General features: G+C 38.8%; 1 protein-coding gene and 1 pseudogene across 1 annotated transcript; both read left to right on the top strand.

The window, feature by feature from the left end:
* Window positions 1–44,747: 44,747 nt before the first annotated feature.
* Window positions 44,748–46,769, top strand: LOC139440529 (putative protein FAM47D). The gene has a single exon (XM_071220266.1). The coding sequence runs from the start codon at window positions 44,748–44,750 to the stop codon at window positions 46,767–46,769; it is 2,022 nt and encodes a 673-aa protein (XP_071076367.1).
* A 2,066-nt stretch (window positions 46,770–48,835) lies between these two features.
* LOC112302035 (small ribosomal subunit protein RACK1-like) lies at window positions 48,836–49,739 on the top strand (annotated as a pseudogene).
* Window positions 49,740–72,089: the final 22,350 nt, after the last annotated feature.

Below are 72,089 nucleotides of genomic sequence, written 5' to 3'. Positions count from 1 at the left end.
AGAGGAGAGAGGGGTTGAGGAGCTGGGTGAAAAATGTGGAGGGATTAACACCCGTGCCCCCCCCCAAAAAAAAACCAACTCATAGACACAGACAACAGTATGGTAATTACCAGAGGGAAAGGGGGTGGGGGGAGGGAAAAGAGGGTAAAGGGGGGATAAATGGTGATGGAAGGAGACTTGACTTAGGGCAATGAACACAGAATATAATGTACAGGTGATATATTATAGAACTATGTACCCAAAACCTATATATTTTTATTAACCAATGTCACCCCAATAAATCCAATAAAAAAGATAAAGTGTTAGAACAAACAAATAAAACTGTTCACCCAGAATTCATTACACAGGATATTCTATAAAACATCCTTCAAGAGTCACAGCCAAATAAAGACAGTGTCAGATTAATGAAATAAATCAGGAAATGAACAAATAAATAAGAGAATTTGTTGCCAGCATACATGTTAAGAAAACTAAAGAAAGTTGCACCGGCTGAAGTGAAGTAATATCCTATGGAAACTCAGATGCACAGTAAGGAACAAAAAACGCTGGAAATCATAAATTTCTAGGGATGTGCAAATGATTGTTTGCTTTATTATTTCTCAATTTAAATATTATACACATAACTAATTAAAACAAACATCATAACATCATTTTGGAGGGCTTCAATGTATAAAATGTAATACATGTAACAACCATAAAGGTCAAAAAATAAAGATTTGAGGTTATGAAGGTCGTAAGGGCTCTGTGGCAACTCCTCGCCTGGCCCTGGAGCACAAAAGCAGCCACAGAGAATACAGACAGGGATGATCATGGCTGTGTTGCAATAAAACTTTATTTACAATTATGTCATTTTTTGTGAACTCTGGCATAAAGGTTGAGGGATATATGTGCCTATAGGGTTTCAAAGATTCTGCAATTTATACAAAGTAGTAAACTCTTTACTGTAAATGGATAGTAAACTGTAATAGAGATTTATAATTCTCAGAATGACCCCTGAAAAATACAAGGACACATAGCGAAAAATCCAGTAGGAACATTAGAAAAAAATCTAGAAATGTTCAAAATAATCCTCCAAAATGGAGGGAGGGAAGTTGGAACAGAAAATCAACACAAAAGGAATAACAAAACTGTAGACACAAAACCTTATTAATAATTACATTTAATGTTAAGAAACTACAGTAAAAAGCAGAGATTTTAAGGAAGAATTAAATAGCGACCTAACTTACTGCCTTCAAGAGAAGCACTTTAAAGTCACAAATAAGTAAAAAGAAAACAGATGGAAAATGATATACCATCAAAATAGCACCAGAAGGGTTACATGGCCATATTAATAACAGATAAAATAGATATCAGGATATAAAATACTATTGCACTAATGATAATGAGGAATACTTCATAGCGATACAGTGTCAATTATATAGGAAAACACAGTCATAAATGTGTATGCCTCTAACGACAGACACATCATGCAAAAATAATATAATTGAAGAAACAAATGATTCCCAAATCGGATTTGAAGATCTTACCGGTTCACAGAACTGTGCCAAGTGAAAAAAACTAGACACAGAAATACAAATATCACATGATCTGACTTACAGGAGAAATTTTTAAAAAAGAAAAAAACGTTGAATTTATAGGGACAGAGAGTTGAATGGTAGTTACCAGAGGTTTGGAGATGGGACAAAGGGAAGGTAGGGATCAAAGGGTAAAACCTTCAGCGGTAACACGAATGAGCACCGGAGACCTAAGGGTGACTATAGCTATTGCCAGGGGATCGCACACTTGGCATTGGCTTAGAGGGGAGATCTCAAGGGTTCTCACGCCACATACATGAAAAAGGTAACTTTGGAAGATGAGCCTATGCTAATCAGTTTTACTGGGGTTATCATTTCACAACGAGTACTTGTATCAAAAAATCACATGGCATACCTTAAATATATAAAATTATTTTAAAAGTCAATTAACTTTCAAAATAATTTTTCACATTATACAGAGGTTATTTGTGTATTTATTTATTTATTGTATTTTCCACTACCATTCATCTCCCTTATAATTTTTAAAGAACTGTGCAAAAGACCAGGCATAGAAAACTTAAAAAATATATCAATTAGATGCTATTGGTATTCGCTTAAGCACTATAACATCAGAATACAAATTCTGTCCATGTGTACATAGTATGTTACCTTGATAGACAATACTGGACCATCAATCAAAACCCAATATATTATTGCCTTTTAGAGAATGAAGTCATCCAGAGTGTGTTCTCTGACCACGAATTAATTAAAGATCTGTACAAATAAGATAACTAGAAAAGCAACAAATACTGGGAATTATACATATGGAATATAATTGATATGTACATATATATCATTGAGAAATATGTATATGTTTCTTAATAATAGACTGGTCAGACAAGAAGTCAAAAAGGGAATTAGAAAAAAGGTTGAAGTGAATGATAATAAAATACATAACATTTGGGAGATGCTGCTTAGGCAGTGTTAGAGGAAAATTTATACCTTTAAATATTCATGCAAGGAAAGAAGAGAATCTACAAGCAATTATCTGACCCATGGACACGGACAGTGATATGGAAATTGACTGAGGCTGGGGAGGGGTATGGGGCTGTGTGGAGGAGGGAGAAAATCCAGAGACAACTTAATAGTATGACCAATAAAAGATTAAATGCAATTATCTGAGTTCTCACCTTAAGAAATCAGGAAAAGAAAGGCAAATTTAATGCATAGTGACCAGATGGAAGGCCTTAATAAAGCTATGAGCAGAAATCAATACCATCAAAAAGAACAGAAAATAAATAAAACCAAAGCTGGTTCTTTGAAAAAGTAAATAAAATGGATAAGCTTATACCTAGAAAGAAGACATCAAAGAGAAATACAACAGAAAATACCAATATCAGGGATTAAAGAATGCATCACTGTAGATCCTGTGAAAATTAAATGGGTAACAAGAGAATATGACGTTCATCAGGGATATCGGGCAGCGATTCATTTGTGTGCGTGTGTAGTTTCTTTGTCTGGTTTTGGTATCAGGGTGATGCTGACTTTGTAGAAGAAAAAACACAGGTAGAAAACTATTTGACATCAGTGTGAGGGGTATATTTTTTGGATATGTCCCCTGCAGGAAGGGAAACAAAAGCAAAAATGAACAAATGGGACACCTCAGTTGCTTCCATATCTTGGCTAGGGAAAGCAGAGAACAGAGGTAAAGCAAAGCACAGAGGAAAAATTTCAGTGTGATGAAATATTTTATATTTGAATTGTGATGGTGGTTGTATGCCTACATACAATTACCAAAATTCACCAAACTGAACACTTAAAATAGGTGAAGTGTATTGTATATAAATTACTGTATTTTTCAGACTACAAGATGCCCTGGACCATAAGACGTACCTAAGTTTTAGAGGAGAAAAACAGGGGAAAAAAAAACCCCGCTCCACTGCCACCCACCCCCCCTCTCCAGCGAGCCAAGTAAGCTACATTCAGACTATAAGATGCACCCCCATTTTCGTCCCCAAATTGGGGGGTACTGTGTCTTATAGTCCAAAAAATACGATATATTTTGGCAAAACTAGAAAACAGTTTGCAATCTCAAAGCGGTTTTGTTTGTGGTCCTAGATTCTCTGTATCCTAGTCTTAGTACTGTGCATACTTTTGTCATTTCAATGCCAAGACTCTCCCCTTTCCCCTCTGGGTAACCCCATCATTCTAGGGCATAAATTATTAAAGTTTGCCCAGGACTTGCACAATGACCTTAGCCTGCATATATCTCTGAGGCATGTTAAACTCAGCATTTAAAAAAAAAAAAGAAACCGGCCTAAACCTTTCCTATTTACTCCCCAAGTGATGCCAGTATGGCCTTTCCAAAGAACACCTCTCATCATTCAGTTCCCCATGTTTTAAGCATCAGTGCCGCCCTAAAACTTTCAGGATTGCAATCGTTATTCCTCCAATCAAAAAGAGTAAACCCTTCAATGAACTTGACCTTGGCTTAGCTCTTAATTGTCTACTTCAGCTATTACCTGTAGGATCCCTTTTATCATGGGGCAACAACTAAAATGCTTCAGGGTGTGTATAGAGGACACAGCATGAAAGAAAAACAACAGTACAAGTGCATCTTATCAAAGTGTCCAGTGTCAGTGGTCCAGAGGCAAGCTGGGGAAATAGAAAGCGAAGACCTTGCCTAAGGCTCTTATGAAACTGTCCCACAGCTCTGACCAACTACTGCCACATGGGCACAGGTTTAACAGTTCTGACTTCTCAAGATCTGATTTTTTTTCATTGTATTTATTATCCCCTCATCTACTGATGCTGCCCATCAGATGAGTAGATATTAAATACAATTGGCTCCTGTAAGTAACGCTATTATGAACACAGGGGTGCACATGTTCTTTCACATAGGTGTTTTGGGTTTCCTTCAATATATTCCCATAGTGGAGTCACTGGGTCAAGAGGCAGATCCATTTTTAATTTTTTGAGATATCTCCATACTGCTTCCCACAGTAGCTGCACCAATCTGCGTTCCCACCAACAGTGCAAGTGTTCCCCTTTCTCCACATCCTCACCAGCACTTGTTGTTTGTTGATTTATTGATAAATAGCCATTCTGACAGGTGTGATGTCATATCTCATTGTGGTTTTAGTGTGCATTTATCATGATAATCAGTGACATTGAGCAACTTTTCATATGTCTATTGGCCATCTGTATGTCCTCTTTGGAAAAGTGTCTATTCAAGTCTTTTGCCCATTTTTTAATTGTACTGTTTGTTTTTTGGTATTGTATTTCATAAATTCCTTATAAATTTTGGATATTAAGCCCTAATCAGATCTACCAATGAATATGTTCTCCCATTCCATGGGCTGTCTCTTCATTCTGTTGATGGTTCCCTTTGCTGTGGAAACAATTTTTAGTTTGATGTAGTTCCATTATTTCTTCTTCTGTTTCCCTTGCCTGAGGAGATGTGTCATAAAAAATATTGTAATGAGAAATGTCTGAGATATTATTGCCTACATTTTCTTCTAGGATATTTACAGTTTCAAGTTTAACATTTAAGTCTTTGATTTATTTTGAGTTTATTCTTATGTATTGTGTCAAAAAGTAGTCTAGCGTCATTTTTTTCACATATCTGTCTAATTTTTCCATCATTTATTGAAACAACTGTCTTTACTCATATGTTTTTGCTTCCTTTGTCAAATATTAATTGACCATAAAGGTGTGAGTTTATTCCTGGGCTCTCTGTTCTGTTTCATGATCTGTATGTCTGTTTCTATGCCAGTATCATGCTGTTTTGATTACTGTTATGGCTTTGTAGTACTTTGATATCAGGCAGTGTGATTCTTCTAACTTTGTTCTTTCTCAATATTGCTGTGGCTATCTTGGGGTTTTTGTGGGTCCATACAAATTTTTGGAATATTTGTTCCAGTGCTATGAAATACACCATTGATATCTTGATAGGAATTGCGTTGAATCTAAAGATTGCTTTGGATGGTAAGGACATTTTAATGATCCTAATTCTTCCTATCCATGAACACGGTATATGTTTCCACTCTTGTATCTCTTCCTCAATATCTTTCTTCGGTGTCTTACAAATTTCCGAGTGCAGGTCTTTTAGATCCTTGGTTAGATTTATTCCTAGGCATGTTATTCTTTTTGAAGCAACTGTGAATGGGATTGTTTTCTTAGTTTCCTTATCTGATAGTTCAGTATTGATGTATGAAACTGTGGTACATTTACACATGGAATAATACTCAATTGTAAAAAGGAAGTAAACCTTACCTTTTGCAACAGCGTAGATGGGCCTTGAGAGTATTATGCTAAGAAAAAGACAAGTACCATACGATTTTACTTATATGTGGAATCTAATGAACAAAATAAACCAACAAGCTAAATGGAAACAGACTCAGATACAGAGAACAGATTGACAGCTCTCAGACGGGAAGGGGCTTGGTAGTTGGGTGAAAATGATGAAGAGATTAAGCAAAGAAAAAAAACTCATAGACAACAGTGTGGTGACTACCAGAGGGACACATGGGGGGGAAGTAAGAGAGGACAAGGTGGGGGGGGGGAACAAATGGTGATGGAAAGAGACTTGACTTGGGGTGGTGAGCATACAATACAATACACAGACGATTATATGCCTGAAACCAAGATAATTTTATTAACTAGTATCACCCCAATAAATTCAATAAAAATTATTTATTTAATTATTTATTTAAAAATTTTATTGAATTTTGGGGGGCAACATTAGTTAATAAAATTATGTAGTCTCAAGTGTATAATTCTGTAATTCATTATCTGTATGTAATACCAGATCTACTTTTTCTGTGAAATGTCCTGACATTAAATATTTGAAGATCATATTTACAAACTGAAAACATTCAGCAAATAAAATGAAATGTTTTAGCAGTCTGGATCCTAGTTCACAAGCTCAGCAGAACATCCAGTCTTTTTTCACGCAGAAAGTCCAAAATATTCTTAAGCATTTAACTTAGTTACCATAATCGCTAAGGGAGCCTTCTCTAATTTCCTCTCTACAGAAAAGTGCTTTGGAGGTGTGCTTGTACTCCCAGGTAAAATACCTAAAAAATTATTGATTACTTTTACTCTTTGCCAAACATGGTTCCAAGTACTCTACATATATTCATTCATTTAGTCTTTCCATCAACATAATGAGGTAGGTGTTTTAATAATTCCTATTTTACAGAGGGTGCAAATGGCACACAAAGAGGTTCAGTAACATTCCCAACATACAGCTAGTAAATAATACAGTGAAGATGCAAATCCATATAACAATAGAGGCCACATGATTAACCACTATAATGCAATAATTTTCAAACTGTATGACATAGTACTAGAATCATTGCTGTGTCTGTATGTTTGCTCTCTGGACTGTTAACGGGGATTTTGTTTTATTTGTTCTTTTATTCATCAGAGTGATAAGTTATTAAGTATCCAACAGATATGGATTGAATGAGGAAATGCAAAAGTGAATGAATGAGGTAATGAAGTATAGAAAAAATCAATATTGCTCCTATCATTTTTCGTTTTAGAAGACTATATACTTTCAGTGTAAAATTTCAAATACTATATTGTAAAACATAAATTATAAGTTTCAACATCGTCTTATTCTCTCTTGTTCCCACTGTCCCTAACCATCAGTCCTAGGGATGAACACACTTAACAGTTTCAGGATTTTCTCTTCTTTTGGAAATTTTATAGAATCGCTATAATTTCAAAAAGGGACTATGTAACCAACAAAACTAAAAATTAGGCTCTATTTTAAGAAAAATATTCAAATAAAAGTGCAAATCTGAGAAGAGTCTAGAATAGAATTTCCATCATTGTTAAGATCAATTTCCTTTAAAACTAATAAGAAGTCATATTGTAGCTTATTAGAAATAATTGGGGTGGCCAAAAAGTGTCTTTAATTTTTTCCATATGATGGCTCTAGTAGTGCTCAGTTGTTTTTAACTTCATTCAAAATAATTTTGCTAGATTGTTCTGTGGCAGCTATCATACCAGTGTGCATTAAACAAAACTTATCAAAGTGGGTGAATTTTTGTGCAGCCATTTTAATATTGGAGATGGAAGCAGACACATAACCTTTTCAGCATAGTATGCTTCATTATTTCAAGAAAGGTAAAAACTCAACTGAAATACAAAAAAAGATTTGTGCCATGTATGGAGAAGGTGCTGTGACTGATTGAATGTGTCGAGTGTTTTGCAAAGGATCATGCTGGAGATTTCTCATTGGACGATGCTCCACAGTCGGTAGACCAAGCTGAAGTTGATAGCAATTAAACCAAGACATTAATTGAGAACAATCAATGTTCTACCACACCAGAGAGAGCTGACATAGTCAAAATTTCCAAATCAATGAAGTTTTTGAGAAAATGAAAACTGTGTCTTTTATTTTATGGAAAAAAAGCATATGGGCTTTTTGGCCAACCAGTATTATAGGTAGGTAAACTAAACTATGATATTTATTTTATTATCGATGCTGTGAAATTTAAACTAAATTGGAACTAATTACAGGGAAATGAGTCTAAGCATGGCTTTTTTTTAATTTTAATTTTTTGTTGTTATTCAATTACAGTTGTGTGCCTTTTCTCCCCATCCCTCCACCCCACCCCAGTTGAAACCCCCTCCCTCCCCCACCTCCACCTTCCCCCTTGATTTTGTCCAGGTGTCCTTTATAGTAGTTCCTGTAATCCCCTCTCCTCACTGTCCCCTCCCCACTCCCCCCTGCCCATTGTTAGATTGTTCTTAACTTCAATGTCTCTGGTTATATTTTGTTTGCTTTTTTCTTTTGTTGATTATGTTCCAGTTAAAGGTGAGACCATATGGTATTTGTCCCTCACCGCCTGGCTTATTTCACTTAGCATAATGCTCTCCAGTTCCATCCATGCTGTTGCAAAGGGTATAAGCTCCTTCTTTCTCTCTGCTGCGTAGAATTCCAACCCTTCAGAAAACCATACTTCATGGGGGCGCTACAATATGGAAGGAGAAACGAGAAGGACTTCCTTGGAACAGTTGCTATTTAGCAAATTCCATCTCCAAGTCAGACAATGGAAAGTACGCCAATGGACTTTAGTATACAGACACTTATAGGCAGGTGACCAGTAGAATACATGTATGACCAAGATGCCATCGTGTGAGGAAATGAGAGAATTGAGAAATATACAGGTACAAGGCTGATATATGACTTTATGCTATAGGCTGAATGTTTGTGTCCTCTCGAAATTCACAGGATGAAACCTAATCCTCAATAGAATGGTCTTCAGAAGTGGACCTTGGGGAGGTGATTGAGGGTGGGTCATGAGGGTGGAGCCCTCATGAATGGCCTTAGTGCTCTCGTAAAAGAAAACCCCAGAGTTCCCTCGTCCTTCCTCCACGTGAGTAGTCAATGAGAAGAGAAACGTCCATGAACCAGGAAGCGGGTTCCCACCCGACAGGGCATCTACTTATGCCTTGATCTGGGACTTCCCAGCCTCCAGAGCTATGAAAAATAAATCCCTGTTGTTTATAAGCCACCAGTCTACAGCATTTTGTTACATCAGCCCAAATGTACTATGACATCTTATAGGAGAGCCAGATAGAGAAAAACTTCTTACAATGGGATGCAGAACAGTATGGACACTGAGCAGAAGGCAGTGTCATCGCTAAATCAAACCTCCAAACAAATGCCAGCATATTCTACTCCTTTATAGTGTCAGTCTGAACGTACCTGGAGCACATTCAACAGTGCCTAGGGCCTGACTAACTGCCTATGTTTGGTTATCCATCAATAAAGTAATTACTTCCCCCAAAGAGCCCCTACAGTCCTCCTCTAAAGGGAAGTTGAGCAGTTATTCATCGGAACAAAAATATGTCGCATATCTAACATTTTCAAGCAGAATGCCAATTCTGTGACAAGCATGCTTAGGCCCTAAAGCACATTGCTCTCTTTCTAGTCAACACCACAGATAAACGGCGCTTTGGGCTGTCAAAAATTTCAGCCATAAACTGACAGAATCGAGGGCTTGCCAAAATCTCGTTGGCAGCATCTGTTAGTTGCGGGAGACATTTAACTATTTATTAAGTGACAATTAGGTACCCAGCCACATGTTGGGAGGAAGCATTAGGTATTATCACAAATATAAAAACTCTGGGAAGACTGAGACTCCAGATTCACTCTGTTCTGAGGATGAGCGCAAAGAATGAGGAGGGTTTGGACTCTGGAAAAATGGCCCAGTGTAATCCTATTAATCATTTTTAATTGTGAAGAAAATATTATTATTCAAGATAAACTTATATTACATAATTTGATTAGAAAACTTAAAACAGGGATATCCATATGCCTGTAACCATAGCATACCACTTGAAATTCGTATGTTTCTTGTAAATATACTTTATTCCTCTCTGCCCACACCACATATTGCATGCAGCACTTATAAAAATACAACAAATATATCCTTAATAAATAGTAGGCCTTCAATTGTAAAATCCTGAAAATACTCATTTATTCAATACACGTTTATTGATTAAATGTTATTTTCTGAGTATTCTGCTGTATATTAGGTGTGGAGATGAAATACAGCATAATCCCGTTTTCATGCAACATCCAGGTTAGTGATAATGCGCAGTGGACGTAAATGATTTGGCACAAAGGAATAACCAAATGCTATGATCAGCGATAATGGCATATAATTGAGATAATGTGTTCATTGGACGGGCCTTCTCAGGAGTTGCCATTTCAAAGGAGTTAGTCATGGGGGCCGAAGTAAAATAACAAGGAAATAAAAGGGCTTGCTCTTCTTTGGGAAATTTTATAGAATCTCTATAATTTGAAAAGGTTACATGAGGCATTTTTATAAACGTAAGACATTTTCTGAGAAAAATTTATAACAATTCTGAAAATTACTTTGAGCCTACCTGCTTTACATCTAAAAGACAGCAGCGTAAGTAAGCTTAAGAAGCATGAGAATGGAGAAAGACACCTGCCCCTCTACCCACTCTTCCTCACCGCTCAGTGTTTGGCATTTATAGAAATTTGTGTTGACAAGAGATGCTGGAATTTGCTGCCACCAGATACTTCTCTCTGGAGATATAGGTAGCGTGAAAAAGAAAAACCAGTGAAGGCAAGGATTTGAGAACTCAAGCCTTTAATCTGGCATCTGTTGCCATTTTCAACAGGATATGCTGAAATCAATTAGTGGGTCCTCCTTACTACTCTATCGGGGGTGTCAAACTCATTTTCACCAGGGGCCGCATCAGCCTCGCGGTTGCCTTCAAAGGGCCAAATGTAATTTTAGGACTGTATACATGTAACTACTCCTGAACTAGGGGCAAGGAGCTCAGTTCTTCCAGGTGGGATAAAACAAGGTGGAGGGCTGGATTCGGCCTGTGGGCCTTGTGTTTGCCACCTGTGTGCTATAAGGTTTCTTTATAACACTTAGCTTGATGTGGCTCACATATCCAATCTGTTGGGATTCTCCATACTCATCTCGGGTGGCAGCTCTTTCTGTATAAATATTCTCTCTTCCAAAATACTGGGATATTCATGAAAGTAAAGATTAGGAGCCAATTCTATGAAAAGGGGCAATGACTTATAGGTAATACTTATTCCTTGGATATTGCTTCCTCTGAAGAAACCTGGTTAAGGGCAGAGTAATTTCTACCGAAAACAAAACTTTTATTTAAAATCTTTCTGTTATAGAAAAGGAAGGCAGTAGCCTGGAAACAGTAAAATCTCTCTGTTTCCTCATAAATGCTAAACAATCAGTAGATGTTTTTTTGTTCCAGGGAAGAGAAATCGGGCTTTTACTCTTTTATTTGCTTTTCTGCCACCGTCTCAGCAAATATGAAATTTACAGCTGGTCTCTCTTATGCTGTCAGAGTGATTTAGCTTTTCTCTGTGGATTTGACAAGAGGGAATATTCCTGGCTTGATTGCCATTAATAGCAATGTTACACATGTACATCAACTATGAATGAATCCCAAATGTTTTAAATAGGTCCATGTAAAGAAAGGCTTGAAGCAAAGGATGAAAAGAGAGAGCTACCAAGGGAAGGGGAGCTGTGTTTTTATGCTATTAAGTTCTTAAACATCAATTGATATTCAAACTCTTCATGACTTAAAAAAGACACAGCGCTCATCCTCTGTGTGAACTATTTAGTGACAATCACCTTACTTTTTAAGACAAGGATATAAAAGACACTAAGAATGAAAACTTGCATGACTACCTTTGATTACGAAAGATCCAGTCTCTTACAGCGAGTTTAATATTCGTAACACACACCAACACTTATCTTTCTAACGTGGCATTCCCTACAATAATATCATACCAAATTGACCAAAGTATTAAAGTATTAATATATCCCACACATTCAAATACCACTCCTATTTTAACAAAAGAATGGTATTTCCTTGTTTTGTTTTTTTTTTAAACACAGCAGCACAGCAGAACATTTAGAAAAAACATGCTTGCATGTGACTAACATAACATCTACTCATCAGGGATGTAGAACTCTATCAGCGGTATATACAGTCACTATTCTGAGCAGGAAAAGCACCTCTTTTCCTGACATCAGATGGGCCAGATAACTTCATTCCTAGTCTTAGTGATTTTAGACAAGTTCAGCATGTTAGATTTTGGCCATTGCCTTACAGAATACCAAGTCCTTTATTAAAGAATGTGTACTGACATGATGGTACCTATACATCCCTATTACTTCAATTAGCCTTTCAAGTTCCCACTCTGGTTATGAAGTATTTTTGTATTTTTAGAGGTGGAAGCATCTAGAGGGGGTATGTCCGAGTGGTCAATGCCACATCAGATTAACACAATCTAAGTTCTTATCTTACTTCTGACTCTTGCTAGCTGGGTTAGCTTTATCAATCTCTCCATCGCTCTTTTATTCAGTTTCCTCATCTATAAATGTGGGAAAATAGCAGGAATTTCCCTCATGAGGTCGTTGTGAGGTCAACTAAGGCAACACAGATGAAGTGTTTCATGTAGGGAATAATACAAAATGTTGCCTTTAATTAGCTACCACCCTCACTGTTATTACTATTTTCAAAAGAGGAAAGTTGAATATCATATAAATGGAAGTTATTTTCAGAATGAGTGTTTTAAGAATGTAGAGGTACCTACCTGTGTAAAATTTCTATTCAACATATTGGGAAAATGACTGGAAAAAAAATTAAGATTTTAAATCAATTGCTCTTGTAGACTTTGCTGAATTTAATATTAGAACCACTTTTTATTTCAAAAGTTGATTTCTTGGTAGGAGAAGTATATTGTTTGCAATAACCCTCATTATGTACATTTTGCCAATGTTTAAGAAAAAATCTAGAATATTTTTCAAAAAGTAGAAAATATTACCAAATCTCATTTCCCCTAAGGCAATCAGGTTTCCTTTCAAACATCTGCCCAACATTCAGTTTTATTTTCATATCCTAAGTATTTGGGAATAAATTATGCTTACAAAGGTTAAATGGAAATATGAGAAGTAAAATTATAGTTTTCTCTTAAACACATATTTTAATTTCGTTTCCAAAAGGGAGAGTAAGAGGTAACACTATCTAAACTAGGCAATACCCTTCTAATTTTAGAAAATAAGGTAGTTCTTATTTGATGGGAGCAATGAATATTTGGGAAGATGTGGTATCTCTTACATGTTTGTAAATTTGTAAAATTCCTAACCATAAAAAATTATTAATATCATTGTCAGGAAGAGTTTATCATACGAAAGTTGTTAACAAAGATGCTAAACACACAGTTCCTACTTTACATGACTATTTTACCACCTCATTTTTTAATGTTTTTCAACTTTGTTATTATTAATACACTTTTGCAGTAGAAAATGATTTTCCAGTTCTCATTGATAATATGTCAACATAAAAATAAGATACAAGCAATGTAAATTCATAATGGTTGCCTAGCGATTCATAAATTATCACATTTAATGTTCACCCCACTAAACCAGAAAGTATCGAGAGTGCCGAATAAGAGGATGCTGATGACAGGGACAGTGGGAACAGGGACAGTGGGAACAGGAATGCTGGCAGGTATTGCAAAGTTGCTGTGTCTGGCACAGTACTAAAAACATATACAGACTCTTGTCCCCTTATTCCAATAACTTTTAGGGTATATATTTTTATTACTCCTATTTCATAGATAATGAAATTAAGGCTACAAAGGGTAATCGATTTGACTTTAGTCATGGAGTGTGTTAACAGAAGTGCTATGTGAACCAAGGACCGTGAATCTGTGAGAGTTCACTAGTTTAACAAGTAATGTCTTATAAGCCACGGTCCTTTGTCAACAGTGAGTAGAGGGATGCTCTACATACTGGGGTGTCTAACCTTTTGGCATCTCTGGGCCACATTGGAAGAAGAAGATCTGTCTTGGGCCACATATTAAATACACAAACACAAATGAAAATTGATGAGTAAAAAAAGGTTTTAAGTAAATTTACGATTTTGTGTTGGGCCACATTCAGAGCCACCCTGGGTGGTATGCGGCCCACGGGACACGGGTTGGACACCCCTGCAGCTCCTGCGATGAGGAAGATGGCCTCCAGGTGGCACAGCACATCCTTAGCCACGCTCACCCCTTCAAGGGTAAAACCGCCAATGCTGAGATGAGAGTCACAGGTGTAAGTTCACAAGGGAACGAGATCCTTGGAGGCACAAGCAGTGGCTGGTGGCAGCACCTTGGGAGATTTTCAAATTTAAGCAGTGGGAAGAGCAAGACAAGTCACAAAATAATTCACTAGGGGCAATGGGGAAAGCTAACCAGCAGACTTCTGAGTCTTAGAGAAGTCAAAGGAATACCATATTTTGCCGTGTATAATGCGCACCCGCATTTTTGTGCATGTTATACACAAGATTATTATACCCATGGCATGTAATCATAACATCCATGTATAATGTGCACCCTTATCTTTCCCTCAGAAATTTGGGCAAAAAAGGCACATCATACACTGCAAAATACGGGTATGTGTTGTTTATTTTTTCCCAGCAACTGAGGGGTCCTGGTACATTTCCTTTGTCTACTTTCTCTTCAGGCACCTTCCGAGGCACCAAGAAAAAGGTGATACCCAGCTGGAGGTAAATTCCGCCCCTTGGCTGCCTTGAAGGCTAAGGGGAGGAACATATAGCATCATGCCAATTGTCTATTCATTGTTCTCTGTGCTATGACAAACTGGTTGAGAAGGTTTGCTTCAACTTACAATAATTTAGGAAGTACCATTTACCTATCAGGTGGTGACATTCATAATGTTAGTAGCATAGATACATACTAAGAAAGTGCTGTCTTCTGAATTTCTACAGCTCTTTCTTCCCTACAACATCATCTATCATGATTATACATTGCCATACGATTTTTATATGTTTGTCTCTTTTTAAAGAAATACACCATAATTCCTTAAATATCAGGCCTTGGTACTCCACATTTCTTTCATATCTCCCATATCTCTGTTCTATGAGACACTGTCATCAAAACTTAAAGTTTTGCCTCATAAAACACATATTTGCTTGAATCCTTCTTGTCTTTTATATGGTAGTTTAATCGAACCATGTGGAAGCTGTCTGCTGGAAGTCAAATTTATGCCCCATCTTTTAGTTGAACCAAGTAACATGATGTGCCAGAATTAAAGATCCAAACAATGTTTTATTGGGTTTTGGTACCAAAATACTAATTTTAATTGATATCTTGTAAAGAATTCTTTTCTACACCTTATTGGGGTATAATCATTGTAGAAAACATTGCACACACTTAATGTATACATCTCGATGAGTTTGGACATGTGTGTACGCTTGTGATACTATCACCTCAGTCAATGTACTAAACATATTCGTCACCTTCAAACATTGCCCTGTGTGTACATGTGTGTATGTGTATGTTTCTTAACATGACACCTATACCCTTAATGTGTTTTAAAATCCACAATACTGTTAACCATGGGCACTATGTCATACAGTAGAACTTAGAACTTATTCATCTTGCATAAGTGAAACTTTACACCTATTGAGGAATGGTTGCCCATTTCTCCCTCCCCCTGCAGCCCCTGGCCACCACCAATACATTCTCTGCTTCTATGACTTTGATTATTTTTGACACCACATATAAATGGACTTATGCCCTACTGTCCTTCTCTGACTGGCTTATTTCACTTAGCATAATGTCCTTTAGGTTCATCCCTGCTGTTGCAAATGGCAGAGTTTCCACATTTTTTAAGGCTGAATAATATGTCATTTTATTTGCATACCACATTTTCATTATCCACTCATCTGCTTAGGGGCATTTGGGTTATTTCCATTTCTTGGCTATTATGAATGATGCTCTAATAAACTTGGGGGTTCAAATCTCTCTTTAAGACCTTGGTTTCAATTCTGTTGGATATGTACTCAGAAGTGGGATCGCTGACTCAGGTGGTAGCTCTCTATTTAACTTGTTAAGAATACTCCATACTGTTTTCCAGAGTACCAGTGTTCACTGTTAACAGGAATACGAATTGGTACAGTTGCTATTGAAAATTGTATGCAGGTTCCTCAAGCAATTACAAATAGGACTACCCTGTGATCAAGCAATCCCACTTCTGGGTATTTACCCAAAAGAAGTAAAATCAAAATGCCAGGATAGTATTTTGAAATCTGAGGATGCCACAGTTAAAAGCAAGATCCCTAAAAACTGTACAAATTGCAAAACCTACACAGATACAAGTTACCAACAACAAAATAAGAAATGACTTACAATCAAACTAATGAGCTCTTTTGCCAGTGACTCTCAAACAGGATTTTAGATACATATAACCTACCAACTCAATGTGAGAACAATGTTAGGACATTTTCAGAAATTCAAAAACTGAAGAAAGTTCTGTCTCGGGCATCTGCTCTGAAGAAGTTGCCTGTGGCTAAACTGAGCAAATGGAGGATGAAAACCAACAGAAAGAATATAGGATTTAAAAATGGTGAAATTCACTCAACAGTCCAGTGGCAAAAAAAAAAAAAAAAGTTCCAAGATGGCATCTCTACAGTAAACTCAGAAAGTTAACTGCTCCTCACTCACCAAAAATTAAAAGAAAAAAAAAAAAAGACTGCAATGCACCAACAGACACACAAAACCAAGAAAGTCACACACTTGTGTATGTGTTGAAAAAAGTCACATTATTCCATTGAGAGTCTAGCAGGGTAAATAATGTTAGGGAACATTTCCTTTATTCATAAAAGACTTTCAACTAATCTTACAACATAGAATCAGTGAGTAAACCTTTACAACAGGTGTGTCAAACTCATTTTCACCGCGGGCAACACCAGTCTTGCGGTTGCCTTCAAAAGGCCAGAAAGAAAGCATAGAATATCTTTTTCCATCCTTTCAATCTCTGCCTATGAATGTCTTTAAATGTCTTCAAAGTCTTAAATGTCTTGCAAGAGTAGATTGTGATGTTCTTTTAATCCATTCAGCCACTGTATATCTTTTTATCAAGGAATTTAATCTACTTACATTTAAAGTAATTAACCATAGGTGAGGAAAAGGCATTAACTTTTGCCATATTGTTCATTGTTTTCTGTATGTTTTGCATACATATCTTATAGCTATGATGATCTATTTTATGTTGATAACTTCAATCTCATAAAAAAACCCTCTAGTTTTACTCCTCCCACTTTGTTCTTGAAGTCGCAGTTTGCTTCTTTTTATACCGTGTATCCATTAAACATTTTTATTATTTAACTTTTATATTAAAGGTGATGTGTGCACCAACCCGGTCAGCTGGCACTGGTTTCAGTGCAAACTGCAGCGGTCACTGGGGGAAACTCTGTGGGCACCTGTGATGAAGGTGGGGGCTGCGGACGCCTCCTGCTCTCCTTTTCCCATGCCGGGGGAGCATGAGCTGTGGCAGCCGGGGCTGTAAGATCCACTGCTAAGATGTTTTCTTTCTTTTTATTTCTTTAAAGATTTATTTATGTTTAGACAGAGGGGGAGGGAGGGAGAAAGAGAGGGAGAGAAACATCAATGAGTGGTTGCCTCTAGCACGCCCCCTACTGGGGACCTGGCCCACAACTCAGGCATGCGCCCTGACTGGGAATTGAACTGGCAACACTTTGGTTTGCAGCCTGGCACTCAATCCACTGAGCCACACCAGCCAGGGCCCAAAATACTTTCTTTAATGTTTGCTGCCACTGTGTTTGTCCTGCTTGTCTTTCTCTGTCTCTACCTCTGTCTTTATAGCATGTCATCCCCAAATCCTCCCTACATGTCTAGGGCTTCTGACAGCATGTTTGTGTCATGACAGACAGCTCTTACATAACAGCTGGATTCCAGGAATAAAGGAACCAACCAATTTCATCTAAAATCAGGACGTAAGGAGGAAGGAAAGACAGAATCTACCTTCAAGTTCTGAGATGCTTCTGGTACCTCAAAGCCTGGGCCTAGAAACTACCTCAATATCACTTTCCCCATATTCTATTGCCAAATGCAGCCATAGTGTGCTCTTCATTTCAAGGGAATGCTAGACTTCACATTTCAGTGGGAGAAATTCCCAACAATGCGTGTCCTTCTTTATTCTACCACAACTTCTTCACGCTTCCAGTATAAAACTCAATGTCCATACACAGTACTCATCATTGGGCCATGGCGTACCTTTCCAGCATTAGGTCGTTCAATCTGTACCTGCCTAAACCTGCCCCCCACTCCACGCATCATCCAGAAATGGTCTCTCCAATGTACCATGCTCTCCTAGCCATTCCTATATATTTAGATTTCCCTGTTCCACTGAAGATGACAACTAGCTAATAACCACTCTATCACTGGAGTCAATGTTTTTGCCTAATCAGCTCTGTTCAATTTCCCACTTAGGGATATATGCATATATTATTCCATCTGTATAAAAGCAGTATTATAAATCAGTAAAGTCCACGCTGTTAATATCAGCATTCAAAGTAACAAATCAGTATTTCGGAATAGTGTTCTTCTAGCTATTCCAAAAGGGGACATTGACTTTGAAAAACACATAAGCTTTACGAATGGGTATGATATACTTTTATGGTGCTATTTTTTTTACAGTCAATATAAAGATCTTCTGAATACACAGGTGTGGAATACCAGATCAAGTCACCGTGAAATATCACCAAAAGGCAGAAGCAGAGAAACCCTTGAGCTTAAAATATGCTATTCATCAGCTGTGAAGATGATATAAGTTTGTAGAACACTAAGCTTTGTCACTATATAAAGCCCAGGGCTCCTGAACATGAAAATCTGCCATGGAGTTCTCAATGGTGCATCTACAAATGCCAGCCTGTACACTGCACCTTGTGGAATACTCAACTCCCTTTCTGTCACTAACCTTTATCACAGTCTACGCTGCAAGATAACAGCGCTGAGTCCTATAGAACTCCAATATGTACAAGAATGACTTAGTTGTAGAATAAAAAAGTTCCTGAAAACTGTAAAAACTTATGGGGTAGATTTATTATTGCACATGAGTGCTCTTGCGCTCCTAAGGGAAGTGAACCAGAATAACAAAAACTCTCCCTGCTTATGAGACTTCCTGTAACATAAATTCTCCCTCAAAGTGTTTCTCTCTGCTGCGGAGATAGTTGTACAGCTACACAAATACTCTGTTGGACAGGAATTACCTACATGTAGATTACACAGATAAATTCTAACTCGTATGTGCCCCCGATATGTTCCAAATTCTCTTGTCAGGGTATCTGGTTGTGATGAAGCTGCACTGTAGCTCACACTGAGATTTGGAGAAGTATGATCTTCAGTTATGTGCACAAATACAATACAATCAGTTGACAAAATACAAATTGGCACTCACAGAATCAGAATAATTTCAATGACTCTTAGCCCCACCACGAACATACCTCACAAATTTTGCAAAGTTTGTTTCATTTCTCCAACAATTCAATAGGAAGGGGGGCAGGATATCACCATTTTAATGTGCTCCCAATACGCATAAACTAGTTAGAGAACTGCACTTTTAGAAAGTATCAGGCCCAGGAATCAGAAGGAACAAGTTCGAATCCAGCTTTTGTCTCTTACTGGCTAAGTGAAACGGGGCAAATTATTTTAATTGTTTATACCATAGCCTCTCGGCTCTAAAAAGTAGATTATAATATTGTCTGCCAGGATATGTTCACATTAAAATAATTTTACATAAAACAAACTAGTACCTAGTAAGTATCAATCAATAGTAGCTATTTTATTATTAATATTTATTGGTAGTTATATTTTCTCTGTCTATAATTTGACTTTTCAGAAAAAAAATGTAAGATGATATATATTAAAATGTGTAGCTTTATTTAACACATAAGCAATCCAAATGCATTCTTTTTTAATATTTTAATTTTTCTGGGCATGTGATAGAAACAATATTCATCAACTCTGAATTTATTACCCCCTACACCAGGGGTGTCAAACTCATTTTCCCCAGGGACCACATCAGCCTCTTGGTTGCCTTCAAAGGGCCCAGTGTAATTTTAGGATTGTATAAATGTCACTGCTCCGTAACGGTTACGCGAGAGCTTGGGCGCCGCTGCGGGGTAGAAACAAGGATAAACAAGGTGGAGGTCCGGATTCCACCCGCAGGCCTTGTGTTTGCCACCTGGGTCCTACACTGCATGCAAGGTACCAAAGATAATAAGCTATAAAGTACAAAATCCATGCTCACAATGAACTCACACCTAACATGCGCAAATTGCTTTGCCAAAGTAGACTGCTTTTGATCCCCACTTCCAACGTGAAATAAATTGTATTACGACTACTTTACAGATGAGGAAACAGCCTCATACACGTTGAGCCTTATCCATGATCTGATTCCTAATAAGCAAAGGAAGTAGTTGAGACACATTATTCTAGCTCACCTTCATTCCACTGCCACTTTCCGGTTTTGACTATCCCTCCTGCTGACCCCTCAGACTTGAGCTCTCCCTCCCACAAGACAGCGGCATTGCTGGCAGAAGGCTGCTGAATGAGGGCTTAGCATTCTCACCTCCTCATGACCAGGTGAGGCTAAGCCTCCTGCTCTGCCTTCTTTAAGGTTAGTGATGTGCATCTCTCTTGAGTAACAGGCAGCTGGAGCCTACCCCACACGTTCGCTTCAGCAGCAGCCCTGAAGGCCATGTTAAGGAAGGCAGCGCAATGAAATAGAAGAGTAAAAATTTCGTAACAAACTGCACAAACTCAGGATGAATACTGCGATCACTCCCCGACTTCTAGAGAAGATCGTGTTTTTATTTCCCTAATGCCAAGGGTATATAGTTTGGTAAGGGTTAGAAAACCAGAAGGTTTCAAGAGAAGATGATAAGCACTACAATGACGTTGAACACGAAGGGAACCTAGAAAAGGATGGTGAGCTCTGGGGATTTAGAAAAGATTCTACCGAAGGGAAGGGTAGAATATATAGGTTTTCCCGGGTAGCTAAAGGAAGCACTCACCCAGTGGAACAGCATTCAAACAGACTGTTCTCTACACTTCCGTGATAGTCATATTTTGAGCCTAGTGCTCTACTTGAACGTGGTTACATTTATCTATTGAGTGTTACAAACCACAGGAAACTCTAGTGGCTTAAAACAACAGTCATTAAGTAGCTCCGGACTACACAGTCAGTAGAGCTTGACAGACAAGCCTGACATCTGCTTCACGCGGCATCAGCTGAGGAGTGGGAGAACGGAGGAGACATTTCTTGGCAGCTCTTCCTCGTGGCTTTGAAGTTTCTGCCAGCTGATGGCTGGTGCTCAGCCAGGTTGAACCTTTCGGCTCCTCTTCCCCCAGGCTTCTTCATGCACTCTGCAGTTCCTCTGGGATGACTGAGTTCTAAGGCCAAAGGCACCAAAAGAGGGAGCCAGTGGGGGGCTCTATCACCTTTGATGACCTAGCCTGGAAAGTCGTACAGTGTCACTTCTGCCACAGTCTATTAGTTGGGATAGTCAAACAAGGCCCATAAAAAAATGCAAGAAAAAGGGAACAAAAACTGTATCTCTAGATGCAGGAGTGGTAAGGTGCTGAAAAACACAAGCTGCTGCAAACACCAAAGATTGAGAAAAATCTAAGGATGATGAAGTGAATTATCGTCCACCTGGGAAATCTGTACTAATCCCGAAACATCTTATCCAATTGACAAAATGAGGCTAAGTACGTCTCAGCCTGACTGCTCAGGATTTCAGATCTGTCCGTTCTGTATTATCTTTACTAACAGTGTGTGAGGTTGACAATATCTGATGCAGCACTGAAAGCCATCGATGTAGAGTTTCCTGTTTGATTTGAAGCCTAACCCGCTGCTTTGAGAAGATTGTGGTAGATGGTTCTCAGCTTCCAAAAGGGCAAAGTACATGTAATCATTTAATAAGTATGTCATGTTGAGTGCATTTACAGGGGGTAAGGCAGTTATAAGGCTCCTGGACACCTAATTAAAATAGTATGACTTCAAGATATCCTCCAGAATATCTATAAACTCTTTGGTTGAATAGTTTCCAATACAGTCTATATGAAAATCAAAGAGCCGATGCAGTGGCCTCGATAACTCTCTAGAAAGATTCATCTTTCACATCTTCATTAGTTGAATTTGATGGACACACTCCAGAGTCTACATACTCAAGGTGGCAATAGGCTAAGTCCCTTGCCTCTAGAGTTTATAGTTTAGAATGGACAGGAAGCCGGGTAATGGCAAGAGAACGTGATAGGCACTTGAACGTGGTGATGAACAGTGTTATCGGGGATAGAGACATACGTGATTAACGCTGCGGGTTTACAGGAGACTAAAGAAAAGAACACTGTGCCTGACTCTCGAAGAATGAATAGGATTTTCCAGGTAGAGCAGGGAAATGAACACTTAGTACAGCAGCAGACACAAGACATGGGCTGCATGCTGCATTGGATCTGTGTGACAGCCAGCTAAACATACTCCATATGCAATTTTATTGACATCACCATTCTTCATCAAGTAGTAAAAAGGAATCCTTTGCTATGAAGTTCTGCAACACTGACAGCTTTCCTGCTCAGAATCCCTGTTTGATCTGAGTCCTCTCTGTGGCCCTGTGCATGCGAATAAGTAAATGCCGCGTACTGACACCATTAGTGGCCAGGAGGACCTGCAGGTTCAGAACTTTAAGCAATCTGGAGCATGGAAATGAAGTTGCATCAGGCAGCTAAAGAAAAAAAGCAGTGCAGTGAAAAGACATACCCTGAAAGGACCTACTTTGTGACCAAGGGGAACCATATGGCCAGTTACATTATCGGGAGCGAATACTCTAGACTCTAAATATGTATACATACTGCCCTGGCTGGTGTGGCTCAGTGGATTGAGCACTGGCCTGCAAACCAAAGGGTCGCTGGTACGATTCCCAGTCAGGGCACATGCCTGGGTTGCAGACGAGGGTCCCCAGTAGGGGGCACGAGAGGTAACCACACATTGATGTTTCTCTCCCTCTCTTTCTCCCTCCCTTCCCCCTCTCTCAAAATAATAAAATCTTTTAAAAATGTACACATACTGTACATAGATGTGTATTGGCATGTGTGACAGACATGCAGATTCATGTCTGCAAATGGCAATTTGTTACCATTCATTTTCTCTCTATTCTTAATTTTAGAAAGAGAGGGAGGAGGGGAGAGAGAGACAGACCCAGAGTCAGAGACAAAGAGACGGAGAGATCGATTTGTTGTTCCGCTTATTGATGCACTCATTGGTTGATGCTTGTATGTGCCCCGACTGGGGAACAAACCCACACCCTTGGTGAATCGGGATGATACACTAACCAACTACCAACTGACCTACCTGACCAGGGCTCATTTTCTCTTTGATGTTTAAAAAAGTGAACCAGATGAAGAATGATGAATTTCTAGTTATAGAATTAACACTATCTAATGTAGGATGTAAGAACATGACAGACTAGTGGTTTTTAACTTTGAGCATAGATCAGAAACACTTGGGGGGCTTGTTAAAATGCAGACCTCTAGGGTTCACCCCAGTATCAATTCTCAATTTCAGTAGGTCTGGAGTGGGACCCAAGAATGAATATTTCTATTTCTATGTCTATTTATATTCATAGCTCCCAGGAAATGTTGATGCTGCTTGGATTTTAATTCTGAATTAGAATCTTGACTCTACCTATAAGCAGCTGTTAATCTATGAGAAAGTTAATCAACTTCTCTCTGCCACAATCTCCTCATTTGTAATCTAAAGGTATAGCAGTGTTGAAGTTCAAACCACACCACCGCCCCCAACCCCCAAACTTGTCTTCTAGTTCATGCTGAGGGAGTTCTCCTGCAAAAGCCTGCCGCTCTCTATCTAAGGGCCGATGTGAGGTGCATGCACAGTGCTGGCCCAAAGTGCTAGCAAGTCAATGCCCAAGGAGCAGCACAGCACTCAGCTGGTGATAGATAGAAACTAGAAAATAATACCAGCACACCCTGGCTGGTGTGGCTCAGTGAATTGAGTGCTGACCTGTGAACCAAAGGGTGGCTGGTTCGATTCCCAGTCAGGGCACATGCCTGGATTGTGGGCCAGGTCTCTGGTTGGGGGCACGTGAGAGCCAACTGATCGATGTTTCTTTCCCTCTCTCTCTCCCTCCCTTCTTCCCCTCTGTCTAAAAATAAATTAATTAAATCTTTAAAAAAAGAAAATAATACCACAGCTTCCTGTCCCTCAGCTGACAGTTCTTAGGTGTGTTCTCACCATTTCCTGTCAGAGTTTGGTCCCCAGCCAGCTGCAGTACCATCACGCAGGGAACTTGCTAGAAAAGTCTCAAATTCTCAGACCCAATCCACGATATAATGAATCAGACTCTCTGAGGATGAGCCCCAGTACTATGGTTTAACAAACTCTCTGGGCATGCCGATGCACGCCAAAATTTGAGGACCACTGCTTTTCACCATCTTCCATGTTCTAGAAACCACCCACAGAATTGCGCGCAACACGCCCTGAGCAGCCACCTGCTTGTTAAAATGTCTTGTATTCATTCTCCGTATGTCCTTCTCCATGTTAACTATCCAACTCCTCTATTGGTGCTTTTAGGAACACACACACACACACTAACACACATATACAGGCACACCTTGGAAATGCTGTGGGTTCAGTTTCAGACCAGCACAATAAAGCGAGTATCACAATATAACAAGTCATAATCTTTTTGCCAGTGGATGGTCTGGCCTTCAATTTGAAAAAAGAAAACAATGTCTATGAAACGCAATAAAGTGAAGTGCAATAAAACAAGGTTTGTCTGTACTCAATTCCCAGTCTCAGTGTCAGCCTCTGTGGGAACTTGTTACATAAAGATGACAATAATACTGCCTATGTCTCACGGGACTATTGTGCAAACTCCATGTGATAGTGAAATGAGTTTAGAACAGTGCCAGGCACATGCTGAGAGGCTGAAGAAAAGTAAGTTATAACTGTGATTATGATGACTCATTGAAAGATATTATCTAATAAAAACAGATTCAATATTTGCATTTTCTAAATAAAATGAAAAAATTAAAATAAGAATTATCTTTGGCTTTTCAAAGTTCAGAACCACCGTCATGTAGCCACAGGACCTTATTAGGTTCCCCCCTCCCCCAAATTTTCATCTCTCTGATGTACAAAATCTGCTGTAGTTCAATTAACTCTCCATACTCTTTCATCACTGCTGGGATTCTGTGATTAAAAGATTGTGGCCACTTTCATAGGGACGACACTCCTTAAACATTCATCTTATAAACTTGTAATCTCCTGCCCATCACTATGTATTTCACCATTTGCTTCAGTTGGGAAATGTGTTCTTCCATTGCTGAGGTATTATTAAGAAATAAAGCCCAGGGCAATGTTACTGTGGCTTCCTAAACACATCTAACGTTTGGGTAATTCGATATGATAATAAATAGCCATTTCCTTATAAGTGAGCCCCAAAGTAGTCACATAGTCTTTTCGGACAGAATGATGCTTTCTTGTCAGCTCTGGCTTGAAGTCCCACGCAGACATTCGCCAGAGTGAAGACTCACCGTGGGGAGCAGCCCGTGTCAGGGGCCTGGAATCTCTTTCATCAACACAAAGAAAATGCACTGAATCCATCAAAGGAAAAAAATCCTCCAAGCTCAGAAATGGATTTCTGAATTTAGCAGTGAAAATAATATGGAATATGTTAAGAATGGAGAATTGTAGTCGGTAGTGGAAACAGTACAAGGAACTCACGTATTCCTTCAGACTAGGTTGATTGTTAACTTTTTGCCAAATTTGCATCACCTCCCTCTCTTCATTAAATACACACATTCACAAACACATATGTACACAATTAATATTGCTGAACCACTTGACAGTTAAAGATATCAAGCTTATTTACCTCTCAATTCTTGGCAATTGATTGACTAAGAACAGGGCATTCCTCTTACCTTTAAAGCAAATAAAGCAAAAGTAGGTTAATGACCAGCCATCATTACCTAAAAGATATCTCATAAGTGAGGATACAAAATAATAACAACAACATTAATAAGACAACACTTAATACAAATAAATAATACAATAAATAATAAATACACAGTAATACAATAATAAACCCTGTGTTTCACATACCCATGACTGTAAACCTACTTTTGCCCATCCCTGTATTTTGTATTCTTTTCCAGTATTATCATGAAATTCACATATAAAACATCTGCCGGCACATAAAATTAGAGGAAAACACTATATAAAACCTTAACTGTACTATTACAGAAAAAATATAGGAAAGCACAATATCACAGAAAAATTAAAGGATGATCATCTACACTAGATGTAAGAATGAAAACATCATATTGGTGATTCAAGCATTATAACCTATACCATTACCCTCAGTGATGTTTTCTAAATCCTGAGTTCCTGATAAAATTCTGAGCCAAAATACGGTATGAGCTTCTCTGGCTGTATACAACCATGAAATGATTGCAAAATTCACGGAACATTAAAAGACTGCAAAAGTGCTTTGTGTCGATGCAGAAAAGAAAGGTAGTGCCTACGTTTGCACATACATCAACAGGCTTCTCGTTCACACGCATATCTGGCTGTAGGGTGCCAGCAATCGTGTGGAAGGAACGGACAGTTCTCTACTGTGTACGACTTGGCAGTGCGCGACAGGGTGCGTGACATACCTGACTTGCCCCACAATTTCCCAGGCATCTCTTAGGGGAGTATAATCCTCAATGACAAGAAGGGACTCAAAGCACAAAAAGCCCAGACATATTGAAACCTGTATGGCATTAAGTCTTATTAACTACCAATGGCTTTCTTGAAACATATTCTTTGTATACATATTTTATCCAACTCACGAACAAAACCGAAGGTGTACTCATTTGACAAAAAACACATTTGAGCCCTGAGAAACCGGTGTTTCCATGATCCCTGTAATACAGGGAGCTCAAGCAGAAATTGTTCTAATATTATAAGTACCAGTGATGAGCCTCCAGATGCAGCATTAATACAAAAGATTCAAGAACCTCGGTAGATCCCTCAAGTTAACTTAATATATTGGCTATGACCATGCCATCCATTCCCCAGCCCTGGCAGCAATTCCTTTGGAGATAACTAGTATAAAATGAAGACAGAAACAATTTTCCCTTTGTCCCTAAGTAATTCCAATCTCAAAATAGTAATGTGGTCACACAAATATTAGCAACTGCTTATAAAATAGCACTAGAAATTTATCAATAGGACCTTAATACAAGTGTATACTGAACTTAAATATAGTGAGACGTTTTTTTTTTTTTAACATAATCACTTTTTAAAAAAGATTTTATTTATTTACATTTATTTAGAGAGGTGAAGGGAGGTAGAATGACAGAGAGAAACAGCGCTGTGTGGTTGCCTCTCACACGCTCCCTACTGGGGACCTGGCCTGCAACCCAGGCATGTGCCCTGACTGGGAATCAAACCGGTGACCTTTTAATTCGCAGGCCAGCGCTCAATTCACTCAGGCACACCAGCCGGGGCCGTTTTCTTAAATTATAACTACGTTCCTAGTGATCATGAGTAGCAGTTCGGTGTACTGTTTTAAAGACAAATACACAAGTTATCTGAAATTCACTTTATTTGAATGATGATAATGTTTTATACAATGTTTCCTCACAAACATGCAGTTGAAGAAGCTAGTTTTGAAATACAAAATTATTTTATACTAATCATTTTCTTTTAAAAAATAAGAAACAGTAAATATACACACACGGGGTGAGCAAAAGTTGGTTTCCACTTGTTCATATGGGAATAATACAATAATTAATCAATAATAATACAAGAAGAAACTATTTCATGGACTCACAACTGTAAACCTACTTTTGCCACCCCCGTATGTATCACGTGTGATATACACATACGTACTCACAATGCATGTAGGAGATAATGTCTCAGTAAGGTGCTCTTCTCTACAAATATCAAGGGGTTAAACTGCAAAAGACAGTATTACGAATGTCCACTTCCAAATTTCGCAACTAAAATCACAAGAACCTAATACAATTGAAACAGGAATCTTAATTAAAAAAGGTTAAAAGGTGCCTCTCTGACCTAATTTAGGTGTGATCTGATGATACAAGCTGTTCCCTGCAACAAATATTATATAAAAAGTCACAAGGTAGAAAAAAAAATTCTAAGTTTTTTTCATTTTTTCAATTTTTAAATTATTTTATTGTTGTTCAATGACAGTTGTCTGCATTTTCGCCCCATCTCTCTACCCAACCCCAGCCAAACCCACCTCCCTCCCCTGCTTCCACCCTCCCCCTTGATTTTGTCCATGTGTCCTTTATAGTAGTTCCTGAGAACCCTTCTCCCCATTGTCCCCTCCCCCCTCCCTTCTGGCTATTGTTAGATTGTTCTTAACTTCAGTGTCTCTGGTTATATTTTGTTTGCTTTTTTCTTCTGTTGATTATGTTCCAGTTATTTGTATGCTAAGTGAAATAAGCCAGTTGGTGAGGGACAAAATATTTTAAAGTAAAAAACAAAACAAAAAAACATGTATCAGTGACATTAGTCACTGACCTCTATTCTTTCCTAGCCATGATTGGCGGGGAGGGGAGAGATAAAAACACAAACACAATGCACATCTTTTTTTTCATCCATATGTTTCTCTTTTTGAATAAAAGAGAAAACAAGATTTGGTTTCACACTCGGCACTATAAATGCCAATACTTGAGACATCATATTTCAAAGCAATACAAAGTAAAACATATGCTCTAGACCAGAGGTGGCAAACACAAGGCCCACGGGCCGAACCCGGCCCTCCGCCTTGCTGTATCCAGCCCAGCACCTTGTTTCTACCCGGCAGCAGCACCGAGCTCTTGCTTAACTGTTAAGGAGTAGTTACATGTATACAGTCCCAAAATTACACTCGGCCCTTTGAAGGCAACTGCGAGGCAAAAATGAGTTTGACACCCCTGGTCTAGAGCAAAAATCTGTAGTAGGGATAGATTTACCCAAATTCCTGCTTCACTTTTGACAAAGGGATTTTTAACAAGTCATTTGGCTTTGAAATGTGTACTAACTCTGCGGAAACGTGAAATGCACTCATATACCCTGTATCTACATGTACTTGTTTCTTCCACTACAAGCAGTGGAGATATCATTATTCAACTTAGGTATGTATACAACCCTAAATTTTCCTGAATGACACCCCCCCGAAAAACAAAACTGTCCATAGAACATCACCTTTAACTATATGCATGTGTGTATATGTGTATATATGTATGAATGTGTGTAAGTAGCATACAGATAAGAGACAGAGAGAAGGAGACAGAGTGGAAAAAGCACATGATAATGCAACCTCTCTCTCATACATCCTAGAGAGTGGCTTCCTTCATCAACGTCAACTGTGATTATACTGTGTGTCACATTAACATGGAATGGTAGATTGAGTGCCACACCTTTCAGAGTACAGGTTGTGATACACCTGTCACATATCATCCAGAATCACGTTTGAATTTACAATCTAGGACTGAAAAGTTTTTTCAACCCTTTGAAACAAACCTGGGAAGCAAAAGGTTCAGAATGCATTTAGACTTCTGAGAGTCGATGCATTTAATAAAGCTCTGTTAAAAGAAAATACTTGTGCCCTGGCTGGTGTGGCTCAGTGGATTGAGTGCTGCCCTACTAACCAACAGGTCGCCAGTCTGATTCCCAGTCCGGGCACATGCCTGGGCTGCAGGCCAGGTCCCTGGCAGGGGACACATGAGAGGCAACCACACATTGATGTTTTTCTCCCTCTTTTTCTCCCTCCCTTCTCCTCTCTCTAAAAATAAATAAATAAAATCTTTTTTAAAAAGAAAGAAAATAGTTGTGAATAAACAACATATTCCATGACATGACTGAAAGAATATTTCCAGGAGTCCATTTATGTCAGAATGACATTCACTACTACAAATAATGAAGATTCTGTGGATAAAACTCATTACTCCAAAAGAAGAATTTTTTTAAATTTCAATAGATGTTATTTGTTTAAATTCTAAAAAGATTTGTAAACATAATCACACAATTATTTATGGCTATATTATCTCATTTTAGTTGTAAAATATTAATGTTTTTACTCTTCAATGTTGAACTTAAAACTACTAGTTACTGGCATAGGCTTCAAATAATAAAAGTAAAAATATTATAAAGTAACATGCAAAATATAATATTTAAAAATATAACATCTTAAAAGAATATATAACATATAGTAGAAAGCATAAAACACCTATAGAATTTCCACATGGAGTTGAAATTACAGGTCATCCTTCTTTCCTGTGCTTATCTGCATGTTCACATTTTCTACAGTAACCTATTACTTAGAAACGAGATAAAAGCAAGATATATAAACACCTATAAAAACGTATTTCCTCTTTCTGGTATGTAAACCTGTATGGATATGTCTACTTGGTAATAAACCCCACAAAAATCATCAGGGTAAAGGTGAGAACAATCAGAATTAAACATGTTTTCCAGTTTGTGCTTATATTATAATACGGACTACCTCGTTGCTTTTGCGTTCTTAAAAAAAAAATTACAAAATAATGATAAGTTTTTAAAAAGTCTACTTTGTTCTTCTTTCCAGAGCTGATTTCTCACAGCCTCTTTTCTCTAAGTCTACTTTAACCTCCATCCCTCAGAAAAACATTAGCTTTCTTATCGTTACATCTTTTGCTAGTCAACCGTTGCCTTTCCTTACACCAGCAAGCCAGCATTCGCACACTTGAAGAGAGAAAGCCTAAGCAACATATAAAAACCAGGGGGGGAAAGGGAATACTGTAGATAGGCCTCTGTAAGTTCATGAAGTAGAAGATTATGTTTTAGTGGTTTCCAAAAACTGGCCTCAGTATTCACCACTGGATTGTAGAAAAATTGTAGCAAAGTAAATCTCCAATTACACGAAATCATCTAAAGCAGCTGTAATCGAACTTGCTGTGATGGTCACGAATGGCCTATAGCTAAGATATTTGTCAGATACGTGTGGCTTTTAAGTAACTGATAGGTGACTAGGACTGAATTTCAAATTGTACATTTTCATTCGTTTAAATTTAAATGGCTGCATGTGACTAGCATATCCACAATACTGAACTTAACACTTACTTTATGCCCTTGATCCAAAGGAAAGAAGTTAATGTTAGGGTGAAAAAGCAAGTAAATAAAATTTCAGGGTGTACTTTTAAGTTTTATTGGGTAAAGTTTGCATACCATAAAATCCATCTCTTTAAAATGTATAATTAAATGTTTTAGTATGTTCACATAAATGTACAATCATTATCACAATCTAATTTTAGAGTATTTCATTATCCTAAAAAGAAACTATAAAAATTAACAGTCACTCCCTACGCTTCCCCAGTTTCCAGCACTAGGCCATTAGTAAATCACTGTCTCTTACATTTGCTTAGTCTGGACATTTCATATGCAGAGTCTGGCAGAAGTAACGCCTGCTTGAGTGTGGTTGGTAGGTTAATATGGGTGTCATAGTTTATAGTTTTAATTTGAACGTTTGACCTAAAATCTCATATGGTTTGCTTGATTGTGATATTTTTCTGTTACAGAATTACATACTTATGATTTTATTAAAAAATGGGGCGTTATTTGTACCAGACCCCGTAGAATCATGGAATATATTCTTTTATAACTGGCTTCTTTCAGTTAGCACAATATTTACCAGGTTCATTCATGTTGTGGCATGCCTCCGAACATCAGGATTGTTTTTATTGCCAAGTAATATTCTACTATATAAATATAGCACATGTTATTTATCATCTACCAGTTGATGGAAATTTGGTTTCTACTCTTTGACTACTGTGAATAATGCTACTATAAATACTCCTGCACATGTTTTGTGTGGATACGTGTTTTCCTTTCCCTTGAGTATATACTTAGGAATGGGATTGCTGGCTTACATGGTAATTCAATGTTTATCATTTAGGGGTCCACCATACTGTTTTCAAAGCAACTTTACCATGTAACATTGCCACCTGTAATGTCTCTCTGTCTTTATTACAGCTATTCTAGCTTAAGGGGTGCTGATCTGCATTCCCTTATTACCAATAACACTGAGCATTTTTTGTGTGCTTAATTGAGCAATTTTGTGAAGATATTTCTCTTCAAATCATTTACCCATTGTTAATTGGGTCATCTTTTTAACATTGATTGATATGAATTATTTATATATTATAGATAGAAGATCCATATCAGTTAAATATTTTGCAAATACACTCCCCATTCTGTGAATTACCTTTCTTCTCTTGGTGGTATCATTTGCAGTACAAAAGTTTTACATTCTGATTAAGTCTAATTCATCTAATCTTTCTTTTGTCACTCCTACTTTTGTCATTATAGGTAATGAACCACTGCCAACGAAGGTCACGAAGATTTACTTTCTGTGCTTTCTTCAAGTGTTTTATAGTTTTCTCTCATTTAAAAAAAATTTAGCCCCGACTAGTGTGGATCAGTGGATTTAATGCTGGCCTGCGAACCAAAGGGTCACCGGTTCAATTCCCAGTCAGGCCAGACCCCTGGGGTTGTGGGCCAGGCTCCAGTAGGCAGCACGCAAGAGGCAACGACACATTAATGTTTCTCTCCCACTCCTTCTCCCTGCTTTCCCCTCTCTAAAAATAAATAAATAAAGTCTTTTAAAAAATAAAAATAAATTGTGAGCTGCTGAAGAAGCAGAATCCATGCAGCAGGGAACAAAGGGGGAACTGAGCAGAGAAAGGGCCTCAGATCTTTCTTGGCATTTTCTCTGACGAAAAGGGACTGAAACTAGAAACAAACCTCAAGGAAAAAACCCCAAAACACTCAAAAACATGGAGATTGAATAGCATGCTATTAAACAATGAATGGGGGAAGAAGCAGATTAGGGAAGAAATCTAAAAGTTTCTGGAAACAAACAAAAATGAACTCACAAAAATCCAAAACCTATGGGACACAGCAAAGGCAGTCTTGAGAGGGAAGTTCATAGAGATAAAGGCCTGCCTAAAAAGAATAGAAACATATCAAATAAACAACCTAACCATTCACCTACAAGAACTTGAGGAACAACAACAAAGATAGCCCAGAGCAAGTACAAGGAAGGAAATAATCAAGATCAGAGCAGAATTAAATGACATAGAGACTAAAAGGACAATTCTAAGGATCAATGAATCCAGGAGCTGGTTCCTGTAAAAGATAAACAAAATCAACAAGCTCTTAAGCAGGCTCATCAAGAAAAAAAGAGAGAGGACCCAAATAAACAAAATCAGAACTGAAAGAGGAGAAACTACAACTGATACCATAGAAATATAAAGGACTGTAAGAAATTACTATGAAGAACTATATGCCAAGAAATGTGAAAACCCATTGGAAGTCCTAGCCACAGCAATCAGACAACAGAAAGAAATAAAAGGCATCCAAACTGAAAAGGAGGAAATGGAACTGTCACTGTTTGCAGATGACATGATAGTGTACATGGAAAACCCTATAGACTCCACCAAAAAACTACTCAACCTAGTAAATGAATTTGGCAAAACAGCTGGATACAAAGTCAATACTCAGTAATCAGAGGCATTCCTGTACACCAACAACAAAATTGCAGAAACAGAAATCAGGAAAAAAATCCCATTTGATATAGCAACAAGAAAAATAAAGTACCTAGGAATAAACCTAACCAAGGAGGTAAAAGACCTGTACTCGGAAAACTACACAACACTGAAGAAAGAAATTAAGGAAGATACAAACAAATGGAAGCATGTACCATGCTCATGGATTGGAAGAATTAACATCATCAAAATGGCCATACTACCCAAAGCGATTCATAGATTCAATGCAATCCCTATTAAAGTACCCATGACATACTTCACAGATATAGAACAAACATTTCAGAAATTTATATGGAACCATAAACGACCCCGAATAGCTGCAGCAATTTTAAGAAAGAAGAAGAAAGCAGGAGGGATCACAATACCTGATATCAAACTGTATTACAAGGCCACTGTCATCAAAAGAGCCTGGTACTGGCATAAAAACAGGCACATAGACCAATGGAACAGAACCCAGAGAGCCCATTTTTTTACATGCAAAAAAATGAAACTTGATCACCAACTTACACCATACACAAAAATAAATTTGAGGTGGATAAAACACTTAAATATAAGTTGTAACACCACAAAAGTCCTAGAGGAAAACATTGGCAGGGAAATCTCAGACATTCCATGCAGCAACATCCTCACAGACACATCCCCTAAAGCAAGGGACATAAAGGAAAAAATAAACAAATGGGACCTCATCAAAATAAAAAGCTTCTGCAGGGATAAAGAAAACAGTATTAAAATACAAAGAGAACCAACAGTATGGGGAAACATATTTGCCAATGATACGTCAGACAAGTGCCTGATCTCCAAAATATATAAAGAACTGACAGGACTCCACTCCAGGAAGACAAACAACCCAATTAAAAAATGGGCAAAGGACTTGAACAGACACTTCTCAAGGAAGACATACAGAGGGCCCAGAGACATATGAAAAGATGCTCAGCATCACTAGCCATCAGAGAGATGCAAATTAAAACCACAATGGGGTACCATCTCACAGCAGTCAGAGTGGCCAACATAATTAAATCAACAAAAAAATGTTGGAGAGGATGCGGAGAAAAGGGGACCCTAGAACATTGTTGGTGGGGATGCAGAATGTTGCGGCCACTGTGGAAAACAGGATGGAATTTCCTCAGAAAACTAAAAATGGAACTGCCCTTTGACCCAGCAATTCCACTGCTAGGATTATACCCTAAGAACCCTGAAACACCAATCCAAAAGAACCTATGCACCCCAATGTTCATAGCAGCACAATTTACAATAGCCAAGTACTGGAAGCAACCTAAGTGCCCATCAGCAAATGAGTGGATCAAAAAATTATGGTACATTTACACAATGGAATTCTACGCAGCAGAGGGAAAGAAGGAGCTTACACCCTTTGCAATGGCATGGATGGAACTGGAGAGCATTATGCTAAGTGAAATAAGCCAGGTGGTGAGGGACAAATACCATATGATCTCTCCTTTAACTGGAACATAATCAACAAAAGAAAAAAGCAAACAAAATATAACCAGAGACACTTAAGTTAAGAACAATATAACAATAGCCAGAGGGGAGGGGGAGGGGACAGTGGGGAGAAGGGTTTTCGGGAACTGCTATAAAGGACACATGGACAAAACCAAGGGGGAGGGTGGTGGTGGGGGAGGAAGGTGGGTTTGGCTGGGGTAGGGTGGAGGGTTCGGGAGAAGACGCAGACAACTGTCATTGAACAACAATAAAATAATTTAAAAATTAAAATATATATATATACATATATATATATATATATCTTATCAAAAAAAAAAAAAACAGAGAGAAAGAAATCTGCTTGGGCATTGCCCATTTTCCCATAGCCAAGAGCAGAGATCCTTGTGCGTTGAACTCTGCAAGCCTAGTAGAAATCCCTTGCTGTTCTGTTGAGAGCTAAGCAGCGACACAGGAGGTCGTGTAATGCTAGGGACCTGGTGTCCCGCCTGCAGTAGTAGAGAGGAAAGTAGGACCTCACGCAGCACCTTGGAATGAACCCCTTCCTTGATACCCCCCAGGAAGACCTTGCCTTGACAGTGCAATCTATGATCTAGAGTAACAGGGTGGCCCAGGACTAAGTTCAAGTCCAAACTCATATTGATTAAAAGTTTTTAAAAACCATACCAAGTGAATAAAGAATAAAACCATTATCTAATATATCCAAAAGGAACTACCAATATTTTAACTAACTGGCTGAGCAAAGCTCAAAGTCCTTAGCTGAGAATGACTCTCCATAATGCGTCACTGGCAATGTTCATCATTCAGTGAGAAACTCACGATATGAAAGAACAAGGAAAATGGACCCGGCAGTCAAGACCTAGAAGAGAATATCCACTTCCCTTCCAGGAAAACAAGTGGGTTCACACGTGTAGAGTTTCTTCTTCCATGATAGGCCAATCTTTGCCTTTTATGTCTCTGACCATTTTTCAACAGCTGGTAAAAGCATTTTCTGGCAAAGAGCTGTATCCTTTCATCCACTGCGTTTTATTTTGCTGAATCTTCAATAATAGACTGCTCGTGATACCCCCGAAGTCATGTCACTTATTCAGCAAATTTGGAAAAGTGATGATCATACACTAACTTCAATATGGGTTTCCTGAGGACAGTATTGTTGCATTTTTCTTTTTTTTTAATTGAATGTATTTGGGTAACATTGGTTAATAAAATTACATAGGTTTCAGGGGTACAATTCTGTAATGCATCATCTGTATATGCTATTGTGTGTTCACTACCCCAAGCCAAGTCTCCTTCCATCACCACTCCAGTGAGAATCTTGTTTTTAAAATTCTCATCCAAGGACATGTTTTGATTGATTTGAGAGAAAGAAAGACAGATAGACAGACAGAGATGTGAGAGAGAAACATCGATTGGCTGCCTCCCACACACACCCTGACCGGGGATCGAACCCACAACATTTTGATGTATGGGACAACACTCCAGTCAACTCAGCCACCTGGCCAGGGCCCTAGTGGTAATCTTCTAAGCCTCTGATATGAGTGCTGAATATGGATTGGTATCCTCACTTCACACTTCTGATGTTCCACTATGATACAAATTTAACAACAGGTTCAATTTAGCTGTAATCATAGATCTCTGACACTGATGTTTATACACTAATACCTATATATCTTCATAGATTAGGTCATTTCTTTATTAATCCATTTTCTTCTTTATTAATGCTAATTACCAGTCCTATAACTTACTAGCTAATTTTCTCCCATATGCTGTCTCTTTACCCATATTTGACAAATCCACGAGCATATGACAACTTTCTCTTCTCTTTTCCAAGCTTCGATTATCTTTAACCTCTTTCTACCCAGGAACATTTACTGCCTGCAGGACTTCAAAGTCTATGGGTAGTGCTCAGCCAATCAGACAGCAAGCCTAAATGCTATTTAATAAACTATTTCACTTGTTCGAATCCTACTGTACCTAAGGTAGACTATTGTGCTTACTTTCTGTAGTAAATATCTATAATTCTTTTAGTCATCAGAAGGAACGTCAGATAACATCCAAATTTCTTAAGACTGGGAAATGTATGCTTCTACAATCTAAAGTAAATCACATTTTCAAATTTCAGATGCTTCCCAAATGCTGTATGCTACCATAATAACACCTAACTAATTACCATCTTTACCTCTGACCACGTTGTTTTCATATCATTACTCTCCAGATTTCTAAAAATGTCAAGGGTCAACTCAAATCTCACCTCCTCCTGGAAGCCTCCCCTTCTATAACTCTCTCTCTGCCCATTTACTCCCTATCCAAACTGCAATGAACTGTTCGTATTTTCCCTGATATAACCACTAAGTTGATTATTATGTACATAAAGTGTAAATAAAATTTGGTATTTGAAATCTCTCAACACCTGGATATAAAGAACATGAGCACATTCATGATAAAGTATCTTGCACCTACCGTCTCTTCCTCATATGCATGGCGACAAAAAGAAGTTGTTAAATGAAGTAATGGCAAAAGCCTACATGTCAGAAACTTTTAATTGTTTAAAATAATTTCTAAATCACAATAAGAATGAGAAACTAAACCTTTTCTAAAATTCTGGTGCACCAGCTTCAATATTCACTAAATAGAAAATGCCTACTTTCAACACTGTAACACGTTCATGTTTCCCTTACCTTACCTCTACATTATGTTCCAATTTTTTGTACATTTTTATAACCAAAAGCAAATTTTAAAGTTCAAAACTCTAATGAGATGGTTAAAGAATACTGTAATTGGTTTCAATAAATTACCTAAGTACAACAGCTCCGTAACTCTAGCCACTTACACTTTTGGGACACAGAAGCTAAAGGTTCGCTTTCTGGTAATAAGATCAATAGAACTTTTGCATAGTTACTGATTACATTGAAAGCTCTGTGCTCACTCCTCGTTCAATTGCCTCTCATCAGAGGACAGTATTTTTCTCGCTAACCTCTGATCGGCTCCATCTGAGTAGTCCACCCAGGTTTCAAACCCTTTTCACTGAGGGTCAATTTTATTCGGTGTGCGGGACCCTCTCTTATCTGCTGCTCAAAACTAACTTATTTAGTTGCATCTTTTCTGGATGAAACATATTAAGAAAGGGGAGAATATTGTTTTTTCAGTTTGCCGTTGGGAAGCTGAAACTCAGACATCTTTTTGCATAGCACAGTTAAAAACAGACAAACCTAAGGCAAGCCAGACCGATATGCAGGAGAATTCAACTTGCTGTCCCCGGAGGCTCATGGAAAGTGGATGCGCGTATTCTCTCTGCTCGCTAATTTAGATCCAATCAAGACAAATTGTACACTTACATGAAAAGACATAGATGAAACAGGATATTTACTTTTCCTTTTCAGATGCTTCTGATACAGGCATCACAGGAGTATTAGTCACCAATATGTTTTGAAATCTAATCTATTTAACAAAGCCTTGCTGCAACACACCGAGACCTCTCAAAGAGAAGATTTTATGGATTTTTACAAACTAAATTGAATCATGCCTTGCAACTCGAAGTCATATGCTTTTTCAAATGCATTGTCCAGCCTTTCCCCATCAATACCCTTTCCCCATCAAGCCTGACCCACCCATGAGTCAAATCCCAGCAGAATCATTAACTCAACAGGAGAAAACAGACCTTTTATGTTTCTTTTATGCCACTTGGGTAAGATCTGAAAAATGTCCATCTCTTCTGCAAGCTTTCTTCAAAGTCTCTCTTTCAGTGAATTGCCATTAAAGCCAAACCTGGATGAATCAATAGGCCTCACCTAACCTATCAGAAGTGCTGAAACGGAGACAAATAAAAAAGCATCACAAGTCATCAATAATAAATTAGTTTGCAGCAGTGACATCAGGCCAATGTGAGAAAGGACTTCTTCCCGAGCTACTTCCCCGCTCCGGCATGAGAAGAGTCCACTGGTGAAAGGCGAAATGTAAAAAGGACATGACAACGTTTCTATCCCCCTACTGAAATTACTTCAAAATCATTTTTTGGTTGCCTACATCAACTCATTAAATTGTAAAACATCTTTAAATTGTTCCCTGCACTCAATTTTTGGTTTCCGGTGTTTTGCCAAGTGCCAGCAGACCACAGTGAGATAGGATCACAACAGTTCCCTACATGAATTTCATCAAAGACTCGGTGAACTCAGAGAAGAAACCCTGAACTAAGGGGAGATTTGGGATTTCAAAAGGAAGCAATGTTTTGAGGAAATGGTGGGTGGAGGAATGACTCATAAATCTAGCTGTAGAAATCCATGAGTCAGAGGTGGGTAATTAAAAGATATTATTTGGAATGAATTAGAATTACGATAGTGTCTCTCTGCTCCTAGTCACTGTTTCCACCCCTGTCAGAAATTTTCATCGATATTGTCTCTTTAAGTCTGAGCACAAGCGGAACTATAGACGGCATGGGTCACTGGCCGATGGAACATATGGGCACAGAATCGTGTTTATCAAGTTGCCTTCAAATCCTCCATTCACACTGGCTTCACACTGTGTCATTTTAAAAATGACCAACGAATATTAAGCCTTTCCGGTTTCTTTCCTACTCTTTGTTATTGTCACCACCAATTTTCATCAGATTTGCTTATCTCCAGAGGATTAACATACCTATTCCAGAGCAAATAAAGATCCCGGTCTCCTCTAATTTATTTCTCAGAAGGCTCTTTCCCTCACTGTTTTAACTGACTGGTTTCCCCAGCAAGATACCACTTTTCCAAGCATCCCTCAAAAGTAGAAGCTGCCTCTCCTATATCTGGCCCCTCATAGGGTGGTGGATCTGCTACTGCAAAACTTTTCAATGTCTAGTCAAGTCTTCTTCTTTTACCCTCATATAAATGTCTTTCAGAACTTGATGTGCTCATGGTTCATTCTCCTTCTTTTCATCTTTACATCTCTTTGTTATTTCATCTCCATCCAGGACTCTGATACTTAAACTATAGACTTTCCAGCAACTACAAATCCTCCCCTCAAAATAGAGAATTTCAATGTATATTTCACTTAGTGTATACACGTTCTCAACTGTCGTTTAGTCCTCAATCCAATGAAATCTGTTACTCCACGCTCCTGGCTTTGTGAAACCCTCCCATGAGAGATTCTGGGACACCTCTCTTCTGATTTCCTCCTCTCCCTCTGAATGTATCTTCTCCTTTTCATTAGCTGACTCTGTTTGCTTCTTATACATCGGAATTTCCAAGCACTCCATCTTCAGATCTCATATTATTCAACATGTGCACTGTGCTTTTCTGTTGTTTTACTCATACCCAAGCCTGGAGCAATCGCCTTATGCTGATTATTTCCAAAACATTACAACAGTTGCCACCTATTTCTGAGCCTGCGACATATACAAAGGATATATCTATTCAAAAGATCGTGGAAATCTACAAGTCAACATGCCCAAAACTGAACTCCTCATCCCTGAGTACCCTTCTGGTACAATTATTCTGGGAATTGTAAGCTTACTGAATCATAATATCTTCTAATCATGAAATTATATGGAAAGCCTTGGCAAAACATTGTAGAAATTAGATTTACCCAGTGTTATGGCTACACCATTTTTTGAAAGCAGTGTTTATTTTATTTTTTTAAAGATTTCATTCATTTCTTTTTAGAGAGAGGGGAAAGGAGGGAGAAAGACAGGGAGAGAAACACTGATGTGAAAGAGAAATATGGCTCGGTTGCCTCTCACAAGCCCCCAGCCAGGAACCAGCCAGCAACCCAGGGATGTGCCCTCACTGGAAATCACATCGGCGACCTTTCAGGTTGTGAGACAACACCCAACCAACTGAGGCACACCAGTCAAGGCACCTACACCATTTCTTAGTCAACAGATTAGTAAGTCTATCAAAAGGAAAATTGTTTAAGTGTTGACCCTTAGTAAAACCATTATAGATCCCACGTACTAGTGAAGTCATAATTCATCTAATTAAATATAAGAAATATAATGACAGCTATTGGGGGGATTAGGGGTGCAGAGATTGAGCAAAAAGGACTCATGGACAACAGTGTGGTGATTGTGGGGGGAGGAGGTATAACAGGGTTAAATGATAGTGGAAAAATTACAATAAAAAAGAAGCATAATGTCTAAATCACAAGAAACTATACTCTTCTCATCCCAGAACCAATCAGACAATATCTAGAAAATAACTACAACTTTGTTTTGGCTGCCATTTTCAATGTTTGGATAAAATGAAGAATAACCTACCATGTGAGAACTTCAAGAGATGGCTATTAGAAGATAGAAAAATCTCAAACATGGGAAGGGAGGGTAGACATTGCTTCCGATTGTAGAAAGAGAACCATGCAGACAACTCCACCATAGGAGGGGATTACAGTTCATATGAGAAGGGACACTTTCACAGAGTACTGGCATCCCCAGTGTGTAGTCTGCCTTCCCATCTTCCAGAGCCTGCCCTTCTGAGGTTGTTTAGACAGAAGCCAATCACCATCTGCAAAGCCCAGTGTGGAAAAATTTACCTTTGTCTCTATGCGTCTAACTAAAGGATGTTAATGCCATCGCATAAACAGAGGTTATACTTCAACCCTCCACATGAATCAACATCACTTAACTACTCTCCTTCCTACCAACTTGAAAGAAAAAATAGGCATAACAAACTGAACATTTGCCAGAGATTTTGAAAAAGTTTTCTTGTAAGCTTAGAAAATAATTGAGCTTGGAACTAAATTTTAGCCACAATTCATGATTCTTTTGTGTGGTCACTACCATCTCCAACTTCCCTCGCCGATACTTTAGAACAGAGAACCGTTCCTAAACCAGAATTTGGTCATTCCCTCGCTTTATTGGGAAAGGTACAAAAATAACAGCTTCTTGAGAGAACCAAGATGGCGGCGTAGGTAGACACACTGCGCCTCCTCGCACAACCAGAACTGACAGAGAATCGAACAGCAAGGGGGACCAACACCAAGGAAACAGAAAATAATCATTCATCCAGACTGGTAGGAGGGGCGGAGACGGCACTGGGGTGGAGAGGACTCGCGTGGCTGTGGCGGGACTGAGACTGGCGGAGTGTGGGACAAATGGCGCAGGCAGTCTGGGCACTAGCAGACCCTGCGGCCCCACATTTGCACAGATAAACCCAGAGGGCCGGACTCAGAGTGGCGGAGAGTGGAGAGTGGGGCAGGCAGAGTGGCAGGTAGCACCTTGCGGCACCACATTCGCCCACAGATAAACCAGACGGACGAACGGCGGGCAGAGAAGCAGACCACTGCGCAACCCAGGGCTCCAGCTCGGGGAAATAAAGCCTCAAACCTCTGACTGAAAGCGCCCCTGGGGGTTGGGGCGGCAGGAGAGACTCCCAGCCTCACAGGAGAGGTTGTTGGAGAGACCCACAGGGGCCTAGGGTGTGCACAGGCCCACTTACTCGGGAACCAGCACCAGAGTGGCCCAGTTTGATTGTGGGTAGCGGAGTGAAAGACTGAAATCCGGAGGAGAGTGAAGCGGGCACCATTGCTCCCTCTCGGCCCCGCCCCCACGTACAGCGTCACAGTGCTGTGACCAGCATTACCCCACCCCGGTGAACACCTAAGGCTCCGCCCCTTAAAGTAACAGACACACCAAGACAAACAAACAAAAAAAAATGGCCCAAATGACAGAACCCTTCAAAGCTCCAGAAAAAATACAACTAAGCGAGGAAGAGATAGCCAACCTATCGGATGCACAGTTCAAAGCACTGGTTATCAATATGCTCACAGACTTGGTTGAATCTATTCGAAAAACAGATGAAAAAATGAAGCCTATGCTAAGAGAAACAAAGGAAAATGTACAGGGAACCAATAGTGATGAGAAGGAAACTGGGACTCAAATCAATGGTATGGACCAGAAGGAAGAAACAAACATCCAACCAGAAAAGAATGAAGAAACAAGAACTTGGAAAAATGAGGAGAGGCTTAGGAACCTCCAGGACACCTTGAAACGTTCCAACATCCGAATTACAGGGGTGCCAGAAGGAGAAGAGGAAGAACAAAAAATTGAAAACTTATTTGAACAAATAATGGAGAACTTCCCCAGTCTGGCAAAGGAAATAGACTTCCGGGAAGTCCAGGAAGCTCAGAGAATCCCAAAGAAGCTGGACCCAAGGAGGAACACAACAAGGCACACCATAATTACATTACCCAAGATTAAACGCAAGGACCTACATCCAAGATTACTGTATCCAGCAAAGCTATCATTTAGAATGGAAGGGAGGATAAAGTGCTTCTCAGATAAGGTCAAGTTGAAGAGGCTCATCATCACCAAGCCCTTATTATATGAAATGTTAAAGGGAGTTACCTAAGAAAAAGAAGATCAAAAATAGGAACAGTAAAAATGACAGCAAACTCACAGTTATTAATGACCACACATAAAACAAAAACGAGAGCAAACTAGGCAAACAACTAGAACATGAGGGTTGTCAATAAGGGAGTGGGAGGGGGAGAGGGGGGTAAAGGTACAGAGAATAAGTAGCATAGATGATAGGTGGAAAATAGACAGGGGGAGGGTAAAAATAGTGTAGGAAATGTAGAAGCCAAAGAACTTATAAGTATGACCCATGGACATGAACTATGGGGGGGGAACGTGGGAGGGAGGGGGGGTGGGCAGGATGGAGTGGAGTGGGGGGGGGAATGGGACAACTGTAATAGCATAATCAATAAATATATTAAAAAAAAAAAAAATAACAGCTTCTTCAACAAAAAGAAGTACCTTTGCCTTTTGTTATTCACTCTACCAGCAATTCCAATATTTCATTGCACCTATGAACAGAACAGAATGTTCAGAGAAGGCTCACTGTTCAGTCTGCTCCCTCTGCACGAAGAAGGCAGAAATGGCTTACTCAACCATGATAGACTCCGCAGGAAGTAAAGTCACAGCCCCACTTTACCCAAACGTTAACCATTTAGTGGTTTTCCTTGGCTTTAATCTTGAATCATTCTGTGTGTGTGTGTGTGTGTGTGTGTGTGTGTGTGATTTTCCCTTGCTAATTCAATGTATCTTGTGTCTCAATGACTTTGGTAAGAACAAAAAAAATTATTTTTTTATTGTTGTTCAGCTACACTTGTCCCACCTTTTCCCCCATTGCTCTCCCCTTCCCTGTTGCCCCAACTCCCGCAATCAATCCCCCCCATTGTGTGTGCCCATGAGTCCTCTATTCCTGTTCCTTAACCCCTCCTCTTCTTTCCCCTGTTATCCCCACCCCCTGTCCCCTCTGGTCCCTGTCAGTTTGTTCTTTATTTCCATGTCTCTGGTTCTATTTGCTGTTTGTAAAACATAATTGATCTTGACTGCTGAGGTTTTTTTGGTGCCACCTTAAACCCCACCCACATATGGGCAAATATTAAAACCTGATGGCTGTGAGTATTTATGGGAAAAACACGTATCAGATGCTCCCACCATTCAATTCCTAAAATTCACCCAAGAGAAATGAAAGGATGGGTACAAAGATCTGAATACATGAAATATTTGTGGCAGCTTGATTTGCAATAGCCTCACACTGGAAATGACCCAAAAGTTCATCAAAAGGTGAGTGGATAAACATACTGTGGGGTGTCCATACACTGGAACAGTTCTCTACCACGACAAAGAACGCATCTTTCCGGCCCATCTGGGAAGAAGGCAGGATGCACAGCGAGCCTGCGTTGCCCAGCTACCAGAGAGATTCCAGCAGCACCCGGTAACGGTCGCCTAGCAACCGGAGCGGCTAGGACAACAAAGCGCTGAAGCCGCTGGTCGCCTTGGGGCCAGCGGCGCTATGGCGGACAAGAAGAGGCTGTTTCAACCGCAGTTCAAAGAGAAGTGGCTGTTCGGGATGGAGCCTCTGGAGCCCATACCCCTGGGCCCACATTGTAAGCGCTGGTACAAGACAAGAGACAAGTTACCTACCAACTATTTGGCAAAGCACAGGAACAGGCTTCTGAAGTGCACCATGGACTGCCGGCGGTGGCTATGTGTGAGATCGGGGCTGGACAATTTCAGAATGGGCTGCCCACCTGCTGATAATCTGATCATTCGTGGCCCTAGGGAGGGCTTTCTCCCCACGACTGCTCATAGAGTTCCCCGACCTCCCCTGAGAAAGACTCAGAACAAGCTGCCCGAAGGAGCAGAACTGCTTTCCAAGCTCTTACCAGCCCAGCAAACACGGAAGGCTTTTGTAGAGGACGTCAAAGCCAACCTGACCCAGCATCCCTTGGCTCGATACCCGGATCTGAAGAAAATTCTATCTCCAGACGTCTTATTAATGGTGCTGGAAGAGATTGATCCTGACAAGAAGCTGGAGGACACCTGGGCTTATTGTGAGGGCATGAAGGACAGAAAGAAGTCCCCCACAAAGCTTTGTGAAAAACGCCCTGAGGAAGTCAACCCAGAACCTCCCAAACCAAGTCAACCTGGCACCTCCCAGCCAACTCAACTGGGTACCTCCCGACCAAGTCAACCTGGGACTTCCTGGCAAAGTCAACCTGGGACCACCCAGCAAAGTCAACCTGAGACCTCTGGGCAAAGTCAACTGGGACCTCCCAACCAAGTCAACCTGGGACCTCCCAGCCAAGTCAACCAGGGCCTCCCAAGCAAGTCAACTTCGGACCTCCTGGCCAACTCAACTGGGGACCTCCTGAACAAGTCAACCGGGGACCTCCTTGCTAACTCAACTGGGGACCTCCCAGCTAAGTTAACCAGAGACCTCCCAAGCAAGTCAACCAGGGACCTCCCAGCCAAGTTAACCTGGGAACAACTGGTCAAGTCATCCTGGGACCTCCTGGCGAAGTCAACCAGGAACTCCCGGCCAAGTCAACCCATACCTCCCAAGCAAGTCAACCGGGGACCTCCCAAGCGAGTCAACCGGGGACCTCCCAAGCGAGTCAACCGGGGACCTCCCAAGCAAGTCACCCGAGAACCTCCCGGCCAAGTCACCCCGGGACCTCCTGACCAAGTCAACCAAGGACCTCCTGATCAAGTCAACCAGGGATCTCCCGGCCAAGTCACCCCAGGACCTCCCGACCAAGTCACCCCAGGGCCTTCTGACCAAGTCAACCAGGGACCTCCCGATCAAGTCAACCAAGGATCTTCCAAAGACTCTTTCCTATCATATTTAATGAAGTTGCTTCCTGAGGAAGAGGAAGAAAAGTCAAGCACAAAGGCCATTTCCAAATGTCCTAATCCTTACGGATATATAGAGGTTAATGTTGGTGGATTCTCCAGATGGACTGATACTTTTGGAGACGTGGACATTGATGAAAAGTTCATCACAAACCACTCTGAAATTGATGACAAGTGCACACCTACCCATAATGTGGACAAAATAAAGAAAGTAACCCAGATCCCTGTGGAACTAAACTACAGTGAAGAGCTAGATGACATTAAGAACAGAGAATTTGCCCTCCAGGAAGATAACTGGGAGAGAAAACTCATGAAACTACCTGATCCTTATACACCCGAGTGGGTGAAGATAAGGTATGGAGAATGGTACCTGAACCCCAAGACCTCAATAAAGCAAATAAGTGACGACCCCTGGATCGACCCCAAAGTCTTAAAAGAACAGAAATATCAGAGTCATACAAGGGATCTTGAACCGGACATTCTTGATGATCTTTATGGACCAATTGCCTTCAAAGATTTCATTGTAAGCAAGGGCTACAGGATGCCAGGTGTGCTTGAGAAGTTGTTTTTGAGGAAGAAATGGACTTATGATTCTGTTAAGACTCCTGTAGACCGAGTAATGAAACTCCTCTCAAAAGTACCTGATGATACATCTGATGATACACCTGATGATGATTAGACAATTTTCTATTTACTACTTACTTGGCTATTCTCTCTCTCTCATGTTAACATACATCAGAATTCATGATAAATGTCTCACAGTGTATGTATAACTTTGATTCTACAGCATCTTAAATTTAACACCTAATGCTAAGAAAAATTTCTAAATGAGCTTCTGCTTGGGTTCATCAATATTTTATGTATTTTACCAACTATGAAATCAATATTCACAGATAGTATTCTCACATTTTTATAACATTGTGACTATTACACTCTTATATCAATTATTTGTGAAAAAATAAATAAATAAAGCCATAACTAAAAGTCTTACTGACTAAAAGATCTTGTTATGTCAGCTACAACATAGGGTGAATCTCAAAATAATTGTGCAGAATAAAAGAAAGTTAGTCTCATTCAATAAAGATAATACTTTGGATAGTAAATTGATTTAATGTAGCCCAATTATTTAACTGGCTTTGAATTTTTGACTACTGAAACTAAATTAGAAATAAATGAAATTTGTTAGTAATTCAATCAGGAAACTACATAGATTAAACTTTGTTGAAACTTGTACTTTTTTCTTTTGATTTTTTTATTGTTGCTCAATTAAAGTTGTCCCCATTTCCCATTACTCTCCCCTGCCCTACCCACCCCACACCTCCCACATTCAACCCTCCCCCCTCCCATTGTCTGTGTCCATGGGTCCTTTATACAAGTTCCTTGACTTGACCATTTTCCCTCTATGCCCTGTTATTCCCCTCCCCCCTCCCCTTTGGTCACTGTCAGTTTGTTCTTTATTTCCATGTCTTTGGTTCTTTTTTTTTTTTTTTTGCTTGTTTGTTTGTTTTGTTGATTACGTTCCACTTCTAGATGAGACCATATGGTATTTGTCTTTCACTGCCTAGCTTATTTCAATTAGAATAATGTTCTCCAGTTCCATCCATGTTTAAAAAGAGACGCATAAGTATTTGCTTACATATCCTATTAGTAAAAATACATGACTCCCCTCATCTCTCTCTAAATATCACACATCTTACTTCAAGAGTCATGGTTTCAAGGACCTTCTGCCATTTGTGAGTTAAACAAACATGAATATTGTCACAGCCATTCTTACTGTTGATGCAGATCATTTACAGCACCTGCTGGAATGTCTTATCTTCCTTTCATTGACCCTGTCCTCTTCCAATCTCCCTCCACCTGTACTGAAGCCAGAATGATATTTTCAAACCTGTGGGTCCAATGAAGTCCCACTTTACTTAAAATGTTTCAATACTTTACATTCCTCAAAGGATCACCCCGACCATATATGCGCTTACCTACCCCTTCAGATTTGTATCCCCATGTCCCACTGCTATTGGTTACTATTTCCTGCAACCATTAGCCTTTCCATCTGGAGCCTCCTCCTCTGATACTCTCCTGCCCACCATGAGAAACAAAACACTTCATCCTTCAGGTTAATTCAGACAATTTAGTCAGACAGGGCTACACTGACTCCAGTTTAAGTCAAAGTTCTTCACTATCAGTCCTCATAAAAACCATATATATGTGTGTATATATAGATAGATAGATATAAATATACTGTATATGATCTACAGTTTAACAATATTCCCCCATTTCAAATTACTCTACCACTACCTACAGAAGTGCTCAGGTTGATAAAAGTAAAATATTATACTTACTTCCTGCAAATTCCTTAGCTCAATCTGATTCTAAAGTCATAAGGAGAAACTTATTTTCTACCTGACTGGATACAGAGAGTAAGTTTGGGATACTAAATTTAGTAGCTGTTGTTGCCAGTGTTTAATGTTTTTAAACATTTAACCGTTGAACAAAAGATTGATATTATACCTTCTACTCTTTTTATTCAAAATGGAAGTTCAGCTAATGTTCATAAAATATTTAATACCATTTCAAATGGCTGAAACCAAGAGATTTTGTTATGAGAAGAACAACTTTAGAAATCTATCTTTAATTCATCACACAAGACCCAGCATCCTGGAGGTGTGTTCTTGGATGCATTATAATTAAGTTAATCATGGTGGCTGTCTCCTGGCTGGGGCGACACCTGCACCCACCACAACTGAACAGATGACCCTTCATGGCACCCTCAAGGGCCACAATAACTGGATGACCCAGATTTCTACTACTCCTCAGTTCCCAGACATGACACTGTCCACCTCTCAAGACAAGACCATCAGTATGTGGAAGCTGATGAGGGATGAGACCAAATACGGCATCCCACAGCGTGCTCTTCGTGGTCACCCCCACTGTTAGTGATGTGGTCATCTCCTCAGATGGCCAGATTGCCCTCTCTGGCTCCTGGGATGGAACCGCTCACCTCTGGAATCTCACAATGGGCACCACCATACGCTGATTTGTAGGCCATACCAAGGATGTGCTGAGTGTGGCCCTCTTCTCTGACAACAGATTGTCTGTGGTTCCTGAGATTAAACCATCAAGCTGTGGAATACTCTGGCTGTATGCAAATATACTGTCCAGGATGAGAGCCACTGAGAGTGGGTGTCTGTGTCCGTTGCTCACCCAACAGCAACAACACCATCATGTCCTGTTGCTGGGACAAGCTGGTCAAGCAATGGGGCCTGGCATACTGCCAGCTGAAGACCAATCCCATCAGCCACACAGGGTATCTGAACACCATGACTGTCTCTCCAGATGGATCTCCCTACATTTCTGAAGTCTGGGATGGCCAGGCCATGCTGTGGGACCTCAGTGAAGGCAAGCACCTTTGTACACTTGATGGCGGGCACATCATCAACACCCTGCGCTTCCACCCTAATCGCTACTGGCTCTGTGCTGCCACAGGCATCAGCATCAAGATCTGGGACTTGGAGAGCGAGATCATTGTTGATGAGTTGAAGCATGAAGTTAGCAGTACCAGCAGCAAGGTGGAGCCACCCCAGGGCAGACTCCCTCCGCCGGCTATACAGACAACCTCGTGCGGGCGTGGCAGGTGACCCTCGGCACATAGGAATATCTGCCAGAGCTCTAAAAATTTTTTTTTTAAAAACTGTTTTCCTGACTTTTAAAACACAATCATGGATATAATAGTTGTGATTTATTTGAATGTATCTATCGACTTAAATGAATTTCCCAAGCCATATATATCTGTAGTCAATTTATCTATTCTTAGACTTGACTGATATTCAGAATAGGATAATCACTTCAGATGAAACTAGATACAGTGTTCATAAAGGTTACATCCAAGTTCTGGGATCCCGCATGGAAAGCACATATTTTTCTGTATGCACTGACACAGCCTTTAAAACGATGATCTCATGAAATTAAGGGACTCGCAAATATTCTTTAGGTGCACAGCTTTGAAGTAGGTAGAAAAGTGGATGAAAGAAGACAAAAGTCAGAAATTATGTTTTCTCTTCCTTTTCTACTAAACTTCAGTGATTTCACATTTGTCTCTCAAACATTTTATTTTCAGCTAAAGTACGCTAGCTACCAAAAACTGATCCCTGATATAACTCAAGAGGTGCGCAGTGGCAGTTGGAAAGGAAAGTATAAGGTAATTAGGTCAAAAGAAACCAAGCTGAATATCAATTGTGATTTTCAGTCACAATTACATATTATACTAGATTTGTCTATGACAAAATAGCAGGAAGAGGCAAAAGTAGGTTTACAGTTGTCAGTACAAGAAACACAGAGTTTATTCTTTTTTAAGAATGGGTTATTCTTTTTAAAAAACGGTTTGAAATGTTTTAAGATAGTTTTTTTAAAGATTTTATTTTTACTTTTTTTTAGAGAGGACAGAGGGAGAAAAACATCACTGTGTGGTTCCCTCTCGTACTCCCCCTACTGGGGGCCTGGCCTGAAACCCAGGCATGTGTGCTGACTGGGAATCGAACCAGTGACCCTTTGGTTTGCAGGCTGGCACTCAATGCACTGAGCCACACCAGCCAGGGCTTTATTCTTGTATTATTTATTAATTATTGTATTATTCACCATAGGAACAACTGCAAACCTACTTTTGCCCATCCCTGTACATACACTTCTTTGCCAGAGCTATTTTTTACTAGGAAAATTCAGCCAAATTGTAACAAAAGAGTTAGTTTCTGAAATTAAACACAAAATATACCCTGACCAGTGTGGCTCAGTCGGTTGGGTGCCATCCCTTGAAGACAAATGTCATCGGTTGGATTCCCAGTCAGGGCACATGCCTGGGTTATGGGTTTGGTTCCTGGATGGGGCACATGCAGGAGGAAATCAGTTGATGTTTCTCTCTCATACCGATGTCTGTCTCCCTATCTTTCCCCCTGCCTTCCCCTCTCTCTAAAAATAAATAAATAAAATATTTTTAAAAACACCAAATATAAATGTTAAAAATTAGCATTAAATACTTCTTATAGATGTATCATGTGGGGAACGAACATTGCTCAATTAAGGTACTACACTGAAGACTAACATCTCACATTAAGTGCCACCAGAAAAAACCTTTCCTTCCAATGGGGACAGGAGGCTCTTTATGCAGTGGGATACCTGAAGAAAGAGTCAATTAGTCTGTTCTTAGGGGCCATGCTGTAAGTCTCACAACTCAAGAAACTGAAGTACTGTCATTCTGAGATGTACATGGAAATTCAGTATTCTGTGCAAACACCAAATTCACATCTCTTGCCTTAGCTTCCTCTGAGGTATATGCTCAAAACTAAGAGGACGGACCTAGCTGGTGTGGCTCAGTGGACTGAGCACCGACCTATGAACCAAAGGGTTGCTGGTTCAATTCCCAGTCAGGACACATGCCTGTATTGCAGGCCAGGCATCCAGTAGGGGGCGCACAAGAGGCAACCACACATTGATGTTTCTCTGTCTTTCTCCTTCCCTTTTTCTAAAAATAAAATTAAGTACAATCTTTAAAAAAATGAGAGGAGGATAAAAGGCTCATAACAATATTTATTTTTGCCTGTCTGTTTTATAGTAAACTTTTCATGTGTTAAATGCATATTTTATCTAACTCCAGTCACAGAAATGGGTTTATATTCATTTATACTCTCCAATCTAAACCTAAATGGGCAATTGTATAAATTTACAAACCATTTACCTAGATGAGAGTTTAATCTGAGATTTATGATTTCAAACTTTTAAAATTTGACTTCCAACAGTACAGAATTTAATTACTTACAAGCCTCCTAAATACGAAGACTCTGCATTTATAAGGTCTATTATGAATGTGCATTTTTTCAGGATTTCCAATCTTCTCTCCCCGTAAACCCCACTCTCCCACCACTGTGATTTAAGAACATTCATACGCTCTCCATTACCCATGAGTTCAGGTCTAAAGCATGCCTTTGGAGATCTGCCTTCTATAATCTGATCCTAGTCTACTTTGGACCTTATGTACCACTACTTCTAGATATGTAAAAGCCCCACTTTCTAGTTTATCACCAAAATATATCATTTAATTCCTTGCATCTTCATAAAGTGCTTATCCCATCTATTTGATCCTGAATGGTCTCCCCGTCAATAATTTCCCATCTACCCCCGCCCTTTATTATAACCAAAGCAAATCACATCTTCTAATTGTGTCATAGTGCTCCGCCTCTGTTTCTTAGCTCATGTGAGGACAACTATTTGTTACATCCTTATTATTAAGAATCCATATTGTAGTTGGAGACACCTATGTTTCATATATTATTTCATTCAATCCTTTTATTTTTTTCTAGAACAAAGCAAGTTTTACATAGGTAGAGGAAAAGAAAGAGGCCGGGCACAGGTTCCAGTGTGAAAAAGGCAAAAAGCACGTGTCCAAGTGGACAGGGGCCAACTCAAGAGTGAGTTGTACCTCATTCAATCCTTCAAACAATGAAATGAAAGGATGGCTGTTCTCAGGTTAAAAAACATGAAAATATGAGCTGAGAAGTAACTTCCTCAAGGTCAAAAATTGCTCATGCAGAGGAGCTGTGATATGATCCAAGACCTCTTTGACGATAAAGGTGTGCCCTTGTCCATATACCCAAAGAGGTCTCACCCACTCAGTGGGACTTCCATTTTGATTTGCTAAATTTGCTTTGTTGTTGTTCTCAATTCATTTTATGTGGGTAATCTCCCATCAGCTAGATTCTGATTAGTCAAAAGAACTGTTTGAAATTCTTCTTCATAGTTCCCAGAACATGGAAAGTGTTTTAAAAAGTCATGGAACCATTAACTTCTAAAAAGATCACATTGAGTCGACATGTGTCATTTTTTGCTTATTTCTTGGATTTCATCAATAGCAAAGTACAGCGATTCATTAGGAAACAAAATAAAAGGTAAAATTCACATGGAACCGGTTCTAAACCTCACTGTGAAAAAGTTCATATTTCCCCTGTATACCTCAGTTTCCTTATTGGTAAAATTAGCTTAATGCTAAAATCATTTCTACTTTGAGCCAAATTTCCAGGGTCATTGGACAGCACAAATAAAATTAATTTAAACAGATTTTAATATAAAATATTATAAAGAAATAAAGAACTGTTATTAACTCTGATATAGTTTTAATTTAAAAAACTTCATTTGCCATCTGTGTTAATAAGTAGGGGACTTAAATCTATTCATGGCTTTACTTCTCAAATTGTGCAAGAAATTTACAGAGCTGTAAACAATTTTTACACTGACATGCCATAAATGTACATCGCCATTAAAAGCCAAGCAAATATTATATATACTGTTATCAATTTTTGACTTTCAATATCAGAATATACATTATGCTAAATATTTATAATAATTATTTTTTCAAAGATTCTCATTATATAGTATATGTGACAAATGATACATTGATAGTACAAATTAAGGCTTTGTACTTAGTTTTTGTTTCGATGTCTTTATTTAATTTGTAATATCCGGTGGTTAAAAAAAAAAAAAAAAAGCTCCAGTCGTCTTTGAGAGCTTGACTTTCTCCTTTGATTTTTGTACTTTGTTTATGAGAAAAAAAAGAACTACTTATGGAAGTGCAGTATTTCATATTTCAGTAATCAATCAAAAGCAATAAATACTGCACAACCAGCATCTTAAGAATGCACTTAGGTATCTTATTGATCCCCAGAACATTAAACCTCTTACCAGTGTCACGACGATATTGTGCTCTTGGATGAATATGCTGTTTGCTCCTAGTGAGTTGATTTTATAAAGAGCTGCGTTCACATAAGCAAGGGCAAAATTACACCAAAAGATGAATCCTGTAACTGCCTCTAAATGCATTTTAGAAAAGTTTTATTTTATTATCTTTGTGGGATATAGCATACATATGCTATATTTCCCTATAAGACCTTTAATATTTCACAAAGAATGAATTTATAATTTAATATATACATCCACTTCTACTACTGCATTTGGAAGTTGCCAAATTTGGCTAATATGAAATTATCCATAAACAAAATAAAGTTCAGTAGCCTATATGGATCCTGTAGAGATATTTTCAATATTACATATGCAATAAATGTTGTATTATCTGAATTTGATACAAATTTATCCATAGTATTCCACTGCAAATATAAATAAAGCGTACCCTCTCAGTGAATTACATTTGAAATCTGTCAATTTGGGGAAGGAAGAAAAGTTACAATCAGTTCTGCTATAATAGTTGTTTTGAGCACACAAATTTGTTTCAATGTGATTGATATATCAGGGAACAATATAAGCATAACACCAATTACATGGTGGATTTGTGCAATTTATTCCATGAGAACTACTAGGTGAACTCAGAAAACTGCATCTCAGCAAATGGGAACAAGGCAAGAATACACAACACATGCGCAATACAACTCAGACATACACCAGCTACGTTGGTTCACGTCCATCCACACCTGGGTAAGAACACTTTACTTCTGATTTCAGATATCCCACCTTCTATTATTTTACAGTAACTAACAAGTGCAAATCTGTCCCATAATCACTTCTGCAAGTACTCTCAATTTTTTCAGGATGCATTAAATGCTATTCTAGGAACTACTGCGCAGTGAAAAAGTGCATAATTAAAAACACATGCTCTACTGGGCTGATAAATTTTAGTAACTTATTTTAGTAATGCCGTAAAGGTTAGAATGTTTTGAGTGTAAATATATCACAAGATATACCAAAAATATAATTAAAACAGAACAATAACATGAGATATTCTTCGTTAATTTAAATATGGATGTTTCAAGAACATAAAGTTTATAACCTGGAAGTCGATGATCACATATTTAAAAATTCTATTATAGAATAGTGACCCAATTTGAAAACAACAGGAAAAGGTCACAGATATCAGCACATATATTTTATTCAACTCTTATGAATATACACTTTCCCAAAGAAGATATACAGATGGCCAGCAGATACATGAAAAGATGCATGGCATCACTAGTTATAGGGAAAACGCAAATCAAACCTGCAATGAGATTCCATCTCACACCTGTTAAAATGGCTCTTATCAAAAAGAGAAGTAATGACAAGTGCTGGAAAGGATGTGGAGAAAAGGTAACGCCCGTCACCCACTGCTGAGAATATAAATTGTTGCAGCCACTATAGAAAACACTATGGATTTTCTCAAGAAATTGAGAATAGAGCTCCCATATGACCCAGCAATCCCTCCCTTGGGTACCTACCTGAAAATTTTTGAAAATCCTTATTTGTAAAGCTATATGTAACTCTGTGTTCACTGCAGCATTATTCACAGTGGCCAAAAAATGGAAACAACCTACAGTAAGCATCCTTTGATGGATGATCCGATAAAGAAAATGAGGTACATATTGCCCTGACTGGTGTAGCTCAGTTAACCAGGGTATTGTCCCGCAAAGGAAAAGTTTGATACTTCGATTCTCTGTCAGGGTACATGCCTGGGTTGCAGCCTGGTTAGGGTGTGTACAAGAAGTGATCGATTGATATTTCTCCCATCGATATTTCTCCCCCCTTCCCCTCTAAGAATAAATAAATAATTTTTTTAAAAGATGTGTTACATATGTATAGTAGAATATGACTCAGCCATAAAAATGGAAATATTGCCATTTGCAACAACATGAATGGATCTTGAGGGTGTTGTGCTAAGTGAAATAACGCAGAAAAGGAAAAGGACCGTATGATTTCACTCATGTGTGGAATATAAAATGAAAAGCAACAAATGAACAAAACAAACATAAAAACAAACCAAAAAACCACAAACTCATAGACACAGACAAAAGAATGGTGGTTTCCAGAGGAGAAGAGGGGTGACGGATGGTGAATAGGTTAAAAGAGGACCAAATATATGGGGACAGAAGATTAGACTTTGCATGGGGAACACGCAATAGAGTATACAGATGTCGTAGGTGTATTATAAGGTTGTACATCTGAAATTTATATCATGCTCTTAACTGATGTTATCCCAAAAAGTTTAGTAAAGTTGTTTTATAAGAAACAGTAAGGAATGAGTAGGGGACCCTGATATCTATCCAAAGAAGAAAAAAAAGAAAATACTATTATCTTAAAGTAAAAATTAGCCAAATATTCAGATCCTTCCTTCTAAAGTCCTGTAACATTTTCAGAAAATATTTCATTTAAGAACTTGAAATACAAATTAACGAGCATTCTCTTCTATTGCCATACCTTTCTTTTTTACCCATTTTAAAATATTTACTTATATGGAAATAATATATACTTATTTCATTATTGTTAGGTAAAATAATTCAAATCTTCTTCTCTGATTTCTAATGCGGGTTGAAGACAACATTTTCTTGTTTAATGCAAAATCCAAGGGGTTAATCCAATTTCATCATAATAACTATTAATTTTAATAATTAATAATTATTAATTTTAAAAATAAACTATGAGCACAGTAAAGCATTCATGCGATGTTTACCTTCTGTTTTTATCAAAAGCATTATGGGGGAAATTATATATTTTTCAACGTATTTAAAATGGTAAAACAATTGATCTCTTAATTTCTTTAGCACAGTAAAATTTAATCACGTATTTCAATTTTACAGGTCAGTAACAAAATCAATCACAAAGCAGAAAGTGCTAGATACTTACCAAACTTCATATAATTTTTATTTTTTATTTATAAAGGAATGATTTTACATGTATAATTATCTTTAAAAATAATTTCTTCATTCTATAAATCTCAATTTATTTACCACATAATATACATATGGTAGAAATAAACACAACTATAGAAAGGCTGATCCACCCTTGGAATGTATATGGTATGGTAAATTTATATATTTAATGGCTCTTTAGATTTCCAATGTCTTTTAACTACATTTATATGTAACCAGAGATCATTACAACAGAGAAATTAAATCCTTGTTTTTCCTGCAGTTTTAAATCCTTACCACTTAAAATAAAATTCATTATATTTTCTGTCCCCTACAAGGCCGTACACAATCCCAATATTCCATTTTGTCGTATACCACACTCATCTTTCCCCCCACTTCCCACTCTCCTGCTATCTTTCCTGTGTAAGCCCCTCAGCCTCTGAAAACCATAAAGAGTGACTCTGCAGTCTTCTGAGGTTCCATACAAATTTTTGGACTCTTTCTTCTAGTTCTGTGAAATCCACAAACAAAATAGAAACAGACTCATAGATACAGAGGGGAGGGGTGTTGGGGGAACTGGGTAAAAACAGGTGAAGTGATTAGGCAAAGAAAAAAAACTCAGTAGGCGCAGGGAACAGTAGGGTAATTACCAGAGGGAAAGGAGGATGGGGGAAGTAGAACAGGGTGAAAAGGTCAAAGGATTAAACACACACACAAAATACTCACAGGGAAGACAACAGCATGGTAATTACCAGAGAGGACTGGCTTGGAGGTAGAAGAGAGTAAAGCAGGGACAGATGGTGACGGAAGAAGACTAGACTTGGGGTGGTGAACACACAATACTATATATAGATGATGTGTTATAGAATTGTGCACCTGAAACTTATATAATTTTATTAACCAATGTAACCCCAAAATAAAAAGAAAAAAGAGAACAAAAGCAAACCCAAAGTCTATTTATGTCGAAAAATAAATAAAGACCTGATTAGGCCATTGATTTTTAAAAAAGAAAAATGAGTGACATCCCACATGTATGTTGCAGTGCACAGTGACCCAACACGCTCTAGAATTGAAACTTCTATGTCACCGATAATCAATGTATTTTCAGATTGCAGGCCTGATGGCTAACTGTTTTCTAAAGTCGTCCTAACACTTCATATTGTTACAGAGCACGCAGGGGGTAGTTCACGATAAATTATTACAGAAAGGATTCTCCCCTTTCTGTCTCTGGAGGTTCCCCCAACACACACGCACCTGCTAGGTTCGCAATGCCCGCCACCAGAGGAAAGACGCCTCTCAATGCCAGAGACTGGTGAAGAGGAAAGAAATTATTTATTTAAAAGTTACACAGACTTAGAGTAATGACTTAATGTCTTCATTAAAATACTAAAGTCCTCTAGAATACCCACAGACGCACACAATCCTTCCCTCTCTCTGTGCCCAGTCAGGGGTACCATATCTCAGGAAAAGAAGTAGAAGTCCATGATTCAGGGTCCCGGCATCAGCTGTGTGGCTGCTGCAATCTCCAGTTAATCCAAAGCCATGTGGCACCTTCTCACGGCCCACCAACAAGAGTCCTCTCTCCCCTTTTCTTCTTGGCAAAGTCTCTCCTGCTGCCTAAGCCGCGTGGCAAAAAAAACTCAAAAACCACATGGTCCTCTCTACTCTCCTTCAGAACCATGTGGGCCTCTCCTATTCACTTCAGACCTGCGAGATCCTCTCTATTCACTCCAGAAAATGCGTGGTCCTCTCCTATTCATTTCAGAACCTTGTGGTCTTCTCCCTCCACAGCTGTCACGCCTAGGTTTAAATCCCAGCATGCATCTGACTTTGCAGCCCCATTTCCAACTCCTCCAAAACCCAGTTACACCTGCCAGCATCCTTGTATTCTTCCAGCTTTACTGGGTTGCCATAGTAAGTCCGGGCAGGTGTGGCCCCATGGCACAGAGCCAATCATCTCCAAGCTCTCACACAGGCCCTGTAACCAGGGGGAATTGCTTCCCACTCCCAACTTGCGTGGAATTCGTTCCCATCTCCCTGGCTCAAAGCATGGCCACAGCTACTTAACACATCCATGAAACCAGTTAAAGGTTATAGATATGTTAAATGACCGAGCCAGGGGTTACCTGAAAAGCTGCTGCTACCCAAACAACTCTGAATGGCCCTGTTCCATGTGTCCCATTCCCCTTGGCTCAGGCTTGTGGGGTTGAGGACATCCTATATGTATTTTTCTAATACTTCCAGGACACCTTGAGTTCTGGACCCCATTACAAATCCCTTCTTGGGGCCCTCCTCTTTGCTGCACCCTGATTCAATATTACTTTTAGCAACAACTGAAGCTCCACTTTCTCATTATCACTTGGCATTAACAGGAATTTCTTTTTAAAAAAATTTTTATTGTTGATCAATTACAGTTGTCTACATTTTCTCCCCACCCCTCCAACCTACCCCAGCCAAACTCACCTCCCTCCCCCGCCTCCACCTTCCCCCATGATTTTGTCCATGTGTCCTTTATAGTAGTTCCTGAAAACCCCTCTCCCCACAATCCCCTCCCCACTCCCCTCTGGCGATTGTTAGATTGTTCTTAACTTCAATGTCTCTGGTTATATTTTCTTTGCTTTTTCTTTTGTTGATTATGTTCCAGTTAAAGGTGAGATCCTACGGTATTTGTCCCTCACCACCTGGCTTATTTCACTTACCATAATGCTCTCCAGATTCATCCATGCTGTTGCAAAGGGTATAAGCTCCCTCTTTCTCTCTGCTGCGTAGAATCCCATTGTGTAAATGTACCATTGGTTTCTGATCCACTCATTTGCTGATGGGCACTTAAGTTACTTCCAGTACTTGGCTGGAACATCTATTATATGGATGTTGTTACGTTTCATGTTGTCCTGCATTTCCCTTAACCCCTCTTCATTCTTTCTGAGCCTCTTTTCCTTCTCTTCCTCATTCTCAGTGTTTTTTTCAACCTTGTCCTCCATCTCACTGTTCAGATCCTCTGCTTCATTGAGCCTGCTTTTGATTCCTTCTACTGTGTTCTTCAGTTCCAAAATTGTATTCTTCATTTCCTCTTGGCCCTTGTTGATAGTTTCTAGTTCCTTTTTCATGTTGATATAGTTTGCAGTGAGTTCATTGTAGTTTCCCTGTTGTTTTTGGTAATTCTCTGTGAGCTCATTAAGCTTCCTTATAACCAATTCTTTGAACTCATTATCTGACAGTTGACTTGCCTGTTTTTCATTCAGCATTGTTTCTGAGACTTCCCCCTTTCCTTTCATTTGGGGATTGTTTCTTTGTCTTCCCATTGTTTGTGAGACTCTTCCTGTTTGCCTCTGCTTCTTAAGTTGGTGTGTTCTGACCCCCTGGATTTATGGTGTAAACTTCTGTGATAGAATACCTGTGAGATTCAGTGGCACAGTCTCTTGATCTCCCAGGCTTACTGATCTTGGGCTGTGTTTTATGTTGGCTCTGTGTATGTCTTTGGTTTTTGGCTGTTGTTGGGATTTTCTTTGGTGGGTCCTTCCCACCAGCTGGTTATCTGAGGGTCAGTCTGTCTCCCACCTCTTGTACTCTGTTGTGCAGGTTTGGGCAGGTTGTGTTGGAGGTGGTTCTTCTGTGTGTACAAGGTTTGAGGCTTTTCTCTTGCTCTTGTTCAGTTGTTTATTCTGAGTAATTTCTCCACTATTTAGTTGTATTTCCATATTGGGCTGGGTTGACTTAGTGTGGCTTCCCCTCCCTCCTTCACCTTCTTCTATTCTTATGTCTTGGTGTTTCCTTTGTTGGTGGGTTTCCCCTTCCAGGAGGTATCCTGGTATACCCAGCCTCAACCTACTCTTTTTTATGGTAGCCTCCTCCGGGCTATGGGTGTGCACTCAGAGCCTTCCTTGATTCACATTTTCCCAGTGCCTGTAGTCTCAGTTCCCTCCTAGATGAGGTGTGGACACTACCAGGTCAGTGTGCACAGTCCCTGGTGGGTGCCCACAGTCTCTCGTGGGTACGCACAGTCCCCTGTCGACGCACACACTCCCTGGCCAGGTGGGTGGCTGGGTGGAGAGGAGACTGGAGCTGTTGCTGCAGGGGAATTCCCCAAAGTGCCCCTGAGAGTTTTTCTTTTTGGGAAAATCCTCCTGCTCAATCCTGCCGCCCAGTACAAGCAAGGGCCTGTCCTCTCACACAGCACACTTCTCCAACTAGACCTGGGACTATCCAGGTCATGGTAGCACACGGTCCAACTTTCAACTGCCCCAGCCAGTGCCCACGGAGGTGGGTTTACCACTTAGTCCTTATTCCCCTCCCTGCGACTTCAAGCAACCAGGTCTCTCTTGGTGCTGCTCAAGCCCTGTTCAGCAGGGGAGGGAGCCCGTTAACCTGGCTCTCTCCCAGAGTCATGCGGCAGGCTAAGCAGGGCCGGCAGGGGCAGGCCTGGGGCTGCACTCTCCCTGTTCCCCGGGCTGGTCCCAGGGAACTTTTTGTCCTGAGAAATCCCCTTACCGTCTTTTTCTTTTCAGTGTCCTCTATACATTTTGGTCTCCTATCTTCATAAATGTTGGGGTGCTGTTGGCTGTTCGTTTTGTTCCTCAGTAGATTGGGTAGGTGTTTCATCCAGATGCAGAGGGAAGTTGACTCTGCTCCCACCTATCTCGCTGCCATCTTTTCTAATAGAAACTTCTTAATTTTTGCTGGTCTGATGAGGGTGAAGTGGTATTTTCTTTTGGCTTTAATTGCATTCTGTTTTTATAGGCTTTGGATGTCCCCATTGCAAGTTCCCAATTCTAGTATTTTACCCTTTCTCTATCAGGCATTTTATTTATTTTTAAATTTTTTTATGGTTATTCACCACTCCCCCTGCCCCACCCATCCCCACCTCCCACTCTCAATCCTACCCCCTTTTGGCTTTGTCCATGTGTTCTTTATACATGTTCCTTGATAACCCTTCCCCTTCTTTTCCCGTTACCCCTCTTCCTCCCCTCTGGTTACTGTCAGTTTGTTCCTTATAATGTCTCTGGTTCTATTTTGCTTGCTTGTTTGTTTCGTTGAATAGGTTCCACTTACAGGTGAGATCATATGGTATTTGTCTTTCATCACGTGGCTTATCTCACTTAGCATAATGCTCTCCAGTTCCATCCATGCTGTCAGGAAGGGTAGGAGCTCCTTCTCTATAAGGCTTTTCTTAGGAGTCATTTATATATTCTGGTACTTGTCTCTACTAGGTTATATTTTATTGGAAGTCTCTTGTGCTGCTCATGATTGCTTTTTCTATTTTTAATATTGTCTTTTGATAAACAGAAGGTCAAAAGTTATATAATAATGCAAATTTATTATGATATAAATTAACATGATGTAATAATGTATATTATTTTATACAAATATCTTCCTTTACGTTATTGTTTTTGAAGTCTTTTTAGTAAAATACATGTCTGATGTTAAGTCAAGAAGTTGATGTATATACTCTTCTGAAGTATTTGTGGGTTTAGTTTTCTACCTTTAGGTTTTTAATCCATAGAATTATTTCAATATGTAGTATTATCTATAAGGGGTCAGATTAACTTTTTTATATGGCCAGCAAATTTTCTAACCAATATTTGAGAAAGAACATTCATTATCCACTGCTCTCCAGTGTCACTTCTGCTGAGATCTGTTTCCACGCTCTCTCTCCTGTTTCATTGGTCTGCTTGCCTATCCTAGTGTGAATAACACACCGCCTTGATTACGAGAGTTTTATACAATAATATGCCATGTTGCATTGTAGAAGCTCTTCCTGTTTGTTTTCCTTCAAGAAAGCACGCTTCCTTAAGCCATTTACAGCTTGCTATAAATTTTAGAATTGGACAGCTGAATTGTAAAGCAAAACATAATAAAACAAAACACTGCTTTATGAGTCTTAATTTGCTTGTTTTATGATCAGTTTTCAGGGAATTTTCTTCTTCTGAGCATTTCAATTCATAAACAAAGTAGGTCTGTCCCTCTATTTTTTTCCTTAAATCTCTCTCTAAAGTTTTATCATTTCCTCTGCGATGGTTGTGTACATCTTTTGTTAGATTCTCTTCCAGGTACTTGATGATTCTGACGATATTCTCAATGGTATCTTCAGAGACAATTGCTCTTGGCTGTTTCATTTTCTTCCTTGAGAAAGGATGACACACACTTGGTTCTTTTTTTTTTTGCACATCTAGTTTTTTAAAAATATTATTAAACTTATTGGGGTGACATTGGTTCATAAAATTATATAGGTTTCAAGTATACAATTTTATAATACATCATCAAGTACACAGTTTTATAATACATCATCTGTATATTTCATTGTGTTTACCACCTCAAGTCAAGTTCTCCTGCCATCACAAAATATTTCACCCCTTTACCCTTTACTACCTCCCCCTGCCCTCTCTTTTTTCCCTCTGGTAACCACCATACTGTTGTCTGTGTCTAGGAGTTTTTGTTTGCTTGTCTTGTTTGTTTCTTCAGCTTTCTATGCCACATATAAGTTAAAATCATATGGTTCTTGAGTTTTTCCATCTGACTTAATTTGCTTAGCAAAATATTCTCAAGATCCATTCATGTTATAGTAATTGGCCCAAAAAAGAACCCAAACAGCCAAAGCAATCCTGAGAGAAAAAAGAACAAAGCCAGAGGTATCACACGCCCTGACATCAAATTACACTACAATGTGACAATAATGAAAATAACATGGTACTGGCAGAAAAACAGACACACAGAACAATGGAACAGAATTAAGAGCCCAGAAATAAACCCACACATATATGAGCAAATAACTTTTGACAAAGGAGCAAAAAAAAAAAAACATACAATGGAGAAAGAAAGCCTCAGTAATGAATGGTGCTGGGAAAATTGGAAAGCCACATACAAGAGAATGAAACTAGACTACAGTTTGTTCCCATGTACACAAATTAATTCAAAATGAATCAAAAACCTAAAATAAGACCTGAACCAATACAATACATAGAAGAAAACACAGGTACCAAACTTACAGGTTTTTTTTTTTTTTAAACTGGGCATTTAAAATAATATAATGTGACAACTCTGGAAATGTGATTTCCCTTCCTTCCCAAAGTTTTTTAATGCTTGTTGATTTTCAAATTTTTATTTATTTACTTTTAGAGGGAGAGACATATCAATTTGTGGTTGCCTTTTATACACCCCCTACTGGGGACCTGGCCCACAACCCAGACATGTGCCCTGATCAGGAACTGAACCAGCAATGTTTTGGTTCCCAGACCAGTGCTCAATCCACTGAGCCACACCAGCCAGGGCCTAATGCTTGTTTTTTTTTCCTTGGGTTTTTTGGTTTTTGGGATTTTTTGCTTTTAATGACCTTCCTGAACTATTGTAATTATAGAAAGCTATATTCTTCATCACATGCAGCCACTGAAGTCTCTGCTTAATTAGAATATTACCAACCAGCTAATGATTGGACAGTGATTTCTTTAAATGTGTGGAACCAATAAATCTTCCAATGTTTCCTAAAGGGCTACGTGTGCATTGGGTGACAGACACCTTTACCACTCAGCAAAATAATGTATATCTCTGTCTGATCTTCATTTCCTGCATTGGCAGAACCTAAATTTCAGCCAGAGATGAGAGACCAGGGTGTTCTCAGGTGTTTTCTGTGTACACTTCTGGGCACACACAAAGCTCTATTTGTATGCATGGCGTTCTTGATTCCCATTCGATACTGGAGCTTTTCAATGTATCTTATGCGCACCGTGTTTCCTGGATTCTTTTTGATTCTCTTATTTTCCTCAACTTGTATCCTCTACTGTAGGCAAATGCAATATTTAATAATTGCTTCTGGTTGTTTTTCAAGAACCATCCCCAGGAAAGAGTGTTTGTACTATTTGAGATCTGAACTGGGTCAAATAAAGATTAACAGGTTAAAATAAAGACGGCATCATGCGTGAGGACTTCCATGGACCTCCTGGGTAGGGAAAAGAATGACAACTCTCTGGAAATGGGACTTTAAAGAAGCTCCAAACTTATTCCATCCTTGGGTTCCTGGTTTTAAGTGTTATTTCACACAAAGGAGGGGAGGGTTACTGTTTTACCAAGATTTGGTCATAGTTCTTGAATAAACTCTACCTAGATTGCTGAAAGCTTCTGCTTAGTCTTCAGTTTAGAAAAATTTAATTCTGAGAATGTGTCTCATGTTTTTACTGCTTTTATGGAAGGAGGATGTATGGAAGGGCTTATTCTGCAATTTTTGCACAAATCGCTACCCAATTTTACTATATTGATATTTTTAAGTTCAGAACACTTGCTAAACTTTAACTCAATTTTTTTACTAGTGATGATTTTGTTTTTACAGGAATATAGTGATAGAATCCACAAGTAAAGACAATTACATTATTCTCCTCCCAGTTCTATAACTTTAATTTCTATTTTCAGCATTATTGCATTGAATAGGGCTTTCGGTACTATGATAAACAGGCAGGGTGATGATAGCCATCTTCCTTTTCCAATCTCAATAAGAAAGCTTTCAGCTTTGCTGTAATCATTAAGATGAAAAGACTTCTTCTTATCCTAGTTTACTAAAAATCTCTACCCTGCATTAATACTGAATTTTGTTATTTTTCTGCAACTTTTGAGATGATCATATGGATTTAATCCTTTAATTTGTTAATATGGTGAATCACTATGTATGTATTGATATAGCTGTATTTAATCATTTGACAGTTAATCTGTGGCATCCTTCCCTGTCCCTTACCCATCCCTCCTGAGACAAGTCCGGTATATATTCAATTGCTAAAACCAAATGGATATTTCAAAATCCTCATCAGGATTATAACCTCTTCATGAATTAACATTGAACCAGCACAGTGCCGGGCACGGAGTAAGGATTTAATAAGTGAAGAGAATCTCTCTTCCTTTGGCTCTCAGAATAGGACATTTATATTAGGTCTCCTCTTCCTTGTCAGAATTTTTCTTTCTCCTTCATTCAACCTCCGTACTTCTTTTAAAGTCCCACCTTTACCAGTTGTAAGACGTGGCAAAGTCTTGCTCACCAATTCCCGTTCTTCTCATGGGCAAGAAGACTCCATTACTAAGTTTTTTTTTTAATTAATTTGGGGGTGAACATATGACTGGTTTCTGGCCCATAGACTGCGTGTGAAAGTTACACGCACTCCCATCAGTGTGAGCTCGAAACTCTTGGCTTGATCTCCCCTCCTTGTTCTCTCTTCTTTTTTCATTAATGAGCATATAGGACAAGTTTTGAAGATGATGGCATCACATGATGGAAGAAGTCTGACTCCATGAGTCTAAAAAACGATCACCCAGAATCGCTGCCCAAAGTTGGCTATAAATTGTACAAGGAATAAAGTTTTGCTGAGGTAAGCCACAGAGATTTGGGAGGTATCTCTTATACCTGTTAAGTACCTTGAGCTTATTCAAGTTACTGACCTCTCAACCTAAATTTCCTCAAATATATGACGGACACAATCACATAAATCCTGGATATACTGTTGTTTTAAGGATTTAAAGAAAATATATATAGTAGGCAAGAGCATTAATTTTCAAGCACTGATAATAATACTCTCATCTACTTTATATTAAGTTGGGCAAGGGTGCTAGTACTTTCTAACTTCTGCTACACACTATCCACTGTATTTCGTCTTTTCCACACTTACTCAATGACTCTTCACCATGGATCTAGGAGACAGAGACTTATGATTCTGATTTTACTGGAGACAAAGCTGAAGTTGAGTGAAGTTGAGTGAGTTACCAAAGTCATACAGCCAGAAAGTGCTGGTTTCAAACCAAGCCAAGATTTATCTCTGTGGCTCTTACCTCTACGCCCTTAATATGGTATTAAGTTCTTGACATATGGTGGCCATTATTATAACATGTATTGGCTTTCTTCTATTCTGTATCTATACACTCTACCTTGGTGACTTCATATTCAAGCTACAATCTCAGTTATCGCATTGACAAGAATGGGCTCTCATAGTTGTATCTTTATTCCAAAGTGCTTTCCTAATCCATGGACCTCATCATCACCTACAGGCTGGACATGTGTCCCTGTGATGCCTCAAACTCAATTACGTGCCTCAAAGTCCATATATCCAATAAAGCCCTCATCATCCTTTCTATTATCTTTATATTTTTAAGAAAAATTTATTTTTAAGTTCAGTATAATTGATAAATAATATTGTATTAGTTTTAGGTGTACAACATACATATTTGATATTTTATGTATTGTAGAATACTCATCACAATAAGTCTAGTTATATCCATCAACATACATAGTCACCAAAAAAATTATGGTAAGGACTCTTAAGATTTACTCCCACAGTAACTGTGAAAAAAAACCACACTGTATTGTTAACAGTAGTCCCCATACTGCACATTACCTCCTCGTGTCTTATTTCTTTTAAAACTGGAAGTGTGTACCTTTGATGCCCTTCACCCCACTCCCCAACCCTAATCTCTGGCAGCCGCCAATCTGTTCTCTGCATCTATCAGCTTTTGTTTTGTTTTGTTTTTTCAATTTCCCCATATAAGTGAGATTATAATGTATTTGTCTTTCTCTGTCCAATTTACTTCACTTAGCATAATGCCTTAAAGGTTCATCTGTATTGTAGCAAATGGCAAGATCTCCTTTTCTATGGCTGAATGGATTCCATTGCGCATGCGCGCGCACATGTGTGTGTGTATGAATGGATAAAAGATATATATGTACATATGTACATATATACAGACAACATATATATATATATATATATATATATATATATATACACACCACATCACCTTTATCCCTTATCTCTTCATCAGTCAATGGACAGTTAGGTTGCTTCCATATCTTGACTATTGTAAATAATGCTGCAGTGAACATGGGGATGCAGATATCTTTTGGAATTATTGTTTTCATTTTCTTTGGATAAAAACTCCAAAGTGGAATTGCTGGATGATATGGTAGTTCTATCTTTAAATTGTTGAGTAACCTCCATATTGTTTTCCATTATTTAAATGCATCCGTGACTTGAAGATAGTGAGCTATAGTAAATGACAAATTCAGCATCAGTGATAAAAATGCTCTCGTGTTTTCTTTTCAAAGAATGAATACCTGGGTACACTCAGTTCCTCCAACCTGCAGTGGATAGCCATGAAAACCCAGATCCAATTTTCTATAAAAAGTTTCCATTGTCAGCCCTAGCAGGTGCCCAGAATCAAATAACTACAAGTGATTTTTGGCAAGTTCGAAATTTGTCATATGCTTTAAAACCTTTGGTGACTGGAAATCACATCATTAGCATTAAAATATTCAAATAAGATCCAACTATACACATAGGTCCCAGCTTTGGAGAGCACATATGCTGTCTACAGATTGCCCGAGTCTGCATTCCAGATCTGCCACTTAATACCTCAACTCTGAGCATGGTATTTTTCCCCCTGTACTTCAGTTTCCTCCTCTGTTAATATACTAACAGTACCTTCACAGAACCGTTAAGGAGATTATACTGTATATGTTACGTGTTTCAAGTGCTTGGAAGAGACCTCAGTAATAGGAAATGCTACTAAAATGTTAGTTATTATGTATTTCCTGACTACTTTAAGAGGACCACTTAATATACAGATGGGTCCTATCATTGATATTAACACCCATTACTATAACCAACATACATCTTTAGTCTTGTTTATTAATGCTTAAGCTAGTGCTATTTAGATTGGTAGTATATTATAATATCTATCATTTTTTTTAAAAACCAACACTGTAATTGGGAATTGTTTTTTTTTAATTTTCTCTCCCCCAATATTTGCTATCTATAAATGATGTATTGATGAGAACTTCAGTTGATCATACAGACATATTATAGGATTTTCAATCTCATTCAAACTTTGGATATTCTATTTCTGAATTTCATTCAAAATTAATTATATGATAGCAGCAAGAATAATAGAATTTTGTCTTTGACTTTAAAATGGTAATTTTCCATGTCTTCTAAAGAAATCCCAGATTATGAAGTAAGCTCTTATCAAAATACTACTATGAATCATTTCAAAGTTAAGAGGATCCCTCCATAAGCATAAATAATGTTAATGTCAGTCATATAAAAAAGCGGAAAACAGAGGTGAATGGTCCATTGCATTAATGATGCATAAATCATACATGGAATTTTGAATCATGCCAAGAAATCAAAAAATATTAGAAGCAACAACAAAAAGAACAAGGGATTTTGAAGGTGAGAAACCCACTTGGAGAAAAGCTCCCTCTCACTCTGAGTCACTATTTTAGTTTAACTAATAGCGACTTGTGAGATAATACACCTGCCAAGGTTTCACTCAACCTTCATGAGAAACAAAGAGAATTGGTCAAAATGATAAACGGCATCACGGCAGAGCTTAAAAGAGTGTTGGTAAATGTACAATGTTTTATGAAGCATCTGCTATACAGTTGCTGCCAGAGATGTAAGAGAAAATGACTGATGTGGTACCTTTCCCCATGGAGAGGAGATACGCAATAAACAATCAACCAACAAGCACACAAATAAAATAATTTCAACTAAAATAATATCATACTCTGGTTTCCCCTCAGATTGTATAAATCTTTTGCCTTATTTTAAAATAATTTCAATACATTGAGTGATTTTAGTAAAAGCTAAGAGTAAAATAATGTCATATAATAAAGAACAAAACTGCTGGTAGGCATGGATTAAATAAGGCGTTAATGGAAGCCCTCACTGAGGAGCTCACAAGGAAAGCATGTGAGCTGAAACTTTGAAAGGTAAGCTGTGGGAAGAGCTAGGGCTTACTTGTCAGAACTTGCATCCTCCATACCCACACCTTGCATTATCAATGAATCATGACCCATTTTCTGAAAATACTGGATGAAAACTAAGTATCTTTCATAACTTCCTCATCCAAAATCCATAGCACATTCCTGCTGGCATGCGTGATGAAAATGACTTGCATTCTGGGTTTCAATCTCTTCCAGCAATAATGTCGTTTCACTGTGATTCCTCATCCTATCTGCTGTTCATGTTCTTGTCCTGTAAGAACTCTCCAGGTGTAGTCCATCCCCCCGCGACAGATTCTTAGCATACTCTTCTTAATTTTCACCCTGTAATGCTGCATTTTCTATCAGCCTATCTGGTTTCCTCATTCATCATTGTCCTAGACTTCACAACTTTGACAAAGAACACAAACATAAACCAGTTCCTCAGCCTAGTTGATAAAAGTTATGCATATTTTTTGAAGTATTGTACACTCATTCTTCTATCTTGGTGAAATTTTTATAAAATTCAAAAATCAAGATGTCATACTTGGAACACGGTACTTGACTACGCTGGCTAACACTACCCCTCCATCCCTCGTGTGTCTCCTAGAACTCTCCAGAGGACCTTAATTTTTAAATTTTTATTGAGTTCATTGTGGTGACATTGGTTAACAAAATTATACAGGCTTCAGGTGTATAATTCTGTAATACATCCTCTGTACATTGTATTATGTGTTCACCACTCCAAGTCAAGTCTCCTTCCATCACCATTTATTCCTCATTTCCCCTCTTCTGCTTCCTACCCCTCTTCCCCTCTGCTCATCAGAATACTGTTGTCCATGTTTATTAGGTTTTTTTTTTTTTTGCTTAATCCTTTCACCTTTCCCACCCCCTATTCCCCCTCCCCAATGTCAGCTGTCAAGTCTGTTCTCTATATATGAGTCTGTTTCGATTTTTGTTTCTTTTGTTCATTAGATTCCACATATGAGTGAAATCATACTGTACTTACCTTTCCCTCACTGGCTTATTTCACTTAGCATAATGCTCAAGGAGAACATCCTATTGTAATCATTTACAGTTATATTCTTCAAATCTGAGATTTTTGTTTTCAGCCATGCTGCTGTAAACAGGAAGACTTCCTTCTTTTACAGCCAAGTAGAATTCCATTGTGTAAATGTACCATGGCTTTTTTATTTACTCATCTGAGTCAAAGGGCAGTTCCGTTATTAGTTTTCTGAGGAAATTCCATACTGTTTTCCACAGTGGCCACAACATTCTGCATCCCCACCAACAGTGTTCTAGGATTCCCTTTTCTCCGCATTCTCTCCAACATTTGTTTGTTGATTTAATTATGTTGGCCACTCTGACTGCTGTGAGATGGTACCACATTGTGGTTTTAATTTGCATCTCCCTGATGGCTAGTGATGCTGAGCATCTTTTCATATGTCTCTGGGCCCTCTGTATGTCTTCCTTGAGAAGTGTCTGTTCAAGTCCTTTGCCCATTTTTTAATTGGGTTGTTTGTCTTCCTGGAGTGGAGTCCTGTCAGTTCTTTATATATTTTGGAGATCAGGCCCTTGTCTGAGGTATCATTGGCAAATATGTTTTCCCATACTGTTGGTTCTCTTTGTATTTTACTGCTGTTTTCTTTAGCCATGCAGAAGCTTCTTATTTTGATGAGGTCCCATTTGTTTATTCCTTCCATTATGTCCCTTGCTTTAGGGGACATGTCTGTGAGGATGTTGCTGTGTGGAATGTCTAAGATTTCCCTGCCAATGTTTTCCTCTAGGACATTTATGGTGTTACAACTTATATTTAAGTGTTTTATCCACCTTGAGTTTATTTTTGTGTATGGTGTAAGTTGGTGATCGAGTTTCATTTTTTTGCATGTAGCTGTCCAGATCTCCCAACACCATTTGTTGAAGAGGCTATTATTACTCCATTTTATGCTCCTGCCTCCTTTGTCAAATATTAATTGACCATAGAGACTTGAGTTTATTTCTGGGTTCCCTGTTCTGTTCCATTGGTCTATGTGCCTGTTTTTATGCCAGTACCAGGCTGTTTTGATGACAGTGGCCTTGTAATACAGTTGGATATCAGGTATTGTGATCCCTCCTGCTTTGTTCTTCTTTCTCAAAGTTGCTGCAGCTATTCGGGTCATTAATGGTTCCATATAAATTTCTGAAAAGTTTGTTCTATATCTGTGAAATATGTCATGGGTACTTCAATAGGGATTGCATTGAATCTATAAATCGCTTTGGGTAGTATGGCCATTTTGATGATGTTAATTCTTCCAATCCATGAGCATGGTACATACTTCCATTTGTTTGTGTCTTCCTTAATTTCTTTCTTCAGTGTTGTGTAGTTTTCTGAGTACAGATCTTTTATTTCCTTGGTTAGTTTTATTCCTAGATACTTTATTTTTCTTGTTGCTATATCAAATGAGATTTTTTTTCCTTATTTCTGTTTCTGCTGTTTCATTGTTGGTATACAGGAATGCCTTTGATTTCTGAGTATTGACTTTGTATCCAGCTGTTTTGCCAAATTCATTTATTAGGTCAAGTAGTTTTTTGGTGGAGTCTATAGGATTTCCCATGTACACTATCATGTCATCTGCAAACA

Source organism: Desmodus rotundus, chromosome X (genome assembly GCF_022682495.2).
Source record: "Desmodus rotundus isolate HL8 chromosome X, HLdesRot8A.1, whole genome shotgun sequence".
Lineage (NCBI taxonomy): Eukaryota > Metazoa > Chordata > Mammalia > Chiroptera > Phyllostomidae > Desmodus > Desmodus rotundus.
This window is presented reverse-complemented; position numbering and strand designations above follow the sequence as displayed.

Coding starts and splice junctions, on each gene's coding strand:
- LOC139440529 (XM_071220266.1), top strand. CDS start 44,748: ATGGCGGACAAGAAGAGGCTGTTTCAACCGCAGTTCAAAGAGAAGTGG.